The sequence below is a fragment of the Vigna angularis genome, chromosome 1, assembly GCF_016808095.1.
Source record: "Vigna angularis cultivar LongXiaoDou No.4 chromosome 1, ASM1680809v1, whole genome shotgun sequence".
NCBI lineage: Eukaryota > Viridiplantae > Streptophyta > Magnoliopsida > Fabales > Fabaceae > Vigna > Vigna angularis.
In genome coordinates, this window is record NC_068970.1 from 13,493,817 (window position 1) to 13,554,764 (window position 60,948).

General features: G+C 30.0%; 7 protein-coding genes across 10 annotated transcripts in view; 1 reads left to right on the plus strand and 6 right to left on the minus strand.

The window, feature by feature from the left end:
- The window catches only part of LOC108320170 (quinolinate synthase, chloroplastic), a 4,863-nt gene extending 416 nt beyond the window's left edge, over window positions 1-4,447 (minus strand). The window contains exons 1-6 of the mRNA XM_017551521.2: window positions 3,435-4,447; window positions 2,019-2,303; window positions 1,557-1,772; window positions 1,248-1,427; window positions 381-893; window positions 1-108 (exon numbers count right to left, since the gene is read on the minus strand). The exon at window positions 1-108 is cut by the window's left edge and continues 54 nt beyond it. Of these exons, the coding sequence (XP_017407010.1) occupies window positions 1-108; window positions 381-893; window positions 1,248-1,427; window positions 1,557-1,772; window positions 2,019-2,303; window positions 3,435-4,142 (2,010 nt within the window). The 5' untranslated portion in view covers window positions 4,143-4,447. The remainder of the gene's footprint in view (window positions 109-380; window positions 894-1,247; window positions 1,428-1,556; window positions 1,773-2,018; window positions 2,304-3,434) is intronic.
- A 7,789-nt stretch (window positions 4,448-12,236) lies between these two features.
- LOC108329302 (phenylacetaldehyde oxime monooxygenase CYP71AN24) lies at window positions 12,237-12,892 on the minus strand. Its single transcript, XM_017563460.2, has 2 exons — window positions 12,838-12,892; window positions 12,237-12,747 (listed from the first exon to the last, which is right to left on the minus strand). Exons 1-2 carry the CDS (start codon window positions 12,890-12,892, stop codon window positions 12,275-12,277), a joined length of 528 nt encoding a protein of 175 aa, XP_017418949.1. The 3' UTR covers window positions 12,237-12,274.
- A 7,063-nt stretch (window positions 12,893-19,955) lies between these two features.
- On the minus strand, window positions 19,956-22,296 carry LOC108338702 (phenylacetaldehyde oxime monooxygenase CYP71AN24). Its single transcript, XM_017575750.2, has 2 exons — window positions 21,324-22,296; window positions 19,956-20,657 (listed from the first exon to the last, which is right to left on the minus strand). Exons 1-2 carry the CDS (start codon window positions 22,263-22,265, stop codon window positions 20,046-20,048), a joined length of 1,554 nt encoding a protein of 517 aa, XP_017431239.1. The 5' UTR covers window positions 22,266-22,296; the 3' UTR covers window positions 19,956-20,045.
- Window positions 22,297-25,854: 3,558 nt separating this feature from the next.
- Window positions 25,855-26,374, plus strand: LOC108329292 (dol-P-Man:Man(5)GlcNAc(2)-PP-Dol alpha-1,3-mannosyltransferase-like). The gene is made up of 2 exons (XM_052876998.1): window positions 25,855-25,998; window positions 26,063-26,374. The coding sequence occupies exons 1-2, from the start codon at window positions 25,855-25,857 to the stop codon at window positions 26,372-26,374; spliced, it is 456 nt and encodes a 151-aa protein (XP_052732958.1).
- Window positions 26,375-27,283: 909 nt separating this feature from the next.
- On the minus strand, window positions 27,284-30,486 carry LOC108329285 (cytochrome P450 71A1). Its single transcript, XM_017563434.2, has 2 exons — window positions 29,473-30,486; window positions 27,284-28,084 (listed from the first exon to the last, which is right to left on the minus strand). The coding sequence occupies exons 1-2, from the start codon at window positions 30,475-30,477 to the stop codon at window positions 27,467-27,469; spliced, it is 1,623 nt and encodes a 540-aa protein (XP_017418923.2). The 5' UTR covers window positions 30,478-30,486; the 3' UTR covers window positions 27,284-27,466.
- Window positions 30,487-46,090: 15,604 nt separating this feature from the next.
- LOC108339385 (cytochrome P450 71A1) lies at window positions 46,091-48,441 on the minus strand. The gene is made up of 2 exons (XM_017576522.2): window positions 47,463-48,441; window positions 46,091-46,772 (listed from the first exon to the last, which is right to left on the minus strand). The coding sequence occupies exons 1-2, from the start codon at window positions 48,402-48,404 to the stop codon at window positions 46,155-46,157; spliced, it is 1,560 nt and encodes a 519-aa protein (XP_017432011.1). The 5' UTR covers window positions 48,405-48,441; the 3' UTR covers window positions 46,091-46,154.
- Window positions 48,442-56,565: 8,124 nt separating this feature from the next.
- On the minus strand, window positions 56,566-60,387 carry LOC108343593 (serine/threonine-protein kinase AFC2). 4 transcript variants are annotated; one of them, XM_017581970.2, is made up of 11 exons: window positions 60,187-60,386; window positions 59,135-59,327; window positions 58,648-58,828; window positions 58,496-58,544; window positions 58,292-58,406; window positions 58,003-58,094; window positions 57,597-57,747; window positions 57,435-57,499; window positions 57,257-57,354; window positions 57,072-57,174; window positions 56,566-56,973 (listed from the first exon to the last, which is right to left on the minus strand). In XM_017581970.2, the coding sequence occupies exons 1-11, from the start codon at window positions 60,283-60,285 to the stop codon at window positions 56,827-56,829; spliced, it is 1,293 nt and encodes a 430-aa protein (XP_017437459.1). In that variant the 5' UTR covers window positions 60,286-60,386; the 3' UTR covers window positions 56,566-56,826. The 4 variants fall into 4 exon arrangements, with proteins under 4 accessions (XP_017437459.1, XP_017437469.1, XP_017437467.1 ...); XM_017581980.2 differs by lacking the exon at window positions 59,135-59,327 and having other exon boundaries at window positions 60,187-60,343; XM_017581978.2 differs by lacking the exons at window positions 57,435-57,499; window positions 57,597-57,747 and having other exon boundaries at window positions 60,187-60,387.
- Window positions 60,388-60,948: the final 561 nt, after the last annotated feature.

The following is a 60,948-nucleotide window of genomic DNA, read 5'->3' on the forward strand; positions in this document are numbered from 1 at the left end:
CCCATTTGGTGTTTGCAACTTAAATCGCTCTGCCTGGTATGCAGAAAGGATATTTTCTTCATCAGGCAGGTTACAGCAAACTTTCAGGAGTGAGCTCAGAGAATTCATCTGAAAGGTTGAAGATGTAATCAGATGACAGCTTCCAAGAAAAAAAACTGAAGAAAACTGGTTACAATCCAGATAAAACCCACCTGGATGTGAAAAATGATAGAACTTAAGTGTTTTCATTACATTTTAGCAGTAAACCTATAATGTACTTAATTACCTTCCCATTATAGTCGTTTATTCAACCGCTATTCAAGATCTTGTCAATCTACTAGCATATCTCAAAATGGTTATAAACTGAGCTAAGCATTTGTAAAACAAATGACAAACTCTACCTTCATGTATGGACAAGATGCACAGCCACCATGAATGGAACAGCCCTCCCCGCTGGCTATTCCTGGTACCACGGGAAGTATGATATCACCCACTTTGGTAGATTGAACACCTGAGGATAAACTTGAGGATGTTTTTGAGATTGAGTCAGAAGAAACTGGAAAGATTATTTCAACTGTAACTTTTGCTTTTTCAGAAGAGGACTTCGCAGGCTCCAACAAACTACGAACTTTAGCCACAATTGAAGTCACCATCCCAGATTCTGTTCCTAAAACAAATTGGAGATGATCATTTATATTTCTGTCCAAAGCTTCCTGAACCCGATCTTGTATGAAATCTAAAATATTCTTAGTGGAGCCTACTACGCCCATTCCCCTTCTCTTTGCTTCCATTGCCAATGAAAACATCTCTCCAGGAACCTCAAGATGAGCAGTGAGAAACGCGTCACAATACATTTCTTTGATATTCTCCACAACTTCATGGCCAAATAGATGGTGAACAATGCATGTTCCATCCTGGCAACAAGTCACAAAAGCATATACAACCATGAAATGAAGTACGGAACCATAGATTGCTAGTATTAGCCTACTAAAATAAACACACACACACACACACACCAGCAGATGATAAGCGAATACAATACAAGCCATATTATACAATCAAACTTTTCTAAAATGTACAATAAGAATGAGATATCATACTAGCTTACAGTGTATATAATTGCCACGAGGAAAATAATGTACATCCCAAAAGGATAAAACAGCAGATCTGAACCAAATGTATAGACATAACATGTAAATGAAGCACATCAAAATCCAAATGAATCAGATTCTTTCCTGGCTTTTTTAAAAACGTGCTAAAGATCTCACCTCAAAATAGTGAAGTCGAGGTAATAATGATCTAATAGAGTCTTGACTGTGCTCGGGATGTATTGCAGCAATCTCTTCATCGGTCATCTTTGCCATTTGTTGGAACAGTTCTTTAATGTTTGCACCCATGTAAGAATCAGGTCCATACCATATGCTCAAATCTGGAACTTGAGCAAATGCCTGCATAAATATGACCAACATATTATTTAAAGAAACGACTAAATGGGCTTGGTGGTGATCATCATATGATGCTTTCATATGACCATTACAATGTCAAAGAGGAATAGTAGAGGTTTGTATCTGACCAACCTGTAGGATAGTCTGGACAACATTTGATGAAGTACAGGTTATTGTAGGCACAAGCTCATGAGCAAATGCCTTTGTCTCTAACTTAGTGTTAATGTATATGACGTGCAAAGACGTAGACCTGGAAGCAGCTGAAAGATATTCCATGTAAGTAGGAGTAGCTGCAGCATCAGCCAGAGAGCAACCAATTTGCTCATTTGACATCCTATACACACCAACCTGCAAGTAATTATCCAAAGAAAAATTAAGGAGTAAGGATTAACACAGACCAGATACTGAACTTTACTAATATGGTTAGCTGCAGCACATATGACCTGCTTCATACAAAACCATTCACCAATGTTTATAAATAGGAAATTAAATAGAGTCCATCTTCTAGACAGCCTTCACTTATCATTACTTATTTCGCCTGCTGATGGCTATCTTCAAAACAGAGAACAAAAAAAAAACAAGAAAATTGCATACCTCACTAAAACCCGCTTGATCAAGAATGGCACGCACATTTTCTGACATAAAATCCACACCCAACACTGTTATGAACTGGCATCCAGCTTTTGCCATTTTAACTGCAGTATCTGCCATGACCAGTGAATCAGATATATGGATATGTGGCCATTGCTTCTGAGCAGCAGTTAAAATGCCTTGGACCTCAGGATCCATGTAAAAGTGTGCAACAACACCAATGTTCTTCTCCTTCAGCAAATTGACTAATTCATCAACTTTTAACTCGTTAGGGAACAGATATTTTGCCTGCAGTGGAGCTAGAACCAAATTAGGAGAACAATGCTGTCAGGTCATGATCCAAGAAATTATGGCATTTGTGGTGGGCATAACCATCCATTATGATGTGAAGTAGCATGTCCTTTCAGAGAAGAACCAGTTGAACGGATAAAGTAAGCATGGTGACAGAATGTTTTTAATTGAAGTTCATTAACAAAACAAAGAGGAAAAAGAAAAATCCCAAAAATTACTAAAAGCCCAAATTAACAAGTTAGTATGTACAGCTTAACCTACTTCACAACTCTTGGTCCTTGGTTGATATGTCATGCATATTGAGTTGTTCAACTTTGAGAAAAAATATATCATCCAACCAAAGCACCACCAAAAAAATGAGCAGGAAGTTTTCGGTACAGTGGGACTTTCATCAAATACAAAATTTGTACGCACAAAAGTGTCTTACAAAGATCGTAAGACGATGGTGTTTCTCAATACAACTAAACAATAGTAAAGATGTAACAAGTAGAAAGGCATAGCTTAGTTAAACATATGGTCACAATACACCATTGTCTAATTGATGTGTTGGATGCACAGTACAAGAAATTGAGCGAAAGAAAGGGAAGAAAAGAAGGAGAAGAAAGGTTGGGGTAGATAAGGGCCGAAGGAAGAGGGTGAAAGAAGAAAGAAAGAAAAGGAAAAAGAAAAGGTGGTCCCTCATTTAACTTATTAAGAATGATTAAAATTTGTGTCTTGCAATCATCTTTCCTTTTTTGTTATTTGACAATTACTTACTATCGAACAGATATTGTCCGGTAGTTAGTTTTTTACCAAATCAAAATCACTTTGGCTACCACCACCATGTATCCACCATTCAACAATCAATAAGACAAAACACATTAAGACAAAAAAAAGAAAAATAGTCATCCACCTTTTGAGGAGGATCAGATCCTCAAGATAACAAAAGGAAACCTGCGGTCACTAGTTCTCTTCACAGTTCTTCACTTTTTTGACGGTGTAAGATTCTTTTAGACTGAAACCACTCCCAGCCCCAGAAACAACAAATTATGCCGAAAAGAAAAGAGAGGAAAAAAAGCAAACAAACAAACCATTCGTGATTGGATGAACTCGAGAGATTCAGAATAAAATATGACAAACGGTGCTAACCTGGGCTTCAGCGTAGCTACCCTTGGGAAAAACCCCATCAGAGGTAATAACCAAGGAAGGAAAAGGCTCAAAGGGAAACTTCCCTTCCCTCTGAGCCACCAACTGCTTGGTCCTCTTCTGCATGCTCACCAGCACGTTGTGCCACGTGTTAACCCTCGAACGCCCACTCCCTCCCGGCAACCCCGCATTCAGACCAGCCAAATCGTCGGTGCTCACATTCATAACTTCCTCCGGCTTTGAACCATCCAGCACCCACACCAGACACGCGCAGAAACCCCTCGTAATATCCGAATCACTGTCCGCCGCCACCCTCACTTTCCCCTCCTCGTCGATCCCCACCTCCACCCAGACGCGCGAGGTGCACCCCATCACCCGGTTCGAGTCGACCCGACCCGACTCCGCCATAGGCTCCATCGCCGCGGCGAAGTCAAGCAGGCGCTTCACCCGCTCCCTCGGCTCCTGCAGCAACCGGAACTCCGCCGCGAGCTGCTCGAGCTTGGACGGAACAACGAGCTCCGAGGTGGCGATCGCGGAGCAGGAAATCACAGGGTTTGGCTTGACCGAACTTGAACGGCGTCGGAGGCATTTGAAGGGTTTAAGTAACGGAAGTTGTTGTTTGAGGGGTTGGAAGATGAAGGGTTTTGGTTTGCATGAGGTTGAGAGGAAAAAGGAAGTGGAGACATTGGTGTTCACAGTGATAACTGCCATGGCTAGTTAGTAGGAATGCTTGGAAAGGGTTGAATTGGAGCGAAAGGGTTAAAATAACTCCAAAAGTGGGAACGGTTGGGAAGAAACAACATGAAGAATCAGTGAAGGGCCCAAAGGGGGTGATTCCCCCCATTATGGCATTTGTTGCTCTTTTTTCTGTTCCAGCATCTTGTCACTTGTATGTTATGTGAGCTTAAACACGACAATTTTGTCGAAAAAGGACAGGTTAAGATTTGTAATAAGTAAGATTAGTAGCACATATTTGCATAATGTTTTCTATAAAACATGTCCCGAATATTTTCTTCTGAGAGTGGGCCTATACACATTCTATGCACTATATTTCTCTAGCAGTTTCGCCTACTCGCATTTCTTGTGAGCATCTTTCCCAAAGTTGACATTGCATAATATCTGAAATCTCCGTAAGAATAAGAATAAATAAACTACTAATTTCTGTTAAAGTGTTTTTCTTTATTTCATGTCATTTTTAAAGTATCAAATATTTATCATTTTGATCGTTAAATGAAATTTAAGAACTAATTTAGAAGGTTTGTAATCCTTTAAAAATTGTTTAATTTAATGTTTAATGCATCCAAGATAATACTTTAAGAATGAAATTCAATACTTTTAGTAATGATTATCGAATGTCCATCTATATTAAAATAAAATTTTCTAATTTTGTATTTTGGATACTTTAAGTACGTGCTTGACTAAAAAAGCACGAAGAAGAAACAAATAGTGAGTTTAGTAGTATGAACCCGAAGAAAGCTGAGTTGTCAGAGGAGAATTATATAACTGTCCGTTTTGTTTTTTTGTCTGTTTTACATATGGAAAAAGTATTTTTAACAAATTTTTTTTATAAGTGCTTACGAGTTAGTTTGTGATTGATTGATTTTAAATAAGTAAACCATAGTAATACATGATTTATTATCAAAAAATTGTTAAAAAAAAATTATTAATGATCTTTTACTTATATCACTAAATACAAATAAAAAAACAGGGATAAATTTGTAATTGATAAAAGTATTACTTTTTTATTTTTTATTTAAAACCACATATATATTATCACTCTTTTTTTAAAAAAAAAATAATCATTTTCATTTATTTCCCTCCTCACTCAACTTCATGGAAATTTCTAAGCCGTTCCATTTAGTTGGAAAAATTAAATAATAATAGTAATAGGTCTATTCACGTATTTGACGAGTTCAAAAGTCACGCACTCAAGATGCTATTTTTCTTTCATTCAAAGTTAGGCGATTCTTTATCTCTTTCTTGAATAAAATTTTCAAAGATACGTGTATAGAATAACATTTGAAAATTAATTGTAGAACTACTTTTTGATAACTTTTATATATATATATATATATATAATTAAATTCCGATAGTTAAACTGTAAAATAAAAAATATCCTTTTAATTTTATTAAATTCAAAATCATTTTATATTTTCTTAAATAAAATTTATATAAATAAATGTCAATTATAAGATTAGTAAACCTAAAATATATAACTAATCCATAATTCAGAATACATAATGGTTACTTAATATTTGTAAGACCCATAAAAAAAATAAAAGTAATTTATATATGTTGTGATTTTGAATAATTATTTATGGTGTGAAAAATGTATAATGAAAGTTGTTAGACCCAAATTAATTGTGATAACATGTTTTATTTCATTTTGTTCCATAATTATAATAAGATGTTATATGATACTAATATGATATTAAAGTATTGAGTATATGATTTTAATATTTTATTTTAGTATATTGTATAACTAGGATATATATATATATCAATATTTTATTAAGTTAGAATATATATCTAGTATATGAGTTGTCTATAGTAGAAATACTCATTATTTTGTCTAATGAAAATGTAACATCTTACTTTTCTCTCTTCCATAAGGAGGTCTTATCTTCTTTTCCCCCACACACCTATAATTCATTTCTTTCCACCTAACAACTTCGAAATTTTAACTCCACTCCAAACTTCTGCCCAATGAAACCAAATAGGACAAACCTACAAAAGTTGAAGTGATATTGTGGGAAACATTAAGCGTATATTAAGGGAGAGGGGTCTCTTTGTGGTAGGAACCATTCAACACTAAGGTTGTTGGTTTTCAAGGATAAATACATTGGTTTTTTGCCTTAATAAAACTTAAGAAAACAAATTAAAACTTAGGAGAGAAGTGAGGTTGGTATGAGAAAGAAAGAAAATGGTGCACAAAGTAGAGAAGTTGGACAAACTCAGTCTAGATCTAGACGTTTGGAGTTACTAAACTTGAGGTAGGGGAACTAATCATTTCTTATATATGATATTTATACATGTTATGATCATGAATATGAGCTATGAACATGTTAAAATTTTGGTAATGGTAGCTATATATTCACTTGTGTAAATTTAGTTTTCATGATTATAATTTTATTATTTTCGAGTTACTATGGTAAAACCTTCCTTTTATTTTTTTTTTACCGTTGGATTCAGGTAACATTTTAATATATGAATCCTAAGACCTATTTATTCACTTTGATTGTTCGGATAATTAATTAGAAGTCTGTACTTGGAGAAATAAATCCTGCATGTTTGAGTAAATTAATTACCCTGTAATTCTGTTACTGAGTCCTCTTGGTAAAATATAGATTCTGACCTATTTGACCGTTAGATCAACCTGAAAATTTGGTATATGCTTCCTAAGATATATCACTACACCTTGATCGATTGAATTTGTAATTGGAAGTCTATGTTTTGAGAAATTAATTTCGAAATTGTGAAAAATTTGATGAACACTATAATTTTGTTCTTAAGTTGGTAAAAACTTCAAATATATTTCATTTACCGTTAGATTGAGCCCAAACTTTAGTATGTAGTGCATAAGACATATTAAGTCATCTTGATCGTTCAGATTTGTAATTAGATGTCTGTGTTTAGAGGAATTTATTCCGCATTTTGAGTATAATCGAAAACCACTTAAATTCATGTCCTTATGTTACCTCGGTAACACCTCAATATCTACCTAGTTAAGCGTTAGATTAATCTGAAATTTTAATATGTAGTTCCTAACACATAGTGAATTACTCTGACCTTTCAGATTTTAAATCGGAGGTACAGATGTAGAGATATTAGTTTCATATCTTCTCAGGGATCTCAATATTGCTTAATTTCTATTTTTGGATCATTTATACAAAAATTAAGATTTCTACCTTCTTAACCGTTGGATCGGACTGAAAATTTTACCATATGATCTAAACATGTTTTTAATTAGTTTGATTGGTTCAGATCTTTAATTAATGATATGTGTAACGAGTAATCTTTCCACGAAATAGTAAATTTATTTGTATTGGGTAAAATCTTGAGTAATTATATTCTTAAATTGTATGTGTAGTTGTATTTTGAGGATTGGAAGATGAGTAATATGATATATTATATATTAGAAATTAAATTATATTGAATATTATTGAGTTTGTAATCATTATTTGAGTTAAGTCATGGATTGTAAATCATTTGATGGTAAATTTGGATGGGTTGTTGATAATGACATATTTTACCATGAATTCAGTAATGAATTAAGAAAAAATGTCAACTCTTCCTTAACTTTTTACCTTGTAAATCCTAGTTTTCTTTTATTTTGTTAAGTGGTTGCACCTTAAGCTCTAATGAGATATTTTGATCACTAATCCCTTCTTTTATGTGCTTAAAGTAGTTGGAAGAACTCTATGCATCAAATGAAGGTACTGGAAACCAAGAAAAGCAAGAAAAACAACAAAAATGAAGAACTAGAATTCTGTTGAAGCTAGCTCGGGCCCCCTTGGTCTATGGGGGCTTGAGCGCCAGTGCATCAGGACTGTCGTGCGCCTGAGCCCCCCTCCTACTGGGGGCTGGAGCACCAACTTTGCTGACATGGCAGATTTGCCCTATTTAACTCAAAGGCATGAAGAGCTTAACATCTTTTGACACCCAGATGTGTTTTCTCTCATTTGGAGCACTTGGAGGTGAGCTCGGAGCTATTGAAACAATGCATCTTCTTCCTTGGGTCTTCTTCCTTCTTCCATTTCCACCATTATTGTAAGCTCAAGCTCTCCATTCATGGAGAGCTAGTTTCATTGTTGTTGGGGGATTGATGTAACCACTGAAATCTTATGTAAACTACTTTGCTTTGAATGAATATATGCCTCTTCCATTGATTGTGAGTGTTTAATTCCTTTTCTTAATGCTTGTTGTGAAGTAGCTACTTATGACACGATTTTAGGGTTTGCTTGATATTGGGAAATGTTGGGTAAATCTGGATGTCTTAAATAATATCTAGGGATAGAGCTAGGACCTTGGTTGTCTTAAATCTCAATTCTTAATGCGGAAATAATTGTTAGGTCTTCCAAGGGATTGGAGCCTAATAAAGAAGTCTAGGCTCTCTCTACCAAGGGATTGGGTTTGAGTAATTTAGTAGATTGACATTGGCATATTAATGAAGAGGAAGTGATTTTCTTTACATAAGAGGGAAGTAGGTGAAATCATACCCCCAACAATACCATTCCATATCATTTCAAATCTTCCCATTTCCAAGTGTTTGAGTATCAAAGATCACTTTTATCATTTATGTTGCATGTTTACTTTAGTTGCACTAAAACCTAAATTATGAAACATTCTTTAGTCTGAGTTAGTTGAAATTTATACGATTGTTTGGTGACACAAGTCTCTTGGGAAACAATATCCGGTCTTACCGGTTTTATTACTTGAAATGATTTGGTATACTTGCCAAAGTCTCAACAGTTGTATAGGTATTCTTGCCATAATTGTAAATTCGAATTTTATTTATTTTCTACAAATTTGGTAAGTTAGGAGGAGAGAGGTTCAAAGCCGGACACTACTTTGGTAAGTAGGTGGGAGGATGAGAGGCCAGTTTGACATAAACCGTACTGCTTTGGTAAGTAGGTGGAATGTCCCATGCTATGCTACTTTGGTAAGTAGATAATATCACTTGTTTGTGTTACTTTGGTAAGTAGAGAATATTACCTTGTTGTGCTACTTTGGTAAGTAGACAATATCACCTTGTTGCTACTTTGGTAAGTAGATAAAAAAAATAACCTTGTTAGATTACTTTGGTAAGTAGTCAATATCACATGACTATGCTACTTTGGTTAGTAGACAGAAGGATTGTTGACTGCTTTGCTTTGGTAAGTAGGCAGGTTAATAATATGTTGTATTGAATCTAGTAAATGGACTAATGATTTTGACTTGAGAAATATTATATAGTATTAATGTGATAGTCTGTTCTTGAGTATGTTTGAGATGCATCAATTGGACTGATTCTCACACTTGTGATATTAGTAAGATTGCAGATGATGTATATTTCTTGATTCGATTAGCTCACCCTACTGTTTGTGTTTGTGTATGTGAATGCAATGATCGTATAATGTGTGATATTATACGGGAGTAGAAACTATTTTAGATGAATTAGCATATGGTTCTGGACTTGCTTAGAAGATGAGAGATCTGTGAGGAAAAGAGACATGGAGAATTTCTAAATAATTATACGTTTGAATTTCCAAACTGTGTGAAATTTTAAATTTTAGAATTTTCTGAACTGTGTGGAATTTTATTTTCAAAAGACTTGTGTTGTAATAAAGAACTTAATATTTTTTTGGTGTTGAATGAACATTTGTCTGAAGGCGAATATGTCAATGACTCAACTCTTTACAAAGGCAAATTGTTTAACAACGAATGTTTTTTATTTTTTTCAGTTGGGGCTACAATAAGGATGACAGAGAAAATGTTAGAGTCAAATAGATGAAAGAGAAAGGATTGAGAGGAACGAGAGAGATGAATAAGGGTGGAGGTTTCTTGTTTTTTTAGTTTTGAGAATGAAAATTATTCAAATACCCTTAATCTTAAAACTTAGAATCCATAATATATGGGGGCATTTTTATCTACTAAAATCCAGTACACATTACTAAAATGTATCAACTGAAAAAGAGTGTACGCATGTTAGCAAAGTCATATATATATATATATATATATATATATATATATATATATATATATATATATATATATATATATATACTTTTAGATATCGCTTTCTTAGCAAAGATTTTCAAAATAATTTTACAATGAATATTTAATGACTCATATTCTGTGTATACATATTTAAAGCCTATTTTGTATTCTCAATAAGCTTTTGATATATATGTCTGATTCTAGTATGCTTACTATTTTTTTATCAATTAGGATAAGTTGTGCTTGTTATGTTTTAATTTCACCACATTTTTAGTTAATATGACACTTCTATACTTTTTTTCCCCTATAATTTGATATGTAAATATTATTTTCAGTTGATTCTTTTTCATTAAGTTCTAGACATCTATGGTTTTAAAACAAACATCAGGTTTCCTGAATTTGGAGTTTCTATTTTTTTTTATTTTGGAAGTTAGGATAAATTTACTTAATTTCATATATACTGGATTAATGTTGAAGTATTTATAATTGGATCCAAAACTAAGACCTAATTTGCATTCCTAATAAGACTAATTAAACTCTAGTTAGAAAATCATTGATTTATTTTCTAATTTTTCATACTAAATTAATTGATTCTCTCTTTTATCCTTTTTTTTCTGATATAGCTAACATAACACATTTTACATTAGTTCAAATTTAAGCTACGTGATATACTCAGGAAGTTTTGTGGCGACGCGATTGGTGACAATGGAGGTGTTTTTGCAGGATTAGGAGAAGCAAATGAAGGCGGTAGAGTGCAGGAGAAGCTTTCTAATGGTGACGGTGAGCGACTGTAACAAAAACTAACAAGAACAATGACTCTTCAAGTCCCAACAGGGGCAGCGATGACCCTCCAAAGTCTAATGACATACCAACATATAGTAGACTGAAATCAAGGACGACCAACAATGGAGAACCAAAAATGCAGCAATGGAGAAAACACAAAATGCATGAGCTAGAATGCGTGAGCAAATAACAGTGAAAGTGGAATTGTATATAGTGGAATTTCTAGGATTTCTCTTTCACAGAGGGAGATTAAGAAAACAGAATATTATGTGCAATGTATATAGTAGAATAAACACAACTATATGCATCTTCGTATTCGGTTTAAATTTAATTCAATTTTGCAGAACTGAGTTGTAGAAGTATTGTATGTATATATTATTATAATATTATGTTTTGAAATTATTTCTAATTTGATTTTCAATTTTTTTTCTCATACTTTTAATAACAAAATTGTCTAGTCGACCTAATTATCTTAATAAACATTTTCTTTAATGAATATTTTATAAATAATTTACACATGTTTGTGGAGTAATACAAAATTTGAGGTTATAATAATACATCATATTTATCGGAGTCTTATTTTTTTTTAGCTGAATGTTCACGCAAGTATATAATTATATTCCCTTTCCACGGCGCATTTTACGGATCCCAACATTTTTTTTTCTGTGATGATCAGCATCAGTTACCTATAATGCGAGCTATAATATGTTACATGTTATAAAGAACAAACGAAAAAACAAAGTTATACTTGATTCTCAGAACCGACTATGTTTTTCGTAGAAATGAATATTTTCGATTAGTTTTTTCAATGCATGTGTTATTTCACTACTTGCATCAGCATTCAGCGTAAATATAAGTTTTGGGCTGCTTACTCTCCATAGGTAAAAGCATGCAAGCATGCGAGGAAATGGTACAGTGATATATTTTCATATTTATTTGAGACATACGTAAAATAATTATAAAAAAATAAAATTTATATTCTTAAAAAAAATGTCAAATAGATATAAAAAATTTATGTGTGTGAAATTATATTTTTTTCATGCACAAATAGCCATCGTACGTACGTGCTTGACGCAATCAATGGATAAGCAGAAAACATACACAGATCAAACAAATATACAAGACCAAAGTATATTTTGGAAAAGTATTTTTAACTTTGACGAACATCAAGCAGAAAACACTTCTCTCCGTTTTAACATTCAAGGTTAAACCATGAATTTTATTTCACAACCGCTATCCAACCACACACCCATCGTTACTTTAGTAGTAACTTTCTCCAAAACATAAAGGAAAGAAGAAGAAATGAAACATTGAAGAGACTATATATTAAAGGTGGATATGTGAAGGTTTACATCCACTTCCTAAAAGGGTATTGGTTGAAGGAGAAGTGGAACCTTCTTGTTGACAGTGATTCCATATCTCTCGTTCATGTCAATACCTTGCACAGTTGCATCAGTTTTAGCCACTTTCCAATCGAACCAATAAAGAAGATTAGCAAGAGCATACTCAGCTACACTGATCCCAAATGTAATTCCAGGGCATCCCCTTCTTCCGCCACCGAATGGAATATACAAATCTTGTCCTTTGAAATCTACGTCCCTCTTTTCAAATCTATCAGGAAGGAACTCATCTGGTCTTTCCCAAAGTTCAGGGTCTCTCTGTATGGCCCATGCGTTCAACATTACTCTTGTCTTGGCTGGAATCTCGTACCCTCTTAGTTTCACAGCAGAGGTTGTCTCCCTAGGAAGAAGAGGACCTGCCCCAGCTGTAGCAACATGAGAGGGCCATGCTTGTGAGAGAGGGCTTGCAAGGAACGGTGCGGCAACGTGCCAAGCTGATGAAGATTTCCGATGAAGGGTATCTTAGGTGGGGATGAAGGTAAATTTCTTTTGGTTCTTCTGGAGAGTTTAAACACGACGAAGACGATGCTGATGAAGATGCAAAGTAAGGACAGGGAGAGCGTTGAACTTTGACGACATGGTCTTGGAGTGGATTCAAGTGTCATTTCCCAGTTTTCCAGAAATGACAATGATCTGAACACCCATGTGTTTTGCAACAAATAACTACAACCACTTCACAATTATTTTTAATAATATAATAATATAACTACAAATGATATTTTTGACACACAATATTTTTACATACATTATTCTTTTTTTATCTTTTATTTTTTTTTAAAAAACTAATTTTTAAGACCATTTTACCCTGTCAAATGAATGTTAAGGTGAGTCATGCTACTCTTACTCACCATATAAATATACTTGTATTATTTTTTTTTATTGTTAAATATCACGGTAAACACTGTCCTTGAAGTTCAAATATTTCTATCCACAATATGCAATAATAAAGTATGGTAACCTATTTTTAAGTGACTGATCTTCTTGATTAATAATTTTGAAAAGTCAAAATAATGTATTTAAAATTTATATATTTAATTATGGTCACTTAACATAAGAAAAATAAGTATATAATTTAACTTTAAAATGAATTATACGTATAAAAGATTTTTTTCCTTTAAATTTTTTAACTCATTAATAACTAAATTAGAACTAAAATTTTAGTTTTTTCTTTCAATTTAAATAATCATATTATCGATAAAAAATCATTTTTCATTTTATTCTGTAATTTTATTTTAATAATCTTCAATACATAAAATGATATTTTTATTGTAAATGTAGAAATATAAAGAGTTAAAAAAGGAACATTTAAATTACAATCTCTTTAACTCATTGGATGCTTTCCTATTAAATAAATTCTTTTAATTTAATCTTTTTAACTCAGATAATCCCATGTGTTTTAGGACATTGCTCCATATCAACTTCCAAAGGATTAATAGGAAGGTTTCACTTATAATTCTTTGAATCTTAAAAAAATTCCTTTAATTGAACAATTAGATTATTAATATTATGCTTTAGAATATGTGAAGGTAAATTTGTTTTGGGATAACTTCCATATTATAATTATTAAAGAAATAAATCTATTTTTTTTCTTATTCATCAATATACGTATTTGAAAAAAACAAAATTCAAGACTAAAAGAATAATTTTTAAAATTATAATAAAAAATTAAAAGATGAAATTACTAAAAGAAAAAATATATGGTAATCAAGCAACGGCTAAAAATCAATTATGAGAAAATACACAGCACATACATTTTTCTATGTTCATGAAAATTGACTATACAAAAGACTCGAGATAAAAAAAATGCTAACAATAAAACTAACATTTTACTAATCAAATGAGAATTTTGAAGAGCAAAAAGAGAGAAAAGATTCCATGTGAAAGACATTTACATATGGATTAATCGATTCTAACAGACGGGCATAGCTTTTTTTAGCGCGTACTCTGAAAGCAATCAGGTTAAAATTCTTAAACCAAAACGTGAGATTAATGTTAGAGTTTGGAAACGTCGACAGGACCTCTGAAAGAGTTATTTTTTTTTATTTAACATTTTTTTTAAAAATAAAACAGAATATATGAGAAATGAGAACAAAAAGTAATAAGTAATTTGTTTTTATTCTTTTCTTCGAAACAAAAGAAAACATGTAAGAGTGAAAGATGAATATAATCTTAGTAACTAAAAAAATAATGAAAGATAAAATAAAAATTATCATAATAAATTTTTTATTATATTTAGTTTTATGTTTTATTATTTATTAATATTAGATGGTGTTCTTTACAAAAAAAAAAACTAGATAATTTAATTTCCCTCTTTTCCAATAATACTCCATGGGATTTGTTTATTTTTAAAAAAATTTGGAAAACCCTACATCCCCCTGCTTCCACTATCATCCGCCCGTGGATTTCAATATTCGCGTGGTTTCGAATTGTTATTGTTGGATATGTTAGCACCGTGAAGCATTAAATAGAGAGGATGCGATGGATTTTGCAAATTGCAGGTGAAATAACGCACCCGCACTAAAGAAACCAGATTAGTCTACCGTCTCGAGGACACCAATTACGAAGAAATTGTTGAAGATTCTGGCGCTAAAACTTTTCTACTTCACCATATTCATTACAAGAAATTGAAGAGTAGATGGGAAAATCAAATATCCGAAGCAAATATCTCCCATAAATGTCCACTATACCGATAACACCTGACGGAAACAATATTTTCTTGCGATCATACCTATATTTAATTCTTTTTTTTCTTTATCAACAACCTGATATTGTTACATTGGTTAAAACGGATCACCCAATCTGATACGACTCGGTTTTATGTGAATTGGTTACGAATTAATATAACTTAATTTATCTATTAATGAGTCAAAAAAAAATTCGAATTCAACCTGATACACAATTTTCTTTAAATTAGTGGATAAACTAGTTGGTTTATTGACTCACTTATTTACTATTTTCTTTAAATAAAAAGAAGTTATAATTTAAATTTAAACAAATATTTTTTCTAAAATATTTAATTAATTTTGAAAATAAAAAATTTAAATAATTTTTTCAAACAAAAATAAAATAATAAATATTCTTTATAAGTTGAATTTAAATGAGTGGAATCGAAATCTAAGATACAATTTTCTTTATGATGAATCAAATTTACCCGGGACTGTAACCCTAACGACAGGTTCTAGTGTTTTACTTTACTTTGTGTGGGGTTCAATAAAACCATTCCCAGTGTCTTCACATTGATAAGTAACGGGACCACTTTAACGTCTGCATGTCAGAAGGACATAAGTACACGTTCACCACTTAAATCAGAAGATGTTTGTAGAAATGTCCATCAAAGGTTAGAGATATAATATTCAGTTAAGTTTAAATTTTATTAGTTTAATACAGTATTAGTATAATATGTACTAATTGAGATTTGGATTTATGTAGTCATGTGTGGTAGGGTTCCTTCGATTCGATTCGATTCTCAGTATGAATTTCTTGACTAGGAACAATATGTCAGAAATAAGTTTATTGATTAGAAATAAAATCATATTATTATTGAACTGATTTGATAAGATTAAATTAAACTTCAATTATATTATTATTTTGTAGATTTTTTCATTCTCTAGTTAATCTAAGTAAGAAAAGATTTGATATTCATTAACACAAAAAAGGTTTTAATGTGTTAACACAATTTGAACGAAATATTTATAAAAATATCACTACATATTTTTAAGGTTAATTTTAGTATCTGTAGAGACATGCTGATATTATAAACTCTTTCTGTATAATTCTACACTCACCCAAATTTAAATTCTTACCAGAACACTTACTCGGTATACTAGATTTTCTCCATACTAAGGTTTAATTGCTAATCTTTTTGTCCATTTCTTTGATACATGCATGACTATTTTCTTATCTTTGTCTCAAACTTATTATTCCACTGCCGTGCTTTAAGTCCTTTTGTTTTATGAAGTTTTTCTTTTAGAAGATGGACTCTGCTTTGAATATTAAAAGTGTCAATCTTCCTTAACTGCTGATTTAAAATTCTTATTCTGTTATCAGCCATTCATTCATAATTCTAAAAGGTTTTGGGTCCAATGTGTTTCCTTAAATATCAAGATAATGGACAGTGCTATATAAGATATTTCTATCTACAACATATGCATTCGAATGAAAACACAATGAACGGAAAGCCCTGATCGAAAGGAAAAAAAGATTTGAAAGCCGAAAAGAAGAGTGACAGAAAATGCAGATACAAGTTTGATTTTGTTATTTAATTAGACAATCATAGACCAATCCTCGGTGGAATTACGTCACACTTGTCCGATTTTATGATTTGTCATATTTCTTCCTCTAATAAAAACAAACCCTACTATTATTATAATCTAAATGAGTGAATGAAGACAACTCAACCTTCTATTATTTTATCTGAAAAAGAAAATTTACAATAGAAAGCAAGCAATCATGCTCCATAAGAAAATAGAACCCTGAGAAAGGAGCAACTTCTGTATTTACTTCTATTATTCTTTTCGTTATAGTGGGAGAAAGTCAAATTCTTTATTGTGTTTAAATGAGTATGTTTTAGGTATAGTAAATATGTCCTCTTTTAAGCATTTAAAATTTGTTACATATATTTTTTCTAAAAATATAACCAATAATTTACATACTTGAATCATATTTTAATATTTTTATCTTTAAAAGCACAATATATTGAAAACTAATTGAATTACAATCTTTTACAAGAAAATATCATGTTACTCACAAAATTTTATCGATAAAAATAAGATTTATTCACAAAAATCTATAAGTAAACTAAAATTTATCAACGAATATTAGGAATTTAGTTGTTAATAGATAGTTTTATGAGTAATTAATCCATGGTAAAATTTGTTGCTAATATAAAATTTTTATTAGAAAGGAGATGAGTTTTTAATTCAACTTTAATCATATTGTGATAAAATTCGTTGATAAATCTATTGGTATTGATTTTGTTTTAGTTCATCATAAATATGTTAGTATTGAATTTTTTAAAATTCTATTAGTAAATTGGTCAATAATTAATGTTTTGAAATTTGTTAATAAATTTATTAGTAATTAAAATTTTGAAAATCCATTAATAAAATGAACACTAATTTTCTTATCAAATAATGTGTTGTAAATTAAATGGAGATGGATGAGAAGAAAATGAAAATATGAAAAAAATGTGACAATAAGGACAACGACAACCATAATAATGACAATAATAATGATAATAATACCGACAACATTAACGTTAACAATACCAACAATAAACACAACAGAGGAAGGGAGAAATACAAAGAGAGAGGAAAGAAGAAAAAAATAAAGAAGAAAAAAAAATAAAAAAGAACAAGAATAGAAGAATTTATTGATTAATTTTATTTTATGGACAAAAAAAATCGTCAACAATTATTAACAAATATTTATCAAAAGATAATGATCAATGAATTTAAATCATAGACAATTGTTGACAAATTTTTTAATCCATCGATAAAATTTATCATAATATATATAATTTTATTATTTTTGTCAAAAAAAATATTAAATTAAATGAATTAGGTACCTGTACTTATTTAAATTTAAATTATTTTTAGTAACTTTCTTCCCTTAATTAATATTTTTTTGTATGAAACGAACAATGACTATAATTAATTATAAATATAAACAATAATAAAAAATTAAAATATTTAGACTTTGTACTGTATATGTGTAAGGTTAGTAATTGTGAGAGAGGTACAACTTTAAAAGCAACCTAAATAACAGTGCAGTAGTATCAAAATAAAATAATTATAAATTTATACTTTAAGAATAAATGGTGGTGCGCGTTGAAATTATGGAGGTGCAGGAAGAAATGATCTGAAAGAAGCAATTAAGGTTGCTCTTAACCTCCTATTGCAATATGGCCCAAACCCAATAAGGATGAATCTCCTGACTTTAGAGAGCATTACTCCCTCTACCACCGTATAGTGTTTCATGTATCTCCTCATTCCTCTTTTGTCCTTCCATATTTAATGTGGTGATTAAAAATTTTAACTTTCTCCAACTTCCAACCACTTCGTAAATGGTTCCCACAAACATATGAATGCACCCCATACTCCACCGCTTTCACGAAAATCAAACTCCTCTTCTTTTCCTTTTCCCTGTACTATTCTTCTATAAAAATGAAACAAATCAAAATAAAAGCAATTAACTTTAATTAAATTAATAATAATTAGTTCATTAAATAAAACAAAATTAATTTAATTATAAATACATAATTTACTTAAAATATAATTACTTAACTTTAACAATATCTAAAAATTAATTTACAAATCAATAAATTAATAAACTAAAAAGTAAAAAATAAATAAAAGAATTTGTTCAGCTTTCCACCTTTCTTTTATTTTTTTTTACAAACACTTTATTTATAAATAAAATAAACCTAAGGCCTCAACGGATATGGAAGATCTGTTGGACCTTCAACGAAGGAAAACACCCAAAATGTTGAAAGGCTTCAAAGGATATGGGACATTCGTTGAGCCTTCAATGGATCTCGAGAGTGTCCCATATCCGTTGCAACCTTTGGTGTTTCTCTTCTTCATCGTTTAACACAAAACAGAGCCGCATATAGAATCACTAACCTGGATCAAAGACAACAACAAAGGAAGCACCAAACTCTACAACACCATGAATCAAGAAACAACACGAACCTACCACCAACCAAGCACCAGTACAAACCAAGCAAAGGAGAAGAAAACCGTAACAAAAAAAGTAAATTGAGGAAAGAGGAAGATGAAAAATTGGAGAAAGAGAAAAAAGAGAATAAGAGAGGAAGAGAGAAAGTGAGAGTGTAGGAGTGAGGGTGTGGTGTGCGGCTGAGTGAAAAAGAAAATAAAAATTAGGGTTTTAAAAAAAAGTTAAAAAAATAAAAGATAAAAGTAAATAAGAATATTTTTGGAATTATAAAAAATGAAAAAGGTGTAGATAGCAGTGTGTGTGACAGGGGAGGGAGTAACATTCTACTTTAGATTCTCTATGTACATACTTGAACCCAAAACAACATGCACAATTACAAACTAGTACACAAAGATAATCACAATAAAGAACGTAATCCCAAGAAGGTTAACACTCCATTCTTTATCAATTATCTACACCATACGACTAAAAGGATGGAACTGAGAAAAAAGATGCACAATGAAATATATATTATAGAATTTCTTCTAGATTTGGTTTGGATATGAGAAGGTTATTGACTTCTTCATCTAAAACTTCCTTAACTTTCTTTGTTATTCACCTTCTCATTAGTTGCTAATAGATAAATCTGTTTTTCTTATTAGAAACGTCTATTTCTAAGTTTAAACAAATTTAGACTCTGATATGCTGGTGGGTAGCTCCGTAAGTAGGCTTTGAAGTTTAGATCTATATCACACCAAACAACCTTAAAATATAATATACTTCTGTTTTTCCGTTTCCCATAGTTGACCATTTCTGCTGTCACTTGTTGCTATAATATAGATACACCTGTTCTCATCATATTTAATGAAATTTGACGTAGCATACATTAATAAAACTGACACTATCAAGTCATCTTTATCTAGATAATAAACATACCTGACGAAAAAGACCATTTTTACATTTTGAACAACAAGAATAACGTGTGTACACACCAATAAACATATATATTATTTAGAGCAGCACCACACAAAGTGAAGATAATAAGTTACAACAGCAACTTTGAGAACAAAAACATTTAGAATGAAAAGGTCGTTGGTTTAACGTGAAGTGGTACTTTCTTTGCGACAACAAGTCCAAATATTTCGGTCATATCTATGTCTTGTGAATCAGTTTCTGGCAGCTTCCAATCAAACCAATAAAGAAGATTAGCAAGCATATACTCCATAGAAGCATTGGCAAAGTTAATTCCAGGACATCCTCTTCTCCCAAAACCAAACGGAATAAACTGAAAGTCTTCTTGACCTTTAAAATCAACTTCAATATTTTCAAATCTCTCTGGCATGAACTCTTCAGGACTTTCCCAGAATTTGGGATCCCTTTGCATTGCCCATGAGTTGATATATACCGTTGTTTTTGCCGGAATATCATATCCTTTCAGTTTTACAGCAGAAATCGTTACTCGAGGAGCCAAAAGAGGAGTTGGAGGGTGTATTCTTAGAGATTCTTTTATCACGCACTTTAAGTAGTGCATTTTCTTAATGTCACTTTCTTCTACATTTGATTTATCACCTACAACTGCTCTCACTTCTTCTTGTACTTTTTTCATTATCACTGGATTTCTTAAAAGCTCAGACATGGTCCATTCTATCGCCGATGAAGTTGTGTCAGTGCCTCCCACAAACATGTCCTAAAATAATACAATAGTTAAATCTTCTTCAGATCTGTTAACGGTTCATTCAATTCTCAAGGACGAATTGTAAACTAAAAGCTTTTAATATTGTAATAAATTCAAAAAGATACTTTACATTCTATTAATATTGTAAATTAAAAGTTTAATTAATAAATATTTTATTACACGATGTTATATGAAAATCACAGACTGTAAAAAAAAATTTAATATAATAATAATTTAAATTAAAATTTTCAAAAGAATGAATGTCTCAAGATCATATGTCACTCTCCAACACCAAATTAAATATGGAATAAGAGTTTGTTTTCTGTCTTACCATTTCGTAATTTATTGTTAGATTTTGATAATCAAAGTTAACTTTGAGAACTAAAAACAACAATCTCAACAAAAGACCAATAAAACAAAAAAAAATCCTTTAAAAGGAATCTAAATCTTACGTGTTCTATTTTTAAAATGATCATTGCCAAAACGAAGGTATTCATTTATATTTTAGGGTTATATATATATTCGATAACCAGGAATCATTTGATAATTTTTCAGTAGCAAAAAGTGGATGATGATGGATTTTAAATAAAGAAAAGTTACCATAATTATTTTCTCAATTGAAAAATTATAGTTATAGAAAATGAATTTTGAGCGTGAAATATCATCACTAAACGTTACCGTTAAAATTGCTTTGATGTCATTTTTGGCGAGGTCGACGCTGAGCGTGTTATCCTTATGAAGTTGGAGGAGGACGTCCAAGAAGACTTTGTTTTTGGAGTGTTCACCTTCCCTTTTGACGCTCATCTCTTCTGCAATTACCTCATCAAATAAACTATCCAGTGCTTCAGCAGTGGCTTTGTATTTCTGAATTTTTCCAGTAACAACATCAACCCAACCCAACCAAGGAAAGTAATCTCTCACTGTGAAAGCTGTGAGATGAATCATCACTTCCCTTGCTAACTCTTTCACTCTCGTGTAACCATCTCCTGCAAACTTCCTCCCAAGAGCACATTTGCACGCAATATTATTTGATGTTGACATGACCATCTCACTTAGATTCACAACGTTTTCATCACTCTTGCTAGCTTCACGTAGCTTCTTCACCAACTGCGCAACTTCTTCTTCCCTGATTGCTCCAAATGATTGCACCTTTTTCGTGCTCAGAAGTTCAAGCACACATATTTTTCTTTTCTGTCTCCAGTTTTCTCCATAGAGTGCAAAAGCAAAGTCTGTGCATCCATAGAGTAAGATATTTGCAGCAGTGTTTTGGGGTCGGTCCGAAAAGGCTAGGTCATGTGTTTTGATTATTTCGGCGAACAAATCTACAGATGAAACGACGAGGGTTGGAGTTTGCATCTGTCCCAACTGCAACATCATTATGTCTCCATATTTTAGAGAGAGATCTCGAAGAGCTCGATGTGGCAGTGTCCCAAACTGATGCAGATTGCCTATGAATGGGAGCTTTGGTGGAGATGGTGGCAGATTCAGATTGGTTTTGGGTTTGGATCTTCTTGCGAGCTTAAAGAATAACAGAACACTGATGAAGAAGGAAAGAGAAAGATAGAAGGTAGAAGAGAATACTCTTTCCATTTGCTCATGAGGCCATTGTTTAAGAGCCATTCTTTTTTCTCACATCTGGTAGTGTTAGTCCATCAAAGATTTATAAGCAAACATACGTAGCTGCTTGGTCGTTGTTTTACTTGTTCTTCGTTAACTAATTTTATTCAATTGTTGCTGTTTTACTCTTCCTTATTAAATTCCCTTTCTTATGCATTCTTGGAATCCTTGACTTAGAAATATATTCTTATATATTATCGATTCTATCTTCTATATTTATATTTTAAGATGTATTTAAATAATTTTTTTTAATTTTAAATTAAAATTAAAAATTATTAAAATACTTCTATGTATATATTTTTTTATGAATAGAAATTTTTTTTTGTCAACTAAAATTTAGTATACACTTTGATGTTACCATAAGTTAACAAATGTCCTATATATAATACTTATATTTTCTTATTACATCATAATCGTATCGTCTACCGTTTTTCTTCTCTCTCTCAAGTTATACCATATCCATTCAGATAGCGTATATAGATCATTTTCCTTAATAATATATATATATATATATATATATATATATATATATATATATATATATCATCACATATACCATCACATTTTTTAAATATGTATATTAATCACCATAGTTGGCATAATAGACAATTTTAGAATAATTTGGTGGATTGGCCATGAAGATCTTTTAAACACCGATAGAGTTAGAAATGTCTTTTTAAGTCATAACTCCTTTTTTATATGCTAGAAAGATGTTTTTAAAATTCTCTTTAACGTTGATATATTAAGTATATCAGTATTACAACTTTGGTTGTTGTAAATAAATTTTTAATTTTATCAAGTTTGAATATATTAATATGTTATTATAACATTATTCATTTTCAATGTTTAATGTTTTACATCGTATATGCATTGACAGGATCGTCTCAAAAGACCATATTGTCTAACAACTCATTTTTTGAAGTTTAACATACAACACTTAACGAAATATTGCTTAGTAAGTGAAGCGTCTAAAAGAAATGCTTACTAAAAACACCGATAAGCGCAAGCAAATTAAAAATGACATGTCAAAATTTATAAAAGTTAAAACAATGTTTAATAAAAAGCACGTCTAAGACAAGTAGTGTTAAAAGCTGAATATATTATACTGAAAAGCACATACTTATGCCAAACGTTAAGTTTTACATAACATGCCTAACTTGTCTCTTAAAGTAAAAACATTAAGGGCATGAACGTACTTCACCTCTACTTTCTTTCTGTTTATATATGCAGATAATGACAATATCAAGCTTTATTTAAAAGTTCTGCACAAGGATCAGAAAGACGTTAAGAGATTGGAAAACATTTTGAGAATGCTTCCTTAAAGCCTTATGCTTTGTCCAAAGTCATATACATTATCACTGCTAAAACAATGCTGCTCTTCCCAAGACGTAAAACAATAGCTATCTTCGTACCTAAGGACATTTCTCTCAAGGAGGTCAACTCTTGAGTGACATATCTTTTTCGAAGATGACTATATAAAAAGAACTTGGTGAAGAGAAAAAAACAACAATAATTATTTGAATCTTTTCGTTGTTATTTTTCTTCTAAGTTCACATCGTCTAAGTCTTTCTTTAAAGAGAAAAAGTGTTTTCAAGTTTTTAGATTTAATTGTATTTGAATCTATCATCTAATTTCAAGTAAGACTTTTTGTACCGGTTAATGCTTCAAACGGTATAAATATGAAACTTTTTATATTCAAAATGGATATAAAAAGTCTAGGTCATATATTATACATTCCTTCCCTAGCAAACTTTTTATACTGACTTCAAAATTGGTACAAAAATTGAATACTTTCTATACTCACTACATCTATATCTGTTTGAAAATCGATATAAAAAGTATTTTTTTAACTAAACAGCTCTTTTAATCAATTTATATATATATATATATATATATATATATATATATATTATTTATATTATAGTTATTATTTTTATCTTTAATATTATTTCTTATATTATTATTTTATTATTAATATTATCAATAATTTTATTATTAAAATATAAAATTATTATATTATTATTATTAATTTTATTGCTTAATATTAAAATTATTATTATTTAATATATAAAAAATTTACACTATAAAAATCCATTGTCGAATTAATAATTAAATTTAATTAAATAATTATATATAGAGTAGAATTTTTCATATTCCACAAGATTATTTTCTTTTAGATTTATATAAAATTCATTTTTTTATTTTCTATTTTTAAAGTTTCATAAAATTATTTATAAATCCTTTTATGAAATATTAAAAAAATTGTTAGAAATAAAAAAAAATTAGGTGACATTAAAAGAAAACACGCATAGAATATAAGCATTTAGTTTCTATATTATAAGTCATAAGTACCGTATTATACTTCGTAGGTGGTTAATCACTTCACTCGTTTCTAATAAAAAAAGTTAACATTAATTTCAGACTCAATTATTTATCTTTGTGTCCAACTTAAACGAAAATAAAGTATGTCAAGACTCAATAACAATTGAGTTAATAAAAGTGTGTTAAGATAAATAAATGAGACAAATATATCATATTGTAATAGAAACAAAATTAACGGTTAGAAATTCAAATACAAATTAAAAATTCTCACAAAAATGAAAAAGTTAAGTAAAACAAAGAAAAGGCGTATTGACATTAAAATTTTATATTGGGAATGATGTTATGTACGTCACTCTTATATGAATAACTCTAAATTAGAGATAGTTAATCTCTACCATTTATACCAACAAAGATTTTCAAAAAAAGTAACGTGTGAGGTAATATGATATAAAATAATTAAATTTATTGAATATGGGTATACAAATATTTATATTAGCTGTACAAAAAAATTAAGTTCTTTATTCTTACATAAATTTGAAGATTTAGTTTTATATGCTTAAAATTGACTGGATCTAATAATAACATAATCAAATGAAAAGAGTAATACAACCACTACGACAGCTACCTTTTGTATCTCGTGTTAGAAAAATGATTCTGAATCACGTGAATTTGTAAAACTGCGTCGCTTTCATTTCATTATTTTATTATATATCATCGTCATTAATTTTTCTTTATGCACCCCCAATTGTACTCTCCACACTATCCCTCGTTAAAAATATACAAAAATCCCTACACCTCTTTATTTTTAATATTTTTCGAATAGGTGTTCTACACGATATTTTCGGATTCAAAAAATGCTTTCTAAAACACCCAATTCGAAATATTAAAAAAAATTGGAAAGAGTATTCCAGAAGATATGTACAGATCCAAAAACATTTTCCGTTGTACTTGTTCCAGAAATTTTTTTATATTTAGAACACTCTATTTTGAATATAAAAAATCCAAAAACAAGTGTTTCAGATTTTAAAACACCTTTATGAAACACTTATTTTGAAATTTCATATATATATATATATATATATATTCCAAAATATATATATATATATATATATATATATATATATATATATCTTTTTGGAGTTAAAATCTGGTGAGCCCATGAGACGAAGTTCAGAAATAAGAATTAGAGAGAAAGAAAAAGTGAGGGCGTTGATCGTGGAAGAATGATAAAACGGAGATGGGTGGCAGAAGGTTAAAAAATAAAGAAACCATGGGCGTTGAATCGGTGGCGCCGTCGCCACCACCTCCAAGATCGGAAGGAAAAACCGCTTTGCTCCAAAGCCCCAAGATACCCTTCTCACTGGCTCTTCTCTTCGCTGACGTCCTCCTCGTCACTCTCGCTGACGCTCTTTTCGTAACTCTCGCTGACGCTCATCTCTTCAGATACGAAGATAGATTGGGACGCTTACATGTTACAGGTTAGCAGATTTCTCAAAGGGGAGAGAGACTTTCGCAACCTCAAAGGCGACACTGGTCCTCTCATCTACCCTGCTGGCTTTCTCTACATTTACTCTGCATTTGAGTATCTTACCCAAGGACAAGTTTACCCTGCTCATGTCACGCATTCAAATTATTCTATTTCTCATTCTACTCAGTTAATCTGGGCCCTTTGCTTGCTTTCTCTATCCAAGAGAGTTCATTCCATCTTCGTGCTTCGTCTGTATAATGACTGTATGGCCATGACACTTCTTCAAGCAAGGGCGCCAATTAACTGTAACCTTATCCATTGACATCTACTCGAACAACTTTTCGAACAACTTTTGTGGATGAGTGACGAACCCTAAAAATCAAAATTTCCCTAATTTCATTTTCATATCATAATTGCAGAGAATGGAGCGTTCTTAATTGAATTTTCTACTTTACCCTTATTTTATTTGAATTTCCACTCTTTTAATTTAATTTTTTAATTTGAAATTTAAAATAATAGAATTCATCCACATTTTTTATGACACGTGTGTTAAAACAACACTGTCAACATGTTAGGTGACACAATACTTAACGTCGTCTGATCAATTTAACAGAAAAACCCTATTTAATTCAATTTTACAAAAATAAGGACCTAATTGAGACGTCAGATAAGAAATGGTCGTATTTGAGATTCTCGACAAAAATTCGACAAAAATAAGAACTTATTGAGAAATTAAACCAATCTAAAAATATAATCTAGAATAGTCATTCCATATTTAACAGATGTTCTGAAATGTGTTTTTGGATTTTGAACACTTGTTTCGAAATTTTTTTTGGAATCCTCTCGTAAGAATGGGATAAGATAAGTTCTTGGAGTTTTAACTTTAAGCGTTCCACTTTTATAGGCTTTGAATTTGAGATCTATTTCACATCAAATGAATAACATATTACTAATCTTCCAATGTTTGCCCTTTGCTTAAGTGACCAACAAAACACAACATCATATCAATGTTTTGTGTAATTAACATTTGAATGAAGACTTTTTTTTCGGATAGAGACTATGGGCGGTGGCAGTGTCCGTTTAGTAGCTTCCTAGCGCTGGATTGGACAAAATCCCAAAGTGAGGATGCGCGGTTGCAAGCCAACAACTCTTACCTAAAACAATTATTGGATTTCTATTTTTCTTATTTTTAAATATTATCATCAAAATATTGTTTTAATGGTTAAATATGTTTTATTCTAAATTTTACTAATTTTAATATATTTTTAAAATTATATGTATCAATGGAAGTATTGAGACGTATCCAACTAGTAAATAATATGTATAAATATTTATACAGGACCGTATACATATCCAACTAGTATAACAAACATGTTACAATATAACAAAAAGAGAACATATAGTAGAAGTTTACTCAAGATGAATAGGTTTTTGGTTTAAGGAGAAGTGGTAGTTTCTTCGAGACAACAAGTCCAAATATCTCGGTCATGTCTATATCAAGTGTAGCAGTACCAGTTTCAGGCAACATCCAGTCGAACCAACAAAGAAGATTAGCAAGCACATACTCAATTGAACTGATTCCAAAACTCATTCCAGGACATCCTCTTCTTCCAAAACCAAATGGAATAAAGTGAAAGTTTTCTTGGTTTTTGAAATCAAAATCACTGTTTTCAAATCTCTCTGGCAGAAATTCTTCAGGACGATCCCAAAGTTTAGGATCCATTTGCATTGCCCATGCATTGATATATACCGTTGTTTTTGCAGGAATATCGTATCCATTTAGTTTTACATCAGACATTGTTACTCGAGGAGCCAAAAGAGGAGCTGGAGGGTGTAACCTTATAGTTTCTTTGACTACACATTTTAGATATTTCATTTCATTCACATCATTCTCTTCCACCTTTGATTTATGACCTACAATTCTCCTCACTTCTTCTTGCACTTTTTTCATTGTTGTTTGGTTTCTCATAAGTTCTGACATAGCCCACTCCAATATGATCGCAGTTGTGTCGGTACCTCCCAGAAACATGTCCTAAAAATAATAAATGAAATTTTCATCAAACTTGTAAAGTTTCACTCATTTGTTTGGAAGAAATAAAAATTTCCAATTGTAAACGAAAAGGTTTTCATATCTATCTACTCGAAAATTATTGTAATATTTAACAGTGCTGTCAAAATGGATTGTAACCTGCGAATCAATTCGGCTCATCACGAGTTTGAGTTGAGTTAGATTTGAATTAGGTTGGTTTGAAAAAAATGTAATTTTTTTATGGAGGCTAGTTTTCAACCCGGTTCACTTAGAACTCAACTCACCGAATTGAACTCAAGGTGAGCCGGGTTGACTCACCATCCCACCTAATTTAATTTAATTATTTATTAATTTTTGTTTCAATATTATTAATTAGTATTTTTTTTATTATATTATAGATGGTGATAAAGAAAAATATGTTTCAAGAGAGAAAAATAATATAGATTTATCTATTTAAGACTCTAATATTATAAATGAACAAGTGATATTATACATGTTTTTGGATTACGCTTGGATGATATCATACTTTTTATTTATTTATTTTGAATTATCTTTGAAGTTTAACATCTTTTAGTGTGACGTTTATTTAGATTTTAATTAAAAAAATTGTAATTTTTTATTTTAAAAAATTTATAATTAAATGAGTCAGTGAACCACCTGATTAACCCATTAACTTATGATAGGTCGAATCGAATTCGAATTTTTTTAACTCGCTAATAAGTGAACTGGGTTGGGTTGGTTCAATAAGTATCAAACCCGTAATAAGTCGGTCGGATCAAGTGAAGTTACCCTACTGCTCTGAAAATATAAAATTCATTATTTTAATGACTATTCCAAATCCACCAAGAGACTTTTCGGAAACTTGGAACTCTATTATGGATTTGTCTTTAAAAGACTAAAACTATCATAAATTTTAAAGACTGTGCATTTTCTTTTTTTAAAATATAAATTCTTTTTATGACTATTTTCAAAATTCGCAGGTTTGTTCAAACACACATATCTATTTAAAAACTATAACTAACTTTTTTATTTTCTTACATTTTCTTTTCTTCTGTTTTTTATTTCTCTAACAATACAAAAATTCTTTTTTTTATGAATATTTTCAAGTTCGTTAAGAATGAATCATCATAAATTTTTTTCTTCTATTTTTTATTTCTCTAAAAATACAAAAAAGAAATTGTGACTATTTTGAAGTTTGTTAAAGACGAATATTATCATAAAGGGTTGTCCATTTTGGAAACTTCAAACTCTATCACGGTACTGTTCTTTAAAAACATCTCAGAAAATAGAATGAGAAATAAATATTTAAATTATGATTGACATAAACTCTTAAATAATATACAAATATTGAATATGGTAAGAATAGATTAGAAGATGGGAAAGAAAGATACCGTAATAAGTGATTTGATGTCATTTTTGGTAAACTCGTATCCCAGCATGTTATCCTCGTGATGTTTGAGGAGAATATCCAAGAAATCTTTCATTTCGGAGTGTTCACCTTCTCTTCTCTGCCTCAAACGTTCTGCAATCACCTCTTCAAATAAAGCATCCATTGCTGCAGCTGTGGCCTTGTATTTCTGAATTTTTCCTGTAACAACATCAACCCAACCCAACCAAGGGAAGTAATCTCTAACAGTGAAAGCTGTCATATGGATCAAGGCTTCCCTTGCCAACTCTTTCACTCTGCCGTAACCAACTCCTTCAAACTTCCTTCCAAATGCACATTTACACACGATATTATTTGATGTTGACATAATCATCTCACTCAGATTCACGTAACTTGCATCATCCCAGCTTGCTTCAAGTAGCTTTTTCACCAACTCCGCAGCTTCTTCTTCCCTGATGAGTCGAAAGGAATCCACCCTTTTGGTGCTCAGAAGTTCAAGCACACATATTTTTCTTTTCCGTCTCCAGTTTTCTCCATAGAGTGAGAAGCCAACATCTGTGCATCCGTAGAGTAAGATTTTAGAGGAAGTGTTTTGGGGTCGGTCCGAAAAGGCTAGGTCATGTGTTTTGATTATTTCGGTGACCAAATCTACAGATGAAACGACGAGGGTTGGATTTTGCATCTGTCCCAACTGCAACATCATTATATCTCCATATTTTAGAGAGAGATTTCGAAGAGCTCGATGTGGCAGTGTACCAAACTGATGAAGATTGCCTATGAATGGCAGCTTTGGAGGAGATGGTGGCAGATTCAGATTGGTTTTGGGTTTGGATCTTCTTGTGAGCTTACAGAATAACAGAACACTGATGAAAATGGAAAGAGAAAGATAGAAGGTAGAAACGAACACTTCTTCCATTTGCTCAAAAGGCCTTTTTTGAGAACCATTTATTTTTTCAACATGTCTCTTTTTCATACTACATTTATAAACATGCATAGGGTCAGGTGACATGGATGGAGCTCACCCAACCTCGAAGACAAAATTTAACTAGTTATACGTCCGGTTTTTTACACCAATATTTTAATAACTTTTTTTAACAATTTTTTTTATAACAATCACTATTTTAGATTTTAAACAGTTGTTAAAAATATTTTTTTTCGGTTATTTATATATTCGTTTAAAAATGCTGTGGATTTTTAAAATTTGCAAATTATTAATAAATATTTAAAACAACAATAATTTTAAAATTTTTAAAATAAAATCTAGATAAAATTATAGAAAGATATAAAATATAATATAAATTATATTAAATTTTAATTTTAATTACATTTATTTTAATAAATTATAAATTAAATATTAATTTTAATTAAATTTAATATAATAAAATATAAATCATATTTTAATTTTAAGTTTTTTTACCAATAATAATAGATACACATAACTAATATAATATGATATCATATTTAATTCATTTAATAACATATATTAAATTATCTATTATCTATTATTCAAAAATATTCATTTTAAGTATATTTATTATTCTTCATAGATTTTATCCGCAAATAATTGCGGATATAGATACTTTTATATCACTGTATACATCTTAATTTATACTTATTATAAAATCGGTCAGTGATTTTTAGGTTGGTTCGTTATTAGTCTATCAAATTCAAGCTTAATCATCACATTAAAACGGATTAGAATTTGTGATATGTAAATTCTTTTATTTTTTGTTTTTAAATTTTAACTTTTTATTTTCAAAATTTATTGATACTAAATAAATATTAAAAATATATTAAATTATGTACATATTTTTAAAATTTTTAATTGAATAATTATTATTTGTTAGTGGATGAACTAAAATAATAATTATATTTATATATTAAATATTTTTTATAATAATTAGTGGAACTTATAATTTATAGGGATTAATGAATTAAATAATATTATAAATTTACATTTTAAAAAATATAATATAAAAATTTAATTTTAAACTATTTTTATTTTATGTTTTATTAAATAAAGGGTTAGTAGACGAATTCGCTCCATTCATCTTTGGACCAATTTAACTGCTTAGGCTAATCAGACCAAACTAAGTTGACAAGTTGAAAACTTAAATTTAGCCTAATTTGACGGATTGACCAAACTAACCTGTTAGTCTTGATAAACTTTACTATCCATGTAGCATGATATTCTATACTTTTATATTCAAATTAAAGGTGCATAAATAATTGCTTTATTATAAATTTATATTTATATTTAATTTTCATTATCTTAATATAATATTTTGTTATAATATTGTTTTGATACTAATAAGAGAATTCTTAAATAATGATTAATTTAATAAAATAAAATAAAAACCAATTTTAATTTTAATCTTTTAACTAGAGATCAACTTTTTTAATAATCAAAATCTTTAAAGCTAATGTTATTGACCTTAGATACTAATTCGTAATAAAAATTATTTTAATTACTAATTTAAAAACTAATTATAATATTTTATTTATAAAAAAATTATTTTAGTTATCAATCAATTTTAATTTATAAATTAGTATCTAAATTAATCTTATAGCAATTAATTATTTTTAATCACTAATTATTTACTGATTAAGAATTTTTTTATTTTTATCTACGTCCATTTGACAAATACTTCTTATCATAAGTGTTATATTGAAATAATAAAAAATAAAATATTACAATAAAATAATACTTTATATATAAATTTGAATTTAAGAGAGAAGTTGAAGTGTCATGCTATGCTAGGATGATTCTACCTCAATTAAATGTAAAATTTCAATATAGCTTAAATATTATTTTGTTCTCAATTCATATCAATTTTGTTCAATGTGTAATTTATTTTGTTTAATTTGATTTTTTTGAAATCTTGTAAAAATTGTTAGCGAAAGTTAATAAATGTAAGTTAGTATTATTATCACATATTAGTGTTATTACTACGAGTAAATGTTTCATATTTAATTTAGTTCTAATTTGAATTAATTTTATTTAATTTTGACTCTCTAAAGTGAGATCAAATTTAATTTTTATTAAAATTTCCATTTTAATTAAATATTTTCTTCGTTATTTTTAAAGTAATTCTAACTATATTAGTGGAATATAATTATTAGATTTCTACTTGATGTTTTCTACATGTAAAAAAACAAGGTTAGATGTAAAAAAATAAGGTTAGAGTTGATTTAAAAATAATGAAGAACTTTTCTTCTAATTTTAAAATAATTATTATTTTTTCTCCTAATTTTAAAAATAAATTATAATTTTCATCTAATAATGAATAATTTTTCTTATAATTTTAAAAATATTGAAGAACTTTCCTTCTAATTTTAAAAAGAATAAACAATTTTTCTTCTAATTTTTAAAATAGCGAAGAATACTCCTTCTAATTTTAAAATTGATGAAAAAAATTTCTTCTAATTTTAAAAATAATGAAAAAAATTTCCTTCTAACTTTAAAAATAATGAAGAATTTTCTTTTTATTTTAAAATAATTAAGAACTTTCTTTTTAATTTAAAAATAGTGAAGAACTTTTCATCTAATTTCAAAACTAGTGAAAAAATTTCCTTCTAAAATTTAAAATTAGGATTGAATTAAATAAAATTAATGAAATTTGAAACTAAATTTAATAGAAATAATGAAAATTGAAATGGAATTGAATACAAGACATTAACATGTGACATTCATTGATATTGATTTGACACGTGGTATTGACAGTGACTTAACACGTGGTACTGATATTACTACGTGTACAATGTTAACTTGACATATGGACAATTTTTTTAAATTAGGAAAAATTTAAAAATATTAATAAAAAATTTAAAAAAAACATGAAATGACACATGACAAACATTATGAAAAAACAAAAAAATACTAGAGGGAGGTGAATAGTGTTTTTGAAATCCTTTCACAAAACAATCTCTAATGGTTTGTGAAGGAGATATATAATTTGTAAGATGTTTAGACACTGATTTTTATAAGATGAGTAGATGGAAAAGTTTTAAATAGAAAAGCAATAAATCACAGAATTTATATTGGTTCACTAAATCTAAGTTACGTCCAATTTTCCTTTAAGAACTCTTAAAAGGTTCCACTAATCTTTAATAAGATTACACGAGTTTTACCTCTTTAAGTTTACAAAGAGTATTCTTACTACTCTTTCACTTATTCAAAATGACTAGTTTGAGTTTAACCACTCCTAGTTTATAAGTATTCTAATTACTTTTGCTCTCAAGTATTCTAAGCATTTCAGGTCTTAATCTTACATAACTTGTCTAAACAAGTGTTTTAATTCTCTTCAGAGTTTACAATACAAATAGTGTTATGAGCAAAGATACAAATGATAACTCTCAAAGAGATGATATAAACAATACAAAGAATTATGTGATTAGCTAAGGTTTTTCTCTCAAAAGAAATATATCTTCAGACGATATTTGATCACATTAAGCTTGAGTTCATTATTCTACTATTCTTATATTATCCCTCTTGTGTTATTATTCTTGCTTATCTTCAAGCTTTCATTTATATATAGCTTTTCTTAAAAGATGATCATTAAACAGAGAAGTTGATTTCAAGAGAACAAGTAGTTTTTATGTGAGAAGTTAGACTTTTGTCTACTTTGTAGAGATTCAGAACTTTATCATAGCCTTTAGAAAAACTAAGTTTGTAAGATGTGACAGAGCATAAGGCTTCAAGGAAAACATTTCCAGAATGTTCTTCATCTCTCACAATGTCTTTTTCTTGGGTGCATTGATTATGATCATATTTTTCTCCTTTAGTGATCTGCACAAATATCAAGAACAAAGTATTGAATCACTTTATTAGATATGCATTAAATATTTTCAACGTGGATAAACATTAGACTATATTGCATGTTCAAAACATTTTATTATTTGTCATGTTATTCATAAATGCATCGTTTGATCAAACATATAACATGTATAATCATCAGATGATACAGACATTAAATGTTTGTACAAAAGCCATAGCGTTTAGCGGTCATACATTAGACAGTGTAAATCATAAGACACTTTACTTGAGATAACACTTGTATAAAAATTCTTTTAGTTTCAACATTATATATAAAATGTTATCAAGTTACTCATGTAATCTATTAAATGATTTCAAAGAAAGATATTTTTTTTCCTAGACGTTTTTGAAAATTTTAGTTCAAAATACAGTTCAGTATAGAAAAAAAAATGTTAGAAAACATTTTTTTGGCTATTTCTTTAAAACAGTTTTTTTATATATTGTAATATTTTGTTTGATTTTTTTTTGTTAAACTTCAAAATCTGAGTTGTTTAAATGATATGTTTTCTAAACGATCTCATCTTAATATATATTGCAAAAAAAGTAAACAAAATCTAACAAAATAGATATTTCATTGAACATAAAAAAATGAATACATTAAACAAATCAACAAAAATCAAAATCAAAATAATATTTAAATCTTTAAATATTTTATTAACATTTATTAACTATGTCTTTTTATTATATTTTATCTCTTATTGTAACATCCCAAATTCTCACATTAATGTAACATCCCAACTTTTCACATTAATCTAACATCCCAAATTTTCACACTTGATAATTAACATTACATTTACGGTAACATCCCGTAATCTCATCCTTTAAAATTTCCTAGTTGATATAAGTCTATACATGTAAAAAGGTTCTAATTATAGTTCTTCTACTCCTCCCTTTCCTTGACACTGTGTGAGGCGACATTCCTTCATCTGCTCCCGTATAACGAATTATACGATCATCGCACATACCCAAACACAAACAAGTAGGGTGAGCTAACATGCAACCAATCATTTATAAAACATGCATGCAAACCTCATATAATAATTATGTCAGACATACTCATACCATCATACAACAATCACAACATGCATATTCATCTATTACTTTGATACACATGATAAAATGACATCACAAGACTTGTTACTTTATACCCCGACTCGTCCGGACTAGAATGATTACTGAGCTATGGTGGGTCTTGCACTCGTGGTGACTTTTTGAAACTTGGGCACTACCGCCCGGCACTACCGCCTTATGAAACTTGGGCACTACCACCCGGCACTACCGCCTTATGAAACTTGGGCACTACCGCCCGACCACAGTCACGAGGTTAATCCGTTATCACTCACCTTGGATCATATGGAAGCACCCAAGACTAGGACCTCCTGCTACTCCTCACCACATGGTTCAATCCTCTCTACATGAGAAGAAAGACCATTGGAGTTTCAGGATGACCCCCAAAACTGAGCTACCATGCAATCATTCTATACACCCCCAAATCACCACCATGTATCCTCTCCTTGAGGATCATGGAATTACGTATATGAATCATACTATCACTTTGAAACTTAACCCAAGACATGAATAACCAGATATTATCATATTATCACAGTGAATCCAACATATCTCATGCATTCACATACTTCCCACATAAATCACATATTATAGTTCACAACCATGTTCAGATGCATAATTCAAATGCAATAAAATCCAATCATTTTATAAATTATACAAACTGAATATATCACAAAATAAATTAACAGTACATAATATGTTCAATAGGATTTAAGTTAAAAACTTGTCGAGTAGACTTCCAAGAAAGAGAGGTGTGTCACAATGGACAACTTAAGTACCAAATCTTTCCTTAGCCAAAGCGTTCCTCAACTAGTTTTTAACAAATTTCTTATTTACATATTCAAAACAACAACATATAATATTTACACCGAATTTCAATATAGATAAACATACAGTAAGCATTAACAATATTCACACATAATTTCAAGACATGAATAGTAATAAAACAGTACTAAATCATAATATAAAAGCTTAGAAAAGTTAGCTCCCCTACCTCTATTCCAGACTTAATCTCCTGCTCCGAATTTGTTTCCCCGAAAACTCTTCAGAACCTCTACTCTTCTTGCAATTAAAAATTTTTCCCTAACTCTTTCTTCTCTATTTCTCAAGCTCTCACTTGATTCCTCTTCTCTTGGTGCAAAATGTCCTTCCCTCCCATGGCTATTTATAGGTAAAAAAATTTACTATTCATTAATTTTTTTAATATTATTTTATTATATTAATTTCTTAATCACTACTTTACTTAATGGATTCATAATGGATTCCTTAATAATGTCTTCAAATCTGATCTTAATTCCTTCCATGCTAAGAAATTCTTAAATTTTTTTTTTATTACTATTCACTATTCACTTTTTACTATTCAATTTTCTAAAAAAAAATTCTAAATAAGTTATCAAAATTTTGAAGCTCTCCTTCTAGAATTACTATAATTTTATATCCAAAATTTACATATTTTTCTATCCATTAAAATTATTATTACTAATAAAATGCTAAAATTTACTATTATAAATATTTTTCATGGGTCTTACATTCTCCCTAACAACAAAAATTTTCGTCCTCGAAAATTCGAAAATTCGACATAAAAATAAAGTTATGATTATTTCACCTTATCTTCTAGTTTCCTTGTAAATTCATTTACTCTACTTATTTTGTGCATAAAATTTCTAGCATCTCAAATTGAAATGTACTCACGAAAAAAATTAAAATCATAAACCTTCAGAACACTCTTACTTGTCACTTTTAGCCCCATCAAAACCACCATTAAACATACCCCACTAGTCTAAAAAATAATCCATTAATGTTTTAAAAGAACTCATCACTCATAAACTATTAATCACAAAATTCCAGAAAACTTTTCATTCCTACTATAACCAGAAAGTGATTCTCCTTATAGATCCCTATTTAAGACTTTCATGACCCTGTAAAACTCTAAGAATCATTCTTTTTCCGTAACAACCTTCCATTATATTTTCTCAACACAATTTCTACTCCTAGAAATCGTACACCTCTAAAAGCCACTTATGTTTACCAAAATTATACTAGATTGTTCCACCTTACCCTCTACTTCTATTCTCCGTAAAATTTATAATTACTCTGATGATTACACGGAGTCCAAAACACTATTACTAAACAATTCATCCTTTATGTTTTTCTTTTCTATACCCATTTAACAAGAACTTGTCCAAAAATAATACCTATATTGAGTATGCTTTATAACATCCATAGAAACCCTTCCATACTTAAGATCATGCATCATTTCCTTCACTCGTCCTTGATGAACTTATCTGACTCTCGGTAATATTGCCTTCACCCTTAACCACACTTAATGTTCAACAATCAACTCACAATTCTTGAAGACCATAAACTTCTAAAAACATATTGGAACATGACCAAACCATCCCTTTCGATCATACCCTAGACTACAAAATCTATCTTTCACTTGCATTGGTCATATATCCCTAACATACTGATCCTCATCCTTTATTTAACCCACACTAAATGTTGAACCACTATCCTTTTTTTTTTTGATAAACATTTCTGAAATATTTAACAAAACTAGAATAATCAAGCTTCTTTCAAGATTATACTCCAAATTACTTCAACCTTCATCTAATTATTTTCCTAGCAAACATTACTAGCCTAAGTTAAAACATTCTTCAAGAATTAACTTATAAACTCTAAATCTTAGGAATATAAACCCTGTCCTCAAAATACCTTCCCACATCTTAACCTAATATGAATCCACAAACTTAATGTTGTCTGTAACCCAGTACCTAACAACTGCTTATCTCTGATAAGACTCAGCAGATCACTCAATCAACGATGTTATAAATTCTGAAACCACTTATTTTAATCTTAATAAGGCCGAATTTAAAACTAACTAGCTTCCATATCAGCACTGCACCTACTCATTTAAATAAACCACTTATGCCACATAAGTTAAATCCATCCTATGACATTAAAATATAGTTTAATGGTTATACTAATTAATCCTCTAATACTTGAAATAACTCCCATAGATATAAAGAATTTATGGGTAATCAAAACATGTCATAGAACAAAACCATTGTGCCAGTATCCCTTCCCACCACTCTATTCAAGAGCTTTTTCAGGCAAGTACACCCTCCAAACCATTTAACCACCATGTTACTTCCTACCACTCGTCTAGAGAGATTATCAGGGCAATTTCCACCACTTAAAGAGCTTATTAGGGCAATCAACCACAACACAACCTCAATAATAACGTGCTTCCCGATATCAAAACCATATCCCTAGGATATTTAGTGTTGACCAAATCTCAAATTTTTATCTTATGCGAACTAAAAGTAAGTATAAACAAGTTCACTCACACGCATCACTGGTTAGAGATCAAGGTGCGACATATAAATCTTTACCCATCCTTTACATCACCATTGAGGTTTGAATACTACCATATAACTATACCTGATGAAAATTGCTCCAATCACAACCTACAACTTCTTAATTATTCCAAATTCCCTAATCACATTAATATTGCAACCCTCCTTTTTATCTATTTCCAAACTCTTCTTCTTCCTTATCTTGCCATGTTCACAATATTAACTCAACCTACACTACTTCTACTAACTTTAATATTCCAAAATCAATAAGATTTACAACCATAAATCATGACCCTTTAATCTTCTCATAAAAATACCAAAAATTTGCATAAGCCGAAAGCCAAAATTTTCGTACCTGGATTTTCTCCACTGCTCATCATACCAACATCACATACTTTCAAATCTTATCCCTAATACATTTACTGAAAAAATCTAACCATCTCCTTTTAATCATCCATTTAGCTTAGAATCCTTTCAATACTTCATTCTTCTCTAAAGACCTCGTGTTCTCTTAACTTATAAATTTCTCCTCCTATTAAACTTTCTCTCAATCCTCTTTATGCCTTATACCACTTCTCCTCTACTCTTCTTCGTCTAATATTTGATTTATCCTTAATCTACTTCAGTATTCCTATCCCTTTTTTATTTTAAACTTTATCTTTAAATCTTCCACCATTTTCTTTCTTCAGATTCCAACCATCACTGATACATCGATCCATGCTACCAATCTCACACAATGTCACTCCGTTTCTCACCAACACTTTCCTCTCTTCTGACTTCTAACGTTACTGATATACTAAACCAAACTGATTTCTCAAACCTTGCTACATTCATGCTTATCCAAAGCTTCTCTTAATCTAGCCTTTGAACTCAACTCCTTTTTGGGAAACATAAGATATCTAATCTCCTGATTTTGTCCTGCAAACATCTTAAAACATTACTTCTAAACACCAACATCTTCACTCATCCTTGGAAACTCAAACTCTAGTATTATATCTCCTTATGAAGGCTTTAACTAATTCTAATATCTTTCATCAACCTTGAGAATTAAGAAAGGAAAATCATCTCTCGTAAAAGTCATGAGTAGTTAGACACAATACTCTACTATCTAGACTTGGAGGAAATGGTAAAGTATACCATTTAGACTCAACTCTTCACAGAGAAGACACGGCAGACCCACGACACAAAGGTCATCCTAAGGACGAACTGCTCTGATACCATTAATGTAACATCCCAAATTCTCACATTAATGTAACATCCCAACTTTTCACATTAATGTAACATCCCAAATTTTCACACTTGATAATTAACATTACATTTACGGTAACATCTCGTAATCTCACCCTTTAAAATTTCCTAGTTGATATAAGTCTATACATGTAAAAAGGTTCTAATTATAGTTCTTCTACTCCTCCCTTTCCTTGACACTGTGTGAGGCGACATTCCTTCATCTGCTCTCGTATAACGAATTATACGATCATCGCACATACCCAAACACAAACAAATAGGGTGAGCTAACATGCAACCAATCATTTATAAAATATGCATGCAAACCTCATATAATAATTATGTCAGACATACTCATACCATCATACAACAATCACAACATACATATTCATCTATTACTTTGATACACATGATAAAATGACATCACAAGACTTGTTACTTTATACCCCGACTCGTCCGGACTAGAATGATTACCGAGCTATGGCGGGTCTTGCACTCGTGGTGGCTTTTTGAAACTTGGGCACTACCGCCCGGCACTACCGCCTTATGAAACTTGGGCACTACCGCCCGACCACAGTCACGAGGTTAATCCGTTATCACTCACCTTGGATCATATGGAAGCACCCAAGACTAGGACCTCCTGCTACTCCTCACCACATGGTTCAATCCTCTCTACATGAGAAGAAAGACCATTGGAGTTTCAGGATGACCCCCAAAACTGAGCTACCATGCAATCATTCTATACACCCCCAAATCACCACCATGTATCCTCTCCTTGAGGATCATGGAATTACGTATATGAATCATACTATCACTTTGAAACTTAACCCAAGACATGAATAACCAGATATTATCATATTATCACAGTGAATCCAACATATCTCATGCATTCACATACTTCCCACATAAATCACATCATTATAGTTCACAACCATGTTCAGATGCATAATTCAAATGCAATAAAATCCAATCATTTTAGAAATTATACAAACTGAATATATCACAAAAGAAATTAACAGTACATAATCTGTTCAATAGGATTTAAGTTAAAAACTTGTCGAGTAGACTTCCAAGAAAGAGAGGTGTGTCACAATGGACAACTTAAGTACCAAATCTTTCCTTAGCCAAAGCGTTCCTCAACTAGTTTTTAACAAATTTCTTATTTACAGATTCAAAACAACAACATATAATATTTACACCGAATTTCAATATAGATAAACATACAGTAAGCATTAACAATATTCACACATAATTTCAAGACATGAATAGTAATAAAACAGTACTAAATCATAATATAAAAGCTTAGAAAAGTTAGCTCCCCTACCTCTATTCCAGACTTAATCTCCTGCTCCGAATTTGTTTCCCCGAAAACTCTTCAGAACCTTTACTCTTCTTGCAATTAAAAATTTTTCCCTAACTCTTTCTTCTCTATTTCTCAAGCTCTCACTTGATTCCTCTTCTCTTGGTGCAAAATGTCCTTCCCTCCCATGGCTATTTATAGGTAAAAAATTTTACTATTCATTAATTTTTTTAATATTATTTTATTATATTAATTTCTTAATCACTACTTTACTTAATGGATTCATAATGGATTCCTTAATAATGTCTTCAAATCTGATCTTAATTCCTTCCATGCTAAGAAATTCTTAAATTTTTTTTTTTATTACTATTCACTTTTTACTATTCAATTTTCTAAAAAAAAATTCTAAATAAGTTATCAAAATTTTGAAGCTCTCCTTCTAAAATTACTATAATTTTATATCCAAAATTTACATATTTTTCTATCCATTAAAATTATTATTACTAATAAAATGCTAAAATTTACTATTATAAATATTTTTCATGGGTCTTACACTTATATTCATATATTTTTCTATCGGTTGTTTATCATAGAAAAAGTTATTTATATGTTAAATAAAAATTCATAAATCATATGTCCAATGGCTTAAATTCAAATCTCTAGAGGATTCTAGACCCAGCTTTACCGATAACAAATTCTTTTAAAATGATTCTTACACACTTATACTTTGACTTCTACAGTAACTATAACAAAACATATAATAAAATAATGTACTAGCTAAATTATTGAATTGTTCATAGTTACTTTTCTTAACATGTGTTCTATTTCTTAGATTTTTTTTCCGTCATTTTGGATTGTTCTAAACTTTGTCTTCCTTTGTTGCACCAAGAAACAATTTTAAATTGACCATTGTGTATATTTTTGACACTTGTGGTTTTCTTGGTTTTAAATTGACCATTGTGTATATTTTTTCGTTGTATCTTTTGTACAAGTTTTTTCATTTTTTTTTTCTTGGCGCGAGTTCGGTAGATGATTGACATCGATGGATTGTCATAAATAATATAGTAAAAGTTGTTCAGTGTTATTCCTTTTTACAAAGATTTCTGCCGATTTTTGTTTACAATTTTCAATTTAGGCCTTTGTTGATCAGGGATAAAGAAAATTGTGAGTTATGTGCTTTTATTGATCACAGTTGGTGCACTTCATCAAAAGGTGAATTTTTAGGTTTATGGTTTTGTTTGTTATTGTCCAGCTCAGTGTTGTTATCACGTCTATGGTAAATTTCGAGAAAATGAGGCAATACCTGTGGCAAATAAAGGTTAATATTTTGAAAAAGTTTACACTTTGGTTTTGCTATATCCATGAATAACGTAATTATTTTTTCTTAAGGTTTTGATTTTGGTTCAAATATGTCGAATAACATTATTAAAGTCATTTGAGTTTTTATCTTTAAAAAAAATGTCTTTTATCCAAATCCATTAAGGATCGATTAACATATTCTCAAGTATTATTCGTTTTGGAGACTAAAATTCCGTAACGCTTTTAACACTTCTCAAGTATAAAGTATATTTATATTATCTTTAATTTCACATTTTTTTAATTAGAAAATTAAATTAAATCAAAGTTTTAAAAAGAAATTAATTTTAATTTTTACTTAAAATTAAAATACAAAAAACATATTTAATCTAATTTATAAATTTTCTAAATAAATGGAGAAGAATGACTAAAAGATCATGGTTAAATATTCATAATCCGTCTTCACATTTGTGTCCCTCTACTGTATCAAAATTGCATTTAGCAACAAACCTTCTTGATGTGAAATCCAAGGAGTTATTCCTTGAGAAATAACTTACCGGAGATGGACTTGTCATGAAAAACTTCTTCAACTTTAACCACACTTTGAGTTTTTCCTTCACTTGTTACCTCGTAAAGAATTTCATTTGAGAAAGACAAAAGAATTAAAGAATGTGTTCCCCTCTTGAACTCTCATCCTCTGAATGTAAAGTCATGCCAAATAACGGTATCCGGACTTCCTGTTCTTCCAATAGAGCATGCATCTTGAGAGCCAAGATTGAAATTGTTAGCCAAGCTTATGGACGAATTGAGAGTAGATGCAAGGCATATTAAACATATATAATGTGTGAATGATGTGAAATTATGCGTACTCTTATATCATAATTGTGTATATTACATGTAATATTGGTGTGATATTATGTTGTGCATTGCAGGTGCATGGCGAGGAATATCTAGGATGTTATTATGACTCCATGGGTTGTAATATGTTACACATGAAACATATTAAGGAAAGAAGATATATAATGCTTTTCTAGTGATTAGGTAGATTAAAGTATAGGTTATGAGAGATAAAGGAAGCTTGCACATTAAGTTGTTACAAAGTTAATTTCGGAATAGAAAGTTGAGGATAAAAATATAATGTTTATGATGGATAATTGTTGAACTTTTGGCAAGTGTACCAATAGTCAACTGTAGTATAATGATTTTTAAGTAAGAGTATCGATTCCACGAAGAACAATTTCAATTAAATAGATAAATTTATCTCAAACAACATATATACAAAGGGTATTCAATCTGATTCATAATGGATTTTGATAATTTATACTATGTTACCTAAAAGTAAAATAGTAACAGCAGATAAGTTAAACAAAGTTTAATATGAGAAGTTGGGATTGAATTCATCTATCTCACTTGTCTGCAATCTCAATGAATATAAACATATAGCAACTGCAATTACCAATATTGATGCAACACACAAAAGTCATTTATACCGATTCCTCGCGTATAAAATTCATAAGATCAGTTCCTTGAATATTGATTCCTCACACATCCAACAAACTGTCCAGCATTATATTCAAGTGTTATAAGCAATTGATAAACTGAAATTTATCCCTAGCATCACAGGATATCAAGTATTCTTGTTCAGATGAGATTTTAGAAATAATTTCCAGTCAAAACTAAAACCCACATTCATGAAACTATTGATCAGATAGAATCAAGCACTAAGAGCAGAACAAAAATATCAATATTGAATAAAACAGAAATGTTATATATAAATATCACCAGATTACATCCGAGTTCGAATCGATTACATTCAATCCCAAGAGAAAAGATCAGTCACTCATGGTGGCCATTAGCATTCTAAGAGATGAAGACACTAGTACAAAAATAGCTTATAACGTCATGTGTTTAACATCCAACCACTGAATTACCAACGTTAAAAATGAGCGGTGGTATTTTTGTAAATAAATGCAATTATTAAACGTCGTTTAAAATTGTAATTCAACGTAAAAGGATATAAAACGTCGAATGACTTTTAAATTCGGCGTAGTGAATTCAATAAAAATTTGAGTGGAAGATTGAAAATTCATTCACTTTATCTTAGCGCGAGATACCCTTTTCTTTTCTCCAACTTTTCTCGAGCGAAGTTTGACGAGCATCACATGTAATCTTTCTTTCATTTGATACAAATGCATGTTAATTAATTACTTTATGTATGATTTTTGTTTGTTTGAACCGATTATTTCCGTGCTCTTGTTCTTCATAGGCGCATTCTGCTTTCTCTCTCATTGTGACGAAACTTTATTCCGACGAACCCACCTTTTGAAGGTTAGTTTTCGTTTTCATTTTCGTTTTTGTTTTGAAGAACTTGTTTTTTTTTTAAACTTGTTTGTTGTTGTTGTTTAGCTGAACTTGTTTGTTCTTGTTGTTTGATTGAACTTGTTTGTTTGTTGGTTATTACTGTTTGTTGTTAATACTACACGTTCATAGTTCATGCTTTATAAAATACCAAAAACTGAAATTTGTTGTTTTTCTGCTTATCGGGTCTTGTAGAGTTGTAAAAAAGGATCGCAATTAATTAAAAAAAACAAAACCAATTGATTAACGTCGAATATTGACAAAATTCGACGTTAAATTTAACTTCTCCTGATATGACGTCGTTTGCGATTTGGTCGTTAAAAGCCCAAAATATTCGACGTTGTATGCAATTTTTATACTAATGAGAAGAAGATCCTACAGCTAAAGTGGAAAAACAACCCTTTATATAACTTTGTGATTTTTCTCCGCCGCTCTCTTCGTTCTCCCTTTCTTTCTGACTCGTGAGTATATATATTGCGCAAATTCTCGCTTAAGCTAGATGATTATCGCTTAAGCGAGAAGAAACTTCTTGGAGAAGATGGGTCATTCTCGCTTAAGCTAAATTATTCTCGCTTAAGCGAGAATGACTTATGAAGTAATGGCTTCCTGAACGAATCTTGGTTAAGCAAGATCATTTTAGCTTGGGCGAATTGTTGCAGGATTTGCTCTTCTCTCTTTTCTCTTCTCTCTTAATTTACCTGGAACATATACAAAATAGGGGTCAAATGATTTCCTTTTAATCAACAACTCGGAAACATATGATTACATTTCATCTTTCTTAGATTGGGGCGAATTGATACAAATATACAAAATTTAAAATATAAGTGTCAAAATTTCATATGAAAATTTACTACTTTTTTGGACTTATCAATAATATTTGTTTTTATTATACATGTTTGATACAGATATTCCATAATACACGTTAAGCGTGACAAATTAAATTGCTCAATTGAGATACATTTGAAAATTTTAGTACTTTTAATTAAATAAAAGTAATTCAATTGTCACAGTATAATATGAGAGTGTAAGTGTAAATAATGTGATTTATATATATATATATATATACATATATATATATATATGTATATATATATATATATGTATATATATATATATATATATGTATATATATATATATGTATATATATATATGTATATATATATATATATGTATAATATTTATACAGCACCGTATACATATCCAACTAGTATAACAAGCGTGTTACAATCTAAGAAAACGAAAACATACAGTAGAAGTTTACTCAAGATGAATAGGTTTTTGGTTTAAGGAGAAGTGGTAGTTTCTTTGAGACAACAAGTCCAAATATCTCGGTCATGTCTATATCAAGTGTAGCAGTACCAGTTTCAGGCAACTTCCAATCGAACCAACAAAGAAGATTAGCAAGCACATACTCAATTGAACTGATTCCAAAACTCATTCCAGGACATCCTCTTCTTCCAAAACCAAATGGAATAAAGTGAAAGTTTTCTTGGTTTTTGAAATCAAAATCACTGTTTTCAAATCTCTCTGGCAGAAACTCTTCAGGACGATCCCAAAGTTTAGGATCCATTTGCATTGCCCATGCATTGATATATACCGTTGTTTTTGCAGGAATATCGTATCCATTTAGTTTTACATCAGCCATTGTTACTCGAGGAGCCAAAAGAGGAGTTGCAGGGTGCAACCTTATAGTTTCTTTGACTACACATTTTAGAAATCGCATTTCATTGACATCATTCTCTTCCACCTTTGATTTATAACCTACTACTGTCCTCACTTCTTCTTGCACTTTTTTCATTGTGGTTGGGTTCCTCATAAGTTCTGACATGGCCCATTCTAATGTGGCTGCAGTTGTGTCGGTACCTCCCAGAAACATGTCCTAAAAAATTAACAATTGAAATTTTCATTAAACTTGTAACAATGACAACAATATAAAATTTTCAATTGTAAACCAAGCCTTCCATATTTATCAACTTGAAAATTACTATAAGTTTTATCTTCCAACAATTGAAAGATTAAACTTAAAATAACGCTTATCCGTTTCTAATCCTTTAATTTAACGTTTAAAAATATAAATCTTATTTTCTTAAAATTTAAAGAAATAAAATAATTTTTAGATTTGAAAACCAAATTGAATTAACTTTAAATTTTAAAGACTAAAACTATAACTAACTTTTTATTGAAAGAAAAATGAAAGTATATATATGTGACAGTAAAAGTTGAATAATCAATAAAAATTGAATGCTATTATATGACCAAGACATTAAAAGTTGACAAAGACAATATAAGTGACAGAAAATGGACTGATCAACTACATATCAACTGCTACAAGCGATGCAGTCCACGAAAAATAAACATGGTGGTGACCATATTTGTTACATGAACATAAAACTATCTAATCTATATAGACATAAGCAGAATATACTTAATATATTATTATAATACGGTTCTCACAGGGTTATTTCAATTTTAAAACATTATTTTATATATATTATGTGCCATATATATACGTGTAACTGTGAGCTAGAGCTACGGAAATAAATTACCAGTGAAGGGACAAAAAAGATACCGTAATCAGTGATTTGATGTCATTTTTGGTGAACTCGTATCCCAGCGTGTTGTCCTCGTGATGGTTGAGGAGAATATCCAAGAAATGTTTCATTTTGGAGTGTTCACCTTCTCTTCTAAGCCTCATACGTTCTGCAATCACCTCTTCAAATAAAGCATCCATTGCTGCAGCTGTGGCCTTGTATTTCTGAATTTTTCCAGTAACAACATCAACCCAACCCAACCAAGGGAAGTAATCTCTAACAGTGAAAGCTGCAATATGAATCAAGGCTTCCCTTGCCAACTCTTTCACTCTGCTGTAACCATCTCCTGCAAACTTCCTTCCAAGAGCACATTTACACACGATACTATTTGTTGTTGACATAATCATCTCACTTAGATTTACGTAACTGGCATCGTTCGAGCTTGCTTCACGTAGCTTTTTCACCAACTCCCCAGCTTCTTCTTCTCTGATGACTCGAAATGATTGCACCCTTTTGGTGGTCAAAAGTTCAAGAACACATATTTTTCTTTTCAGTCTCCAGTTTTCTCCATAGAGTGAGAAGCCAACATCTGTGCATCCGTAGAGTAAGATTTTAGAGGAAGTGTTTTGGGGTCGGTCCGAAAAGGCTAGGTCATGTGTTTTGATTATTTCGGTGACCAAATCTACAGATGAAACGACGAGGGTTGGATTTTGCATCTGTCCCAACTGCAACATCATTATATCTCCATATTTTAGAGAGAGATCTCGAAGAGCTCGATGTGGCAGTGTCCCAAACTGATGCAGATTGCCTATGAATGGGAGCTTTGGTGGAGATGGTGGCAGATTCAGATTGGTTTTTGGTTTGGATCTTCTTGCGAGCTTAAAGAATAACAGAACACTGATGAAGAAGGAAAGAGAAAGATAGAAGGTAGAAGAGAATACTCCTTCCATTTGCTCAAAAGGCCTTTGTTTAAGAACCATTTATTTTTTTCGATCAATCTATACTTATTAGACTACATTTATAACATGGCTTTCGACTAATGAAAACTTTAAATATTATTAACATTTATTACCTATTATTATTTGTATCTTTTTATTATATTCCGATACTCTCGTATTTATATTTTTATCATTTGTCTACCTATCAGTTAATCAGAAGGATGATATATAAAACAAATTATTTATATGTTTTATAAAAAAGTATCATAAATGATAATAGAAAACAAAAATGATAAATAAAATATATTTTTATAGACTAAAAGTTTGTAAGTAAAGTAAACAATTTATTTGAATTTATGTGTAATCAAGTTTATGTAAAAGTTTAGTTTTTATTTTTATTTTTTCAAATATTTATGTATATGTATGGGAGGGGTGAAGGTCAAGGTTTAGTGATAAGATCGAAAATTGAAATATGTCTGTGGCCAATGTTGCACTTGGATTGAGATCGATAGATGATTCTAGACCCTTACCGATAAAATAATTTCTTTTAAAACAAGTCTTATATACTTTGCCTTTTTATCAATAAAAATAATATTTTAGCATAAATTTTGTAAGAGTTAATGAATTATTTATATATATAATTATTTTTTAAATTTATGTTCGAAAGGAAAAATTCACGCAATAATTTTATTAATAGGTTGTTTACAAATAATGGTGAAATAGACCGCAAATGTCGTAGAAAGATATCTATGCTAGAAACTTTGCATGGATATTTGGAAGTATACAAAAGCAGGAAAATGCAACGGGTGAAGTAAACAAAATGTGTCGTTATAATTTGGATTATATTTTAAATTCTTTAAAAAAAATAATCTACTCTAACCTTATATCGAATCATTGAGTTATTTTAGTCAGATTTGAAAGAAAATGTTTTTTTAAATTATTCTAAATTTTAAAAATAAATGTTTTAGAATAAATTATAAAAGAAATATATATAGAGAGACTTTGATCCTAAGCAAATATTTTTCTTTATACAGTCATATAACAAAAAAGTTAATAAAAATGACATAAAATATATTCTTATCATTATTAATTTATTGTTATTAAATTTTGTTATTACCACGTTATTTGCTTCATGTAAGAATTTGGTCATCACAATCATATCATCCTACGAACCATAAAAAAAAGTAAGTTTGTTTAAATTACATTCTATACATGTTTTAAATTATTTATATTAAAAAGTGAATTTTAAATCTAATTTAATTTCACAAAAATCTACTAATATATTGTAAACTAACTTAAACATTAGTCTATATTTTAAACTCGTTAACTTAATCTATGTGTGACTTTCAACACACTCCTCATATCGAGACATATATTTATAATGTGTTCGACTAGAGATAAATGGATAGTCTGATAACGGTCTAATAATGACCCAATAGCAGATGAAATAATTAGTCTAATAAAGAATAAATTTCTCAAAAACGAATAACACAATAGGTCCAAAAAATAATAAATCTCCTTATATATAGTGAGTGACATAATAAATCGAACAATCACCAAATCTCACTAGAAAATGTTATATTCATAACTTTGATATCATATTAAGAAAGTGAATTTTAAGTTTAACTCCACTTTACAAAACTAGTTGTCTTTAGGACACTAATTAACTAATATATAAAATCAATTCAAATGTTTATTCATTTTGTATCAAAACTTACAAGCTTCACTTACCTCGTCCCTTATGCGTCACATTCATGTCTCTTCAAGTTTATCACATTATATAATTTACAACTTTTTAGAAGACCCGTGTGCATTGAAATTGGATTAAGAGATTTTGTATTTGCACATTATCATCTTTGTTGACATTTCAACCAGAAGCAAACAACAAAGTGCACTTATGTGATAGAGTAAATTTTTAAGAATTACAACGTTCACACAAGTAACATATAAACATTTTTTTATACTCTTAGCATTTAATTTTTGTTCTACACGACGCTAGAACAATATAAATCATTTTCAAATATTCGTAAGTTCAATACATCAATTGGGGCTACAGTAGGGATGATAGAAAAAAAGGTTGGAGTGAGAGAGATGAAAGAGAAAGGGTTGAGAGGAATGAGAGAGGTGAGTAAGAATTTGGGGGTTTCTTTTTTTTTTTTAGTTTTGAGAATGAAAATTATTAAAACTTAGAATCCATAATATATAAGAGTATTTTTGTCTACTAAAACCTGATACACATTGCTAAATGTATCCACTGAGACGTACGTGCGTTAGCAAACCATAGCTTGAATGAAAATTCTTAACGCTTTGAGCTATAAAAACATTTTGTTCTGTTTCCGTTTCTTAGAAAGCTTTTTTTTTTCTTTAAATGTTGAATAGAATTGTCTTCAAATTAAATAACATAATATATTTAATTTAAATTGATCTTGGAATATAGTTAATAATATTTTTTTAATGAAAAACAATGGTTAAAACCCTATTACTAACTTTTATTATAACTTTTGAATCTTTAAAAGATATTTTATTTATTTTATTTTGTGCTTTTAGACTATTTTGGAAAAAAAAAATATTTTTTTAAGCTTATATATTTATTAGATTTGGCTCGCTTAACCATTTTATCCTCATTTTATTTGTCAATAAAGTTCCAGTAATGTTTTAAGAAGATTCTTTTTCGATTATTTGACGTATTTTAAAAGATTTTAATCACCCATTGTGTTGATTTTGACTGTTTTCAAGTTTCTATATACAAACATGTACTTTCAAACGTTTAGGTAAGTGTAAGCTTATGGAAATGGGATTGTAGTTATTTTAAGAAACTAAATTTTATTTTAAAATGAGACTTTATAGAAAAGTAGTTTTGTAGTCACCTCTTTTTGTACTTGGTCTAATGTCCAAAATAAATTCCATGTGTACTTGATCGTCATCATTACTATTAATATATTATGTTAATAATATTTTAATTTAATTTTATATCGAAATTATTTTATAATATCAAGGCCGAATCTTATTTTAGACAAAAACTGTTGTTTGTTTAAACTTTCTACTGGTGAGCATGAGTCAAGACAGAATTTAAATGCTAGTTTGAATTCTATTTCAATAATTGGTGTTTTTTTGGCTTCGCAAACTGCATATTTAATATTGGTTAGATGTATGTGTGAAAACAATATTTAGTATTGTGTCCATTTATGATTTTTGTTTATTCTTTTAATGTTATCATCACATGTTAGTTTTTCATTAAAATATATTGCGTGCATTTTGTGATTCATTAAGATTTTAGAATGACAAATATTTTATTTTATTTTCGTTTGAATGCTAACTATTTTAGCTTGACACTTATTTTTTAAACATATCTGTGTGACTCAGCTTCCTACCGCCAACAAATACGTCCTGACTTTAATTTACTTGTGGTTGCATCTAAATGTGTTCTATTACGAAAACCATCTGCATCCTTCTTTTTTTATAATTTAGAGCACCCTACATCCTTTTCGAGCTTATTTTAATTAGTCGGTGCAATTTTACTTTATTGCTTTGAATTCTTATATTTTATCTTATTTTAGAAAAAAAAAACACCAATAATTGTGAGCATTAAATGATCATTACAAATTTTTAATGATAAAATTTTATACAGATATAAAATAAATAATGTTTCAATAATAATAGAATAGAGGTGAAACGTTTGGTACGTTAAGTTCCTAACAAACTCTAAAATAGTTGTCTCATAATTGTTAGTAACATTAAGTCTTTTTCTTCTCTGCATGCGATGAAATTATTTGTAAAAATTATTGATATTTAAGTTAGTAAATGTCGATAAATAAAGTTCATTTTTTACAAAATAAAAAATACAATCACTTATTTTTTTTATTTTTAAAAATTTATATTTATAGATTTCGAAATCAATTTTTAATTAATATTGGATGAACAATTTTTTTTATTTTTAAATTTATATTTATAGATTTTAAAATTAATTTTTAATTAATATTGATTTAATTATGAATCAATAGTTAATAAATATTGTAAATATATTTTATTTTTAAGTTTAATTATTATTACAAAAATTACAAATCTTTTATTAATTAATAGTTGTCCAATTTATAGATGAACTGTTTGAGGATATGTGAAAACCGATCACCTAGTCAACTGTTGAACAAACATTTATATGATATATAAATAATAATCATTAAATTCTACTGATAAATATAATTATAATAAAATATTTTGATGATCTTGTTTCTTAAAGTATGTAAAATATTGTATGTGTATAAATCTGTCGTGTAAGAAGTGATTGGAAATGGATGGATATAACTATTAAATCAACTGTCCACTAAAATATTAAAATAATTTTATCTTTCAATCCATATAATATTATATTGTATAAAGTTTTCGTGTATGAAGTAGATTGGAAGTATATGGATTAGATCATAGACTTTAACAATTAACTCTGAACTAAAATGGAATCCAAGAAGATAGAGTTAAGATAGAAAGTTGGTTATGATAGTCTCTCATAATACAAATTATTAGAGGTTTTTCTTATAAAAAATATCTCCAATCAAGATACATAGAGACCCACCGCCGTCATAAATCCCAATTCACTCTCCAAGAAACTGTTAAATGGATGAGTGAATCATACATACACACTGATACAAAACACGCTTTTGATTATTACTTGAGTTATGTTACATCATTTTCATATCCAACATATATATGGATGACATAAAAAAATGACTTATTTTAGAAATGTCAAAATATAATTTTACGTCAGCCTAGATCATAAAAAAGCATATGAAAAATTATTTTTGCATCAGTTTAAAAAGGAATCGACATAAACATACTCAGTCAAGTTTCAAAAAAGAAAAGAAAATAGACTTTTTGTAACTATTCAAAAAGAATAGGTATAAAAAATAAAAATAAAAACTCATTTTGAAGTAAAAAATATTTGCATATCATTAGAGAAAATTCCTTTTATTTTCAATGAAGAGGTGAGAGATGACAGAGTTTTATGAAGTCTTATACACTTGACTTCGACAAACTCTAAAATTACAACAAAGTTTGCGTTCAACTTCTCAATCACAATAATATCCAAAATCATAATGTAATCATCAATATCTATATATACGTTATTTTCTACTAATCCTATAAATATACTATGTGTATTTTTCTATATTCATATACACATTCTACATGCGTACAAGTTGAGTTTTACAACAATAAAAATGGTATAAAGTCTAATTGAGTACGGATAGTAGATATTCGCATAAAAAAAATCTATAGATTTTTGTAAATTTGCCTACTCGTAAATATTTAAAAAAATATTTAATATGTGTACCATATATCTATAAGGTCAAATTACAATCGGTCAGTTAAGGAAACGTCTCGATAAAGCGATTACAAACCCTAAAAAACTTTAAACACAACCACTAATCAAGCTTACAAGTAAGTCTTACTTATTAGACATTGGGTCGTAATTACAGTACGGTTAAACATAAGTTCATCTTGAAACCTCTAAATACAAGTCTGAAGTAAGGAAATATGTTATTGTATTTATTGTGAATTTAAGACTTTATTGTGATAACCGATCAGGTAAAGTACTAACTTAAGCGTTGGAATGTCTTTGACAGATACCGCCCGCATGGTTTGGAGTTTAGACATTGAGATCATAAAAGAAATTGAATAAAGATACTCGAGATAACATTAAATGACTAAGAGCAAAATCTGAAGAAATATTTGACTGTGATCCCCGACCCTACACTCGAAACAATACGTTTTTAAATAAGGTCCAAATTAAATTGCAAAAATCATAATATTTAAAACATACATCCAAAAGTTCAATGGACAACTAAATAATAGTTTTAATTCTATTTCAACTTTTTCTTATTCAATCTTTTTTATCCGAAGATGCACACAAAAGAGCCATGACCTAAAGCAAATTAAGATAGAAAACAGTCCACCAACACATTCTGCAGTAACATAACAAATACACAAGAATCCCCAATGACATATATATGTGTTGTAGATATTCTTATAGATTGAGATGTCAAAATCAAAAGCACTACGAAATACAGGGATCTACTAAATGTAAATTGCAAAAGTAAATGATAACTGGAACACTATTAAGCTTCTCCTAAGATGGATACCCATCAAGTAAGACATTTTAAGGCATTCAAAGAAATACATTTACCACAATATTAGAATACAAGTATTATAGTTATATATTAGAGTTCATTAGTTATGGTTATTATTATACATGGCAAATTTTAGAATACAAGTTTTTCACGATTTTGGCACTGTTGTCACATGCTGAGTTTCTCACCTTCTTATCATGTTTTATTGCCTTATTGCAGTCCTCTTCAGCGTCCTGAAAGCTGCATATTTTCACAATATACACCATTTACATAGAAATGGTGAAAACTTACCACCATTCCTACACCATTTCTCCGTATAAAGCCATTTGACCCTTTTTGAGAAGCTTTAATACTGTTAAATTTTACATTCGTTATTAATCTAGTTATCAAGATTTATTGATTTTACAAGATTACCTTCTTTACAAAAGAATTTTATCAGAATACAAATGAAATGTTGAAGTAGAACTAACCTTCTCCTTCAAAAGCTCAGAAGTTTCTATTCCACCATTTGTATCCGACTGTGACAAAGCATAAGCAACACTAACTTGCTCCTGTTTGTTATATGTATATCCAAAATCGTATTGAGAAGAAATTTATCAACGCCATGGGCGGAGATGAACGAGACAGAAGCACAACAATCGTTTTGACACCCTAATGGAATTGCAGCCTGCAAATGATGCATACGCAAATATAAAAGTCAACAGAAGTTTCAGATACATATATCAAAAGATTCTCAAATGTCCCCAGTTCGTAAGACCTTAATTTAGTAAAAATTCCACTATCAAAATCAATTGGTCGGTTAGAGATAACATATATCTTTTTTTTAACTAAAAAATTTATAATAGAAAACATTTAACTTCTATTTACAAATAATATTACAAAAAATAGTTATATAATAATTAATTTTAGAAATAAAAGATAATTAATTACTATAATAATTAATTTAAATACTAATTTATAAATTAAAAATTATGTCTTCAAAAAAATTTCTATTGTAAATAAAAAATTATAACCAAATTGTAAATTAATCTTTAAATTATCACTAACCTTAACTAGAAAGATATTAGTTACCAAAAGAAATTAGTGTTCAAAATAATCTCTGATTAATTAAAGATTAATTTAAACACTAATTTATTTTTATTCTTTTATATTGCATATATTATTATTATGACATCAAAGTAAATTAAATCACTAAATATATTTCTACATTTTATACTGTTTAAAAACATTTTGTCGTCTTGTTACGATAAGAAATTCTAGTTCATCTAAATTCCATTTAAAAAAGAAAATCATCTTACCACTAATAATTTTTCCGCCAAAAATAAGACAACAGATAAGTCTTATATACAAGTTTTTAATTAAATAATAACAATAAAATAAAAACTAAATTAATTATTTTTAACTAAAAATGTATCTTTAATTATTTTTAATTAAAAATAATACTCTACTTATTCATTCATAATTTTTAATTTAAACATAATATACTAGTGTCCTTATAAATAACAAAAGAAACGCCATCTCTAGTTAACAAATTTCACAACAATATTTGTTAGTGATAAATACCCTAAACATATGTTTGCTATACCTAAAATTCGATGTTCTTTTTACAATAAATTCTGTTACCTACAAACACTAAAGCAGAATGGAAACTTCCGAAAATGTATTTTTAGTAAAACATAACGTTTCGACGCGTAAAATGCACGAACGATTGATCTAGTTTTGATAGTGATAACAAACTATCATATACACACATTTTATAAACGAACTTAATCGATAAAGTCTAATATTTAAATTTTTGATGGATGAGCAAGTTTTGATAGCGATAACAAACTTACGTTATGGATTATACACAAACACATTATATAAATGAACTTAATCTATAAAGTCTAATGGATGAATATTATAAAAGAAAGAACCAAAAATAGTTAGGATAGCTCAGTCTATCCACTTTAGAAAACCACGAACCAAGTTCACGATGATCAAACAACCTCACCTCCAGTCACCAACCTTGTCATTACCTCACCTCACCTCACCTCCTATTCAAAGTTTCTGGGGAACCAAGACCAAAAACAACATACTGAAAATAATAGAAAACAATGACCGATAAAATTAAAAGTGACAGAGTTCCCTAGAAAGGACAAGTTAATTTCAAGAACACAAAGCTCAAGGTACAAATACATCTCCAACTTTTCACCATAACCTTAGAACATATTTTTTCTTCTGTACATTGAATTCAGATTGATTCAAAATCCCCTGAATAAGGAGGAGAGGAAAGCTGAAGAATAACCAAACACCACACAAATGTACACATCCTTAGGAAGGTCAATGAAACAATATCTTAAATATTATCTCCTGAAGTGATCTCTCATAAAGAAGGGATATCTAAGGGCTTCCTTGGCTGTAAGTCTTTCAGAGGGATCAAATCTAAGTAATCCCTGCAACAGATGGATGAGATCGCCTGCTGAATGATCCACATGCTGCATTATAAGGTTCTGCAAATATTTGGGGAGAAAAAAATACGGACTAATATCAGTATAAATAATTCAAATTGCTTTTAATGTAAAATGAGAAAGTGAAAAATCATACAAACCTGTAACCTAGGAAGCTTCATTACAGTTTTGATACTCTCCCGCGAGGTTGCACCCTCAGGCCAGTCTAATCTACCCCTCCTAACATACTTCTCCGCATTTCGGCTGAACATTTGCATAACAAAAGACACATCAATAACTAAATTAACGATGGGTCAACTGAAATTTACCATGGTAAGTCACTTACTCGACTCTCTTCAACATGTGCTGCGGTAAGGGACCAAGTACCCTTTCCATCATAGCAAGATGTTCTAAATTTTCATGAGTCTGGAATAATGCTTCGCCCTGTAAAAGAAATTAACAAGTTATAGCGTACAAAAGAAAGGATGGATAATCGTTCTATGAATAAAAGGTTTTGAACACACCGTGCATAACTCAACCAATATACATCCTACACTCCATATATCGCATGGATAGCTCCAGCCGAGTCCTAATACACACATGCAAAAAATTAAATGTATAAGACATAATACGTTCAAACACAAGTTAAGCCAGGCATTCCTTCTACAGCTTTCCATATAACATACCAAGGATAACTTCAGGCGCCCTATAATGACGAGTTGATACAATGTAAGTCTGATCATCACGTTCGTAAGTGGTGCTGCCAAAATCAATTACCTTTATGGCGCTAGATTTGGGAACTCTCTTGAAATAGGTACTTGGTGATCGAGACGAACTCTGTAAAAAAATACATTGGATCTATTCAATGAAACATGGCACTACAGAACGAATCACCATCTATCTCGAATACTTATACTAACACCCATATCAAGCAAAGACAACTAAACCTATGATTAGGAAGTGCATTTTGAAGGCAATTTTTAAAATATCAAATCCAATATAACATAAAAATTAACAATAACAAAGTTAAACATACAAGTTTTGTATAAGTGGAAAGGCAATTAAGAACCACATGCTGAGAAAGGAATGTACCTTGTAGTCAGGCACTTTGACATACTCTGGCGAAACTAGTAATATATTTTCAGGCTTCAGGTCAGTATGAATCATCCGCAAATCATGCATGACTGCAAAATCATAAAATTATTTCATTAGAAAGTTAACATGGTTAAACAAACAACACGGTCTAAGACTCACCAATAGTAGTTAGTATATATAATAATGAAGATCATTTACAATTACTTTATAACAATAAAGAACACAAAACGAAACATGATAAAAAAAAATTAGCTCAAAAGGAAGCTAGTTCAAGTAAACTACACACATGCTATACATTCCAATAGTTGTCTGCCAATCTCGCGGACAAGATCAATGGGAAATGAGCGATAATTGTTTTTCCGAAGAAAATCGTATAAGCTTGGTCCAAGTTTCTCAAACACCTGTTAAAACCATTTAAATTCATCGTTGTCTTAACCCCCAAATTATTTGTAAATTGGGGAAATCATTCCATCACAAATTAAATACTTACAATACAGATATGATTACGATAGTCAAACCAGTTCCGTATTTGCACACAACTGCAAGGAATAAGCTCATTTAACCAATGCAAAGGAATCAAGGATTTTACACTGTACTTTGCTTTTACTAGCATAGGACAGAAATTAGATTTAATCTACTTACCGATTCCCTCCTTTGTCATGTTTACCAAGCTGTTGAAGCACCTCAATTTCTATCATGGCTGCTTCTCGATACTTCTTTATCCCACGGACAATTTTAATCGCAACCATTTCCTTCCTTTCTCGGTCCCAGCATTCTAAGACCTGCCCAAAAGTTCCTTCACCCATTTTGCTATGGATCTTATCTGCAGACATATTTACACAAACATATAAACAATGCAACCCTAGCCAATGAAGTGAACTGTAACATCCACTTGAACATATACTGCCCATATGTTTATCCACACTAGATTAAAAACTCAATAAGATAAAAAAAATCTACAATTGAAACAGGAATAATTGTTTTAAGGTATTAAAAAAACATAAAATATGTCCACAATTAAAAAGTTCAGGTTGCGAACATGCTTATGCATGTGAATGCTGAGTTTCACAAACAAACTAAAAATATTAACTATGAATGTAAATTTCTTAATGATGGTAAGTGTAATTACAGCGAGAAGTTAAATTATCTCCAAGCGCAAACATGTAATGTCCATCTTTGTCATCATCTCGCCAAGGGGGAGAACCATTTTGAGCAACAGCCTTAACAAATAGGGAACAAGTGGTATGTTCTGAGGGACCCCTTGAAGGAGCATAGCTTGAAATAGCCCCAACATCTTGTCCACAAAACAATCCTACCTGAGCCTACACACAGCCATCCATTCATGCACCACTCAATAGTTAAAAAATAAAACTCCACCCAGTGTAATTAACGCAACCTACGCTCTCACCACCAACTCAAAATATAACCCAAAAAGAAGAAATTAAACAAATAAGCAAGGGAGCTCCAGGGGAGCTCCAGTAGAAAATTTAATTATATAGGGCAAGACAAACGAAAGGACAAGTATTGAAACAAATTTCAATAATTCACTTTAGAATGAAATAACATGCAATAAATTAAACAAATTCACACTGTGTAAGGTTTCAAACATTAGATCTTGAATAACAGATGCCCTATTTACGAATGATGATTTCGAAAACTATTATGCACCACATGAAAACGAATGATCTGATGGTGTAAATTACAAATTTGAAGTTTGGAAAATATTTATAAAAATGTGAACACAGAGAATCGCGTCAATAAAAGTCATACAGGAAGAACAGAAACTGTAAGAAGCAAGTGAATCTTCATTCTTAAAAGCGATAACGAAAATCTATATTTATCAAAATCAGATCTATGCACATATAAATCAAAACAAATTTACCAGAGAGACCACATATTAATTAAACAAACAAAAATAAAGACAAATGATTAAAATAATGAAGATCAACTGTTCTACCGATACACAGTCACGCAATATTGGGTAAAAGGGAAAAAACTAACAGATCCGATCAATAAAACAGAAAATATCGTCAAACAAACCCTGCGAGCAAAAGGAAACGTTACCTGATCGAAACAAAACCTAATATACACATATTCCACCAGATCTACACGCAGAAAAGATAATAGAGCAAGAAGAGAAAAAGAATTATCAGATCTGGGATTTTAGGGTGAAAAAGCTACCTTAGGGACCTCAGGAATGTCCCAGCCCAACCTCGCTCTCTTTCTCGGTCGCCGATCCATATGAGAATGGGGAAATTCGAAAACGCGTTCCATCTCCATGATTCGAACAACTACGAAAACTTCAAAGTAGAGAAAGACAGATTAAGATGAAAGAGAAAATATGCTTGTGTGAAGATAGAGCCTCAGCTTCTGAAACCCTAATCTCGATGTTAGCCCAATAATAACGACCGTGTAGGCGGTTTAGATGAAATCCTACCGTCCACGTGTCCACGCAATGGAGCATCTTGATAATAAACGGTTGGATCGCGCTACCAAAGTAACTATGGTTGAACTAGGTTCTGCCTTTTAACCATGGTTTGGTCAGGTTTGGTGGACCTGAGGAATGGAATAAATAATAAATAATTGCAAACATTTAGGTATGAATTTTTTTTCTAAAAAAACCCTTTCCAAAAACATTTACAAAAACTCAAACCCTTTGGGAAATATATACTAAAGTAGAACTACTTTTGTTTTCAGTTCTAAATTCGACTCTTCAGAAATTAGTTGAAATTCCAATATACAAAGGACTAAATTTACCACATATATCCTTTTTTATATAAAAATCACAAAATATATTTAAAATATATTAATAAATTCTTTATTATATGAAATTTACTGATTTATGAAATTATCATTATCATTAATAATTATAATTGAGATAATATCTTAAATTATTCTGTTATTAATGTAAATTTTGTTAATATATAATTAATAACTGTAAAG

Coding starts and splice junctions, on each gene's coding strand:
- LOC108339385 (XM_017576522.2), bottom strand. CDS start 48,404: ATGGTTCTTAAACAAAGGCCTTTTGAGCAAATGGAAGGAGTATTCTCT. Junction 46,773..47,462: donor ACATCAAATCACTGATTACG/GTATCTTTTTTG, acceptor TTAATTTTTTAG/GACATGTTTCTGGGAGGTAC.
- LOC108329302 (XM_017563460.2), bottom strand. CDS start 12,892: ATGTCGTCAAAGTTCAACGCTCTCCCTGTCCTTACTTTGCATCTTCAT. Junction 12,748..12,837: donor TTTGCATCTTCATCAGCATC/GTCTTCGTCGTG, acceptor AATCTTCATCAG/CTTGGCACGTTGCCGCACCG.
- LOC108338702 (XM_017575750.2), bottom strand. CDS start 22,265: ATGGCTCTTAAACAATGGCCTCATGAGCAAATGGAAAGAGTATTCTCT. Junction 20,658..21,323: donor ACATCAAAGCAATTTTAACG/GTAACGTTTAGT, acceptor GTATTATTTTAG/GACATGTTTGTGGGAGGCAC.
- LOC108329285 (XM_017563434.2), bottom strand. CDS start 30,477: ATGTCACCTGACCCTATGCATGTTTATAAATGTAGTATGAAAAAGAGA. Junction 28,085..29,472: donor ACATCAAATCACTTATTACG/GTATCTTTCTTT, acceptor TATTATTTTTAG/GACATGTTTCTGGGAGGTAC.
- LOC108329292 (XM_052876998.1), top strand. CDS start 25,855: ATGGGCGTTGAATCGGTGGCGCCGTCGCCACCACCTCCAAGATCGGAA. Junction 25,999..26,062: donor CTCTCGCTGACGCTCTTTTC/GTAACTCTCGCT, acceptor TACATGTTACAG/GTTAGCAGATTTCTCAAAGG.
- LOC108343593 (XM_017581970.2), bottom strand. CDS start 60,285: ATGGAGATGGAACGCGTTTTCGAATTTCCCCATTCTCATATGGATCGG. Junction 57,500..57,596: donor GGCGCCTGAAGTTATCCTTG/GTATGTTATATG, acceptor TGTGTGTATTAG/GACTCGGCTGGAGCTATCCA. Junction 56,974..57,071: donor TGAAGCTTCCTAGGTTACAG/GTTTGTATGATT, acceptor AAATATTTGCAG/AACCTTATAATGCAGCATGT.